The sequence below is a fragment of the Triturus cristatus genome, chromosome 11, assembly GCF_964204655.1.
Source record: "Triturus cristatus chromosome 11, aTriCri1.1, whole genome shotgun sequence".
Classification (NCBI taxonomy): Eukaryota; Metazoa; Chordata; class Amphibia; order Caudata; family Salamandridae; genus Triturus; species Triturus cristatus.
In genome coordinates, this window is record NC_140594.1 from 1,035,126,915 (window position 1) to 1,035,199,003 (window position 72,089).

At 45.6% G+C, this 72,089-nt stretch overlaps 1 protein-coding gene across 1 annotated transcript; it reads right to left on the bottom strand.

Moving 5' to 3' along the window:
• Window positions 1–26,932: 26,932 nt before the first annotated feature.
• Window positions 26,933–57,277, bottom strand: CPN2 (carboxypeptidase N subunit 2). The gene is made up of 2 exons (XM_085635247.1): window positions 57,153–57,277; window positions 26,933–29,770 (listed from the first exon to the last, which is right to left on the bottom strand). The coding sequence occupies exon 2, from the start codon at window positions 29,758–29,760 to the stop codon at window positions 28,138–28,140; it is 1,623 nt and encodes a 540-aa protein (XP_085491373.1). The 5' UTR covers window positions 29,761–29,770; window positions 57,153–57,277; the 3' UTR covers window positions 26,933–28,137.
• Between the last annotated feature and the right edge of the window lie 14,812 nt (window positions 57,278–72,089).

The window sequence follows — 72,089 nt, forward strand, 5'->3', positions numbered from 1 at the left end:
ACTTGCTGCGTTGCACTGCGTGGCATTCTCATAAATAGGCCCCTGAGTGAAAAGATCTCTTCTGCTGCTTACTCACCTGAAATTAACTGGGTTTATTTGTAATCTTGCAAAAAAACAATCATTTTAATTCATTGCTGTTTGCATTGCACACACTTTAGAATGTACCTATCTGCTAAATAGAAGCATTCTGAAGTGTGATACATAATCTAATGAATTAAAATGGTTCCAGTTCTGTTCAAGTAACATAAACTAAACAGCGCCCATCTGGGCGTTGTTTTCCTTTTATTCTTGGCTCTGCCTTTGCGATTCTGAGTCCAGGGGTCCCAAGGATACTAATAATAAAAATAAACAAGCAGTAAAATCCGAGGTCTATACTTTGCAACTAAAGATGCAATTCAAAAAGTTGCCGCATAGCATTTGCTCTGAGAGTGAAAAAGGCAAAGGGTGGAGGTCAAAAGTGTAAAGTAAAGAAGTAAAAGAGAAAAAGATCTCAAGGAGGCCCATAGGAATGAATGGGAAGCCAGTTGCCATTACCGATTCGGTAAATACCGAATCGGTAATAGGGGAGGCATTATCATGGGTGGCAGGGTGTCACATTGGCACCCTGTTGCACCCCTGATTCGTGCATGTGTGCACATGTGGCGCACATACATGCCCTAAGGGCATGTATGTCTGCCACATTGCACATTTCAAATAGCACAAAAATGCTTTTTTACAGTTATTCGTCATTTACCATCAACTTTTAGTTGGTGGTAAATAACGAATCCACACACCGACGAGACACTCCCCCTACATATCATTTCAGGATTTGGTATTTACCGAATCGGTAATTTTACCGATTCGGTAAATTACCGAATCCTGAAATATGCCCCCTACATAGCAAAAGCATAAATACCGGTCGGTAACGGGATATTTACCGAAAATCGGCCGTTACCGACCGGTATTTGGCTTCCTACATATGGCCCTTAGAGAGCAAAGCACAGGTTCCAGGTGGATAGCAACCAGTAAAGCAGAGTAGAATATAGTTTGCGAGAAATAAGCATGCGTGCTGGCATCAGGTAGACCAAGCTCTGGAGTATAGCTCATGTGTTCACCAGCAAAGATTTGTTCATCAGTTTCCTTTTGACTTCCTACTGCATTGTGATGTAGTGTACTTTACTTTAAAGACACACTTGAACACCAGAACATTGGTCTTTTTTGGTGTGCCAAGCTGTGGCATAAGAAGGGTGCCATGGGCTCTAATGCAAGCAAGTAAAATCAAACCCCTATTCCTTGGCTTAGTAATAAAAAAGAAGTATCATTGGGGTCCAGTGTATCCCCCAGATCCCTGGCCATTGGTGTCACTGCACTGCAACGCTATTGAATGCTACCCCCATGTGTAAAGACGACCAAGTTTTATTAATCAGGATTGGGTCACTGCTAGGGGCCAAAGTGTAGCTATCAATAGAGCAGCAGGTGCAATTGCACCAGGGCCCAGTGATGTAAAGGAGCCAGTGCAGCCCAGTTCAAGCTGTCTTTACTACCCAACTGGAGAATAATGGCCCCATTTTCCTAAATTGCATTAGGGCCTATGGCACCGCCGCTACCTCCCTGCAGCTGGCACGCAATGTAGGAGACTCCCAATAAATGGCCTAATCACTACACTTTTGCAGGTATAAGAAGCATTTGTTTTTTTCTACTGATGTATCTGCGTATTAACTTTTTCTTGAGTTTCTTATAGGTAGGTTTGGGAAGTCTGAGTGATTAGTGAAGACCAGGAAACAACTATTACAACGCAGGCATTACATCGTAGTGCTTTACAGAGCTGTCAGTACAATGACTGCGATGTCAGCACAAGCCATTACATAGACTTGCTTTAGGGAATGCGGTGTTGGACTGGTGTTGGAGTTTAAGTCCAACACCTTCCCTACTGATACACCGACTGGAATTGAAATACTAATTTAAACTATTCCAAAGTCCAAGGCTTCCCTAAAGCAAATCACTGTAATGACTTGCGTTGTAATGGAACTCGTGGTAACGACAAAATCGTGGTATTGACTGCGTTGTTAAGCCACGCATAGTATTGGCATGCGTGGTAACAGATGCTATTCGTTAAGTCCTGCATATACTACAATTGTCTGCAAGGGTTATTCCAAGAAACTGCAAGTCTATTTTAAAGGGACATACAATGTAGAGAAAAAGCTATTATCTTTACGCAGGTACGATAGCAATCACCAAGAGTAGGCGTTTTCCGGAATGTTCTTTTATTTCATGATGCCCGCTTGAGTCTGGAGACCATAGTGGCATCATTCATTAAATGGACCCTTTACTAAAGGTAGGCTTTCACGTATAGACACAATACATATTTCCCATATCCACTGTCACATAAAGCAACACTAGAGGACAACCTAAGGCATTGAAATATGAGTAATACGGTGCCCACGTTGATATATTTGGTCCCAAGGATTAATTCACGAGTCAAGGGTTCAAGGGCCAGATAAAATGTATTTTGCCATGTACAGAAGGCAAACGCGACTCGGTAACTGCATTCCCGGTCACAAAACATTTGCAGTTACCACCAACTTCAAGTTGGTGGTAATCCATCCGCAATCGGGAAGGGGGTCCCCCCTTATTGAATGTGGGTGCCAAAATTTTTTAAGAGCAGCCCATTGTCCCACAGACCACTGCCTACTCTTAAAATAAAGAAAAGGTAGCTTTACATTTTTACTTTTGAAATGCATCCCGTTTGCCTTTAACCCCTTCTGTGCCACGCCCTTTCCCCCTCCTGTGCCAGGCGTTCCATTAGTGGGTGGGGTTCATGACGAGATAGTCTCGTCATGGGCACAGCGCGACCGTGCTCCATGACGAGACTATCTCGTCATGGGCCCAGAAGAGTTTAAGGAAAATGGGCTGCATTACAACAACAAATATTGCTTTATTTAAGAAGACTCACAGACAAGGGGGTCTGCTGACCCCAGCAGGCCACATCCTTGTGATTGTAGCCATTTACAATGGGTCGCAAATTGCGACCTGCCCGATGAATATTGATGCGGCAGGTCCCTTTGCGACCCCCTGCGAATTGCTAACAGTGTCAAACACACTGTTGTACATCGCATATTGCAATTTCCTAATAACGAATCGCAAAAATACGCTATTAGGAAATTGCAAACATGCGATTTCGTACATCTGGCCCTATCTTCCATATCGTCATGGTATCAGGTCAATGTCTTTAGGGCGTAAGTGTCGGACCGAGAGAAAGGTTGTAGAGGAAAGAGGTGTGAAAGGGCGCACAGGCGTGTTTGAGAAACTCCAAAGACCGCTACCCCCTCCATTGATCTTAGTAATGTTTAATTAACAGTATTATATTTTCAGAATTGAAACATTTTTAATTGCAATTATTCGAAAGCAAATTCATTGCAGTTACTTGTTTATATGATACTGCTAACAAGCATTGATAAAGCCAGTATGTCTGGCTTGTTTTTAGATGCATGTTGTTCTCTGCTGTGTGATACCCGGATGCAATAACAGAGAAGCCGTAGAAAGGGACCCCAATACTGGTCAGGGGCATGCTGTGGATGTTTTAAGCTATACCCTTAATTAATTAGGCCACGCCTCCTATAAGGATTCCCGGTGACGCTTCATTGGCTCCATGCCCCCCCCCACACACACAGACACATACACCTTTTTCATCCCAGCTAAAGCTTTGGTATTAACTTTACACGCCTGGCCCAGATAGATGTTTTAAAGAAGGACCGGAAATGGCATGCCTTTTTTAGTGTGTGTGTCCTCGGAATACATGTGTGGGGGCGTGAAAGTACCTCAGCATGCTCGGGTGAACAAACACATTTCCTCATAGAGAAAAGAAATGTTGGCCCCTCTTCTAGGTCTGGTGCAGGAAGATAAGACATTTTACTGAACAGTTGATCACTCTCTTCTTAGAACGAAGGACGCAGTGACCCTGGTACACCGGAAGGGTTATTTGAGGTAGATGCTGTGCTAAGAAACATCATCATTCAGGACGTTTCTCAGCTGTGATGTTTTAAGGGCTGGCCGTTTGCAACTTGCAACTCAAGTAACAGCTACACGTGTGGGTAAATAAAAGAAGTGCTTTTGAATGAAAGTTTCCTGTTTATTATAGAGGACTTGATGCAGCACCTTTGTAATGGCAGGTTTCCCTCAGAATATTTTATTGACCTCAGAAGGATGAGTGACTGAGTAGGCCATGCACAGATTCGAACATGTGACTGAGGTGTTACTCACAGATCTTAACTGTGGGGCACATTTAACAGGCTTTCCCGAGGAGCAAATCAGCAAGCCGCCTTGTGTACTGCGCTGTGTGAAAGGGAAAGGGCAGAATGCGCCATATTTACCATTATATGATGCATTACGGTCCTTTTCTCGTGCTGGGGCACAACGTGCTGCCTAGTGCCAACGCGGGCACCCCTGTGCTGTGGTGCATAGGTGCCTGCGTTGCAGACAAGATTGTGTTTGTGCAGCAAAGGACACCTTCCTGCACAAAAACAATCCTCAGAGGCAGTATCCTCTTTCTATGTATGCTGCAGCATTCAGAATTCCGCACACACAGAAAGAAGAAAAAACGTGGAGAAATAAAGACATTTCTCCTCATAACACCTCACCTGGGGAGGCGTAGCATTATGACACATACCGGCTCCACCAGTAATGGTAAATCTAGGAATGCGTCAAAACCATTGGGTGGATGCATGAGATCACCCACACTCCACCCATGGAACGCCTCCCTGGGGCAGAGTATCATAACAGCGATTTGCACTGTCTTGCCTGGCTTGATAAATCTGACTTAGTTGCTGCGACACGCTTGTGCCGCTTGCTTGACGCAAGGGCGACGCAACTCAATGATAAATTAGCTCCTCAGTGAGCTAGCCACCCAGAGGCCCAGATTATCAAAAGGGTCACCCAACGCAGCGCAACATTCAAAGTTGCTGCGCTGCGTTGCATGACAGGGAGAGAGCAGGAAAAAATCATATCTACAGAGATATGGCACTCTCCTCTTCAATCCCTAGCGCCGGTGCACAATCATGCTGCTGAGTGCCGCGCACACACGTTTGCACCATAGTGCAAAGGTGTCTGCATGAGCCTAGCACAGGATGTGTACTAGAAGAGTGATCTTCCAGTATAAAATGCTATGCCTAGATAAACTTTATAGCATTACTCACTGGGTAAGTGTGCTGTACAGTGCAACACACGTGATGGGGAGAAGTTAGGAGCAGCCTCATAGTGGCATTATTTTTGTCGCAAAACCCAGGCCAGATTTTTCAAATTGTTACCCAACGCAGAAGAAAAAAAAGCTTTGCTGCGTTGTATGACAGGGAGGAGCAGGAGTGTGCCATATCAGCTGAGTTATGACTCTCTCCTCCCCTCTCCCTACTGCTGGTGCAGAATTCTGCTGCTGAATGCCACCCGCACACCTTTGTGCCATAGTACAAGGGTGTGTGCGTGAATCTAGCATAGGTTCCGTACTGGAAGGGTACCTCTCCAGTACAAAATTCTATTCCTCCACAAGTTTTAAAACCTTTCCCACTTTGTACGTGTGCTTTTCAGTATGGCACACATTCAAAGTCATAAAAGAAAGGAGAAAACATTTGTCCTTTTATTGCCTGGTTTCAAGTGACGTTGATTTTTGATGCAAAACCCTGTCTTCTATTGTTAGCAGATAGGGTTTTGCATCACCAGTCATGGATGGCTGCAGGAGAACGCGATGTGCCACTCACGGAACGGTCCCTTTCTTTTTATTTTTTTTGTTTAAATCTATTGGCATTTATATTTAAACAGCACAGCACAACAATAGATAAATGATCACAAATGCCAGGTAAGGGTACTGCAGTAAAGCAACACACGGTCTTAGCTGTGGTTGCATGAGTGCACTGCGTCAGAGAAGGTGTAGTTGAGTTGTCCACAATATCAGAACACTTGAGAAGAGATGCGGATGAATATATAACCACAGCGCTTTATATTGTGATGCCACACTATGCATCACACATAGGACAAAAAAAACCCCCGACTAGGCGGAAGGGGTAACCCGCCCGTGACCCACGGCCCTGAAATGTAGCTACGGCTAAATAACTGCTTGTGGGACGCATGAAGATACCGTGTTTCCACGGGGCGTGTGGTGATTGTGTAAGGCAGCCCCCATTGTGAAGGAGTGCTAGCAGGGGTGGAGAGCCCTCTTGGCGGCGCTGAAGCAATCTCAGCCTACTCTGCTGCGGGTGGAGCTACATTTTGTAATTCTATCACCATAACCCCCCAATCAGTGGCATGGGGGAACTTGCGAAGTCTCAGTAAGTCTTCCCTCTGCAGAGTCAAACCCACTGCCCTGGCCCAGTTGAGCATAGAGCAGTGCCAGGCAAACACATGGGGTGCCGCTGGGGCTTTCCATCTTTTAGTAATCAGACGCTTCGCTGTGATGAAGCCCAAGTCCAAGTCCAAGAAATGTGCAGTAGCCTTGTGTTTCTTGCTCCTTTGGAAGAGATGTAATATATACACCTCCCAGTGGAAGAGAACCACATGCTTAGTACAGCCGGCCAAGTGAGTCGCCACTTCTGTCCAGTACTCCCCTAGGGTAGGACAATGCCAGAGCATATGTAGGAGATCTGCCATGGGCAGGTGACACCTGGGGCATTCAGAGTCGACCCGATGGAAGAAGTTATTTATTTGGGCGGGGGAGAGGTATGCACGGTGGAGGATAAAATATTGGATCTGCCGGAAGCGCAGGTTGCGGGGGACATTTGTAGGACTTTCTAGTATAGCCGTCCATTCTTTTTCCGATAGGGCACGACCTAGGTCATCCTCCAAGTGTTGCCTCAGAGGCACGGAACGCTCCCTTGGCACTAAGGAACGCAAATCAGTGCTTCTCGCTGGTTCGCTTTACTTTCAGTCTACTTTACAGCATAAACATTTTATTGCACTGGAAAGTAAATTAATAAAAAGCATTTTGTGCTGGAAAGTAAATTAATAAAAAACATTTTGTGCTGGTTTGCGTCACCTTTGTGACGCAAACCCAGTGCAAAAGGTTAGTAAAACTGGCCCCGTCTACTAATGCTAGTAGACAGGGCTTTGTGTCAAAAACCATTGCTGGTAGCATAGGAATGGCCATGTAACACCCAAGGAACGCCCCCTTGACGCAGAGTTTTGTATGCATTTTATGTGACCCTATGAGCATCTAAATATCTACATATTTATGTGCGCCAGAAAAAGTTTGTGCTGGTAGTAGATATTTGTAGGAAACGTACTGGGGAATCTACGTCCTAAAGAAAAATGTCCACACGTGTGACAGCAGATTCAGTCCTGGAATAGTTTTACCTTATGAAAAGTTTGTGAATTACTTATAAGCTGGAAAAATAGCAGATACAAAGATGTGTTTTGGAAACACCCTGCTTGGAATATATTGCTCTGCGGAATAGCCACACCCATTAGCCTCATTTTCAACCACCCACACCCAATCACCGGCACCTATGTGTAAAAGCCTATGTAGAATGAGCTAGTATGGTGAAGCCACAGGCCCCTTCCTCATTGGAAACTGCGTGAAACGCCTCGCAACGTCAATGCTGCGGTTGTATGTCAGAGTATGGATAACAAAAATATGACGTAAAGATTGTTTACAAAAATATCCCCTCACTAGGTGAAGATTTTCCATCGTTAACACCAAAATGGTAATATTTTATTAATTTATATTTAGGACGCATTATTTTTGACAGACGATATTTAGGCGAAAATATTCTGGTACCATAACAATACAATAGTGAAGCAGGCTGTGTGGCAGCAATGTACTGATACAATGGGGCATATTTACAAAGGGATTGTACCACTGTAACATCACTTTTACTGATGTTCCAGTGGCGCAATGCCCTGCTCTATATTTCCAAAGTAGCATTGAGCCACTTTACGTGGCTTAAAGCCGCTTTGTAAAATGGTACTCTTTCACACAGATATCTGCGTGAAAGGGGCATGCAAAGGGTGTTGCTGTGGGCATTCCATGGAAAAACCCATTGTTTTTTTACGTTGCCCCATATTTACAAGGATATGTGAATCTGAGGCAGTGACCAAAACTAACGCCATTCAAAAGAGGGCGTTAGATTAGCGCAACGAGGAGAAATACTTTTATTTCTCCTCGTTTTTGCTCTACATGTGCTGCATTCTGCAGCTCACATAGAAAGAGCATAACGCCTTAAAAGATTGTTTATGTGCAGAAATGTGTCCCTTCCTGCACATAAACAATTACTCCCTGCAAAGCACGCCCCCTTTCACTATGGCGCAAGGGTGTCTGTATTGGCGCTAGGCAGCTTTTTTTTAGCATAAGCGCAAGGGGATACACAGGGGTGCGTCGTATTCTTGTAAATGCGGCACATCCCTGAGTCTTTTAAATGATGCAGCTCAGCGTGCAGATTTGCTTGCAGCACCGCGTTGCATCATTTCATTGTAAATATACCTCAATAGCTGTTGTCTTTGACCCACCCTCGAGGAGCTGTAAGTGTTGACAATCACTGACTCTCAAATACTGCAAGGTCTGACAAATTCATAAGCGACCGTTATATGGCCAGGCATCTATGTAACATAGAATAGGGAGCCATGTCTTCTTGCTCCACCTAACCTACTTCCCCTCTTATACCTTATTCATTTTACCATCATTTTGTGAGTGCTTTTTGGCAGTCCTATAGCACACGCCACCCCAGGGTTCTCTTGGTTCTGGTCCTATTATATTGTCTAAGCAAATAAATGAGTCTTCAGCTGGTGCTGGAAGCTCAAAAGTGGGATGAGCTTGCTATGAAGAGGAATAGTGTTCCAGAGTAACGACCCTGGGTCTCTTTTATGAAAAGTGTCACATCGCTGCGTGAAAACAGCGAAGCGTCACTTTTCAGTGCACCCTCCTTGTGACACTATGAATATGCTGTATTTACTCCATGTCGCAAGGATTTACAGATACGTCAGTATTTCTGACGTATTTGTAGGCGCAAAAGTGGCGCATTGCTGGGGTGTGTCTGAATACAGACGCAACTCCAGAAATCTGTCTTTTCACATGGAGCAAGCCCCATGTGAAAGGGCTTGCGTCAGTCTTATGCCTGCTGTGAGGCAGGCGTAAGGATTTGACGCAGTGGCGTCCTAGAAGTGTCACAGTGAAATCTCATAGATTTCCCTGCAACACTTCTACGAGCCTTTTTTGTGGGGGAATGCCCACCCTGCATACATTATACCTGATGCCCGTATAATGTAGTGCAGGGCTTTACAAAGTGTAACAAAGTGATACATCTGCTTAGATGTGTCACTTTGTAAATATGGCCCAACATGGTGCATTTTTTACGCCGCCACAGCGTCACAAAAGTGACTCAACAGCAGCACAAAGGGCTCATTAATAAGCCCCCAAAGAACTGCTGCCACATTTTGGTGGTTACATTTAGCCACCATAAGCTTTTCAGCTGATTTCTTGTGTAGGTCTCGATTTCAAGTGTAGCAATGACTTTCATTACCAGGTACCTGTGTGCTGGTTGATGTAGGCCTCTATGGACCAGGCATAACATTTTAAACATGCATCGCTGTCTGACTGGTAGCCAGTGCAAAGTCAACCTGGCTGTTAACACCTGATGGGTTTTTCTCAAGCCCTAGACCCTTTGGGGCATATTATCAAGCCCCAGCGATAAATATCGCTGAGCGCGCTTAGTGCTCTTTTTATTATCGCTGGCTATCACTGGAATATATCGCCAAGCTAGCGCTGTATTATCAACGCTTAGCGCTATGGCGATAAATATTCCAGCGAAAGCGGGAAAATGGCCAAACATCGCTGAAAAATCAGCGATGTCCCTTTTAAAAACGGCGATAAGCTTGGTGATAAGGCCCTGTGGCCTTAACCCCATAATCCACCTCCCATGTTAGGTATGCCTTAGTCAGGAATTTAGCAGACGTTAAATTCCTGCATTAAGGCAGAGTTAGCGCGATTATGATTATCGCTACGCCTGGTTGTTAATATCACAAAGCTGCCTTAGCAATATTTTCACGTATTGTTTTGACAGCCACGCCTACTTTGCATCTCATTATCGATGCGATGCGAGTCGTGACAAAAACGTGAGCTAAATCAAGGAAACACGCACTAGTGTGTCCTTGTTAATAATGCGATAAAATAATCGCTGCTTTTCGCCCGAAAACGGACACTAAAGCGGCGATAATTCCATCGCCAGCCCTTGATAGCCCCTTTGTGGTTTATCTAAGAGATAGCCAGGTAGGCCCACATATAGGCATTTAATAGTCATCGCTAGAATTGGCCACGGCTTCTGAAGCCAAAGCCCTCTTCTCCAGGGAGAGAAACGGTAATATAGATTTGACCGGAGAAATATTGAAGAAACAGTTTTAGTCGCCTGATATATATTTGTGCTTTAAAAACCGGTATCAGCATGTTAGAAACATTTTCACGTTATTTTTAACCTTATCTGTGAAGGAACATTTGTGAAAAATAGTAAGTGCCTTTGTTGATGACCAAGAAGGTCTTGCTTTAGCACCAACGATGAGTACTTATGTCTTATGTTGATTAAATTGGAGATAATTATTGTTTGTCCAAACCTGTTATGCTATGTTATGTTATGTTATGCTATGTTATTTTATGTTATGTTCTGTAATTAGTGCTTATAACATGCTCATATCATCCCAGAGGACATCCTGGCATGAGGAAAAGAAAACATTGCTTGGAGGCGAAGAGAAAGTAGCAGAAGTTAGAACAAGTAGGTTCCAAGAAGTTTCCTGAATTGAAGAAGAGGCCAGTAGAGTGGACATAGAGGGGGGACTTATTTTTGGCTTTCAGGTCTACGTAAGAGTATGAGCGTCCATCTGCTCTTGTGTGATGGAAGCGTGACTGGTTTGTGAGCAGGAGAGATGTGGAACAAACAGGAAATGTAAAAGTGTTTAGGATTACTGAGCTAGAAGGAGCCTAGATTGTCAAAAGCCCTGGAAGAAGTTTGTAAAGGGAACTGGGAGCCAGTGGAGAGTGAGTAAGTGGCCAGAGACAGATGTTCAATAGGGCAGATCGGCAGCTGTGTTTTGGACCGCTGTAGCCTCTCATTGAGGTGGGCCACGATGATAGCATAAAGTGCAGTGCCGTAATACAGTCGCTTGTAATGAATGCTTGAGTGACTGTTTTCCGTGACTCCAGAGGCAGCCATTTAAAAATATTTCTTATCATTTCGCAGATTCTAAAACAGCAAGCAGATATGATTGTTAATTAGTTAGTTCTAAAGAGCTGATGATCAACATTGCTGCACAAGTTTCTATTGGCTTGAGAAGCCTGTGCGAAGGGCCAAGTTCAGCGGGCCACTGAGCGTTAGACCAGACAGAAATGTCTCTGCCAAACAAGATTATTTTGGTTGTCTAATAGTTGACTTTAAGACAATTAGGGGCATATGTACAAGGACTTAACACCGATGTAGCGTCAATTCAGCGCTGGGATGCTCAAGGGTAACCGTGCGCGATATAAAACTCCAAATAATAATAATAATAATAATTTTTTGACGTTACGGCCACTCTTTTTATCGCCTTATTTACATGTTGCCGCTAACCTCAGTTAGCGCCACTTTTCTGGCGAAAACGGGAATTTTAAAGATTGCCACTTCTGTCAGCCGGATTTAATGAAAATGAGATGCAAGGTAGGTATTCCAGTGCAAAAACTGCTGCTAACCCCAATTCGCGATATTTACAAGGAATTCCTTGTATGGTGCAAAACCCCCAAAACTGCCTCTAACTGCAGTTAGACCAGAAAATAGCTGCTTCTATTCAAAATGGTGCAAACACTTGGGGCCTCATTTCAGAAGGTTTTGGTGCTGGACAGCGCTGCAAGGAATGTAGCTGTGCTGCCCTGCGACAAAACCACAGGGCAGGAATGCCCACCATCAATAAGAAAGGGTGCATTCCTGGGCCTCATTCATGAAAAGTATTGTATTGCTGCGACAAAACAGCGGTGCAACACTTTTCACTACGCCCTTCTTGCGACACCATGGATGCGCTGTATTCACTGTACTTCGCTCCATGTCACAATCAATGACAGATACATCTGGAATCCTGACGTATCTGTCAGCGCTAAAGTCACGCATTGCTGCAGTTGTGTCACAAGCATGACACAACTCCAGCAATGGATGGGGCCAGCCTATCCCTGTGGCACTTCGTCACCCTACTGACTCAGTGGCATTCCACAATTGTAGCAGTGAAATCTGATGGATTTCACTGCGCTATTCCTATGAGGCTTTGTTACGTGGGAACTCCCACCCTGCATACATCATACCTGATGTAGGTATAATGTGGCATAGGGCTTCACAAGGTCACGCATATGCCTAGATGCGTCACTTTGCAAATACAGCTCAACGTGGTGCAAGAATCACACTGCAAGTATGTCAAGGAAATGACGCACTGGCGGGGTGAAACTGTCAGAAGGGGCTCATGAATAATCCCCCCTGTCTTTTTCCCCTACGCTGGTGCACAATGGCTGCCAACGCAGGCACTCTTGCGCCATGGTGCAAGGATGACTGTGTTGCGGAGTTGATTGATGTTGTGGCTCCATCAGTTCTCGAGATGTCTGAAGGTGCTTCTGGACTGGAGGCTGGGAGTGAACCAGTTGGCCTTCTTGGAGTGTTGTTTGCCTGGTCTTTTCATGAGGGGTGCTAGGGTGTCAGCGCAGTTGGAGATCCATCGGTGGAGGTTGCGCACTGCAGTGTTGTCGTCTGTGAGTGTTGGCGGAGTGGTGGTGCTGAGGGAGTTGACGAGAAGTTCTTCGGTGGCCTTGATCTAGCTGTGAGGGGGATGATGTTAGCGGTGGTGTACGGTGGGCATGATGAAGGCTTGATGTACACAATGATGGTCTGTCCAGGAGAGTCCGGTGGTGTGGCTGTAGTTGAAGTTCCCACTGGCGGACAAGACGTGCTCGAAGTGTGTGTCCGGCTATGTAGGTTGGTGCAGTGACTAGCTGCTTGAGTCCGATGTTGGCGAGGTGCCCCAGGAGTAGGGTAGTGTTCTGGTAACTGGGGTTGTCCAGGTGGAACTTGAGGTCTCCGAGTAGGATGTCAGTGGATGGGAGAGCCTGGGGTGCAAAGAGGTCTACAATGGTATCAGTGAATGGTGGTCCATAGCCTGGGGGCCTAAAGATGAGGGTGCCCCAGAAGATGGTATTGGGGTTGGTTCGGATCTGGAAGTGGAGGTGTTCCATGGTTGGGTCATTAGAGTGCGTGGTCAGTCGGAGTGTGCTTTTGTAGATGATGGCAATGCCTCCTCCTGGATGGTCGGGTGGTCCTTGCAGGTGATTTAGCAGCTGTCAGGGAAGGCAAAGGCGATGTCCATCCGGAGCAGAGGTTGGTCCAGATTTCCATGAAGAAGGCGATATCTGAAGAGGTGGCGTTGAGGAGGTCCCAGATGTCTGTGACGTATTTGTGGAAGGACGGCATATTGAGGCAGATGGAGTTGAGCCAGTTGGGTGCACTGTTGGTCGGCTGGGCAGCAAGAGGCACTGGTGTGCTGATGTGGCAGATGGTGCGTTTGCAGTTTCTACAGGTGCAGAGTGCAAGGGTATTCTTCGGTGATGTCAGATGGCAGGTGGTGTGACATCCATGGTTGAGGGCGAGGAGGGTGCTGGCGTCGTAGTGGTGGAGTGTCCGAGTGGCAGGGTCCCTGGTGCTGGGCACAGTACAGGGCCAGACAGACACAGACGGGTTTGCCTTTGGCTTCCCTTCAGCGCACCAGTGGCACGCCCGCTGTGCATGGCCGCACAGCGTCCTCCATTAAGTAGTGCTGCAGGGAGCTGGACAGCTGAGAGGCGGGAAATACAGGAAAGGACACTGGATGGGGCAGGTGCGCGGGTGATCGCAGTGGCAATGAGGAAGAGGATAGGGAAAAAGGAACTGCAAAAAAACACAGGAAAACAAAGCCAAACACAGGAAAGATAAAAAAAAAGAAAAAGGTAGGAAAGCAACGGAGAAGAGCAGAAAGATGAACAGGAACAGCAGATGAGAGGAACAGAAGGCAGTCAAGCTGCAAAGCAGTGACGCTCTACCACTGGACCACCAGGGATGAGACACAGGCAGGAGCCTGCTTTTGGAGGAGGGACTCGGACACCTGACCTCCGTGTCAGAGGAACCAGCAGCAGCAGATGGGAACAGCAGCAGCAGAAACCAGATGGCGCAGCGCTGTGGAAAGAGGAAGTCCTCTAAGGCTTAGTCCCCCGTACACCCAAAAGCAAACTAACAGAGGGCAAGGAAAGGCAGCACCACCCGGTTGCCTCTTCCGATCGGACAGTGGAGATCAGATTCCGTGTTCCACAGTTCCCCAGCGAGTAACAGCGGATCAAGCTGCATACACAAGAGCCTGGGCCATAACTGGACCCGTGCCCCAGGCACCCACTGCCACCAATGGCCATTCTCAGAGAATTGAGGGAGTTAGTGGAGTCACCCACCAGTCTTGTGCGGTGCCTTCAGGGATGTAGGTCAGCTGCAGAGCAGGGATTGCTCAGGGCATGGTGTGCGTCACCCACAGGCACTAGGCCTGGGCCCGACTCGCCCTCGGGCCTCCTCCGCTACGATTCCCACCTTCTCCTCACCTGGACATTGACACCGGGGCTCAATACGCTGCACTCTTTCCAAATCTGTGACTCATCCAGTAGGAGCCTCAGCCAGGTCGGATTTCACAAGCCTGTGTAGAGCAGTCGCCACCAAGTCCGCTGGGGAACCTCCCAATCCAGGTGTGGCAAACAGCCCCTTAGGCACAAAGTTGCATTGCTCCCCCCACACAAGTTCGGCGCAGGTCAGGGGCCTCACCCTCCACTGCATCCGGCCAGCACAACATCCTACAGCATGTGATGCAGAGAGGCGCGGCACATCATCAGTAATCTCCTCCATGCAGCCTGGGGTGTTGGTGGTGCGTGGTATGTGATGCAGACCTCTCTACGTTGGTGCACAGGAGCGCCTCTACTGTTCACAGTTTCAAGGGGCACCAGGCGGTCTTCTCACACAGGTCAGTAATGTGTCTCCATGCGACCTGGCGGACTTCACCACCCTAACCACTCTAACAGAGGGGGCCCCCTACATGAATTATAGGTAGAGAACAGCAGGGTAAATAAGCAAACTACTCAAACTGAAATTCTCTACCTGTATGAATACAGATGCGCAATGCGTCACACATTTATAAACACCTGAGAAGCTGGCCTACTGACAGAGACATACCACAATGGGAATATCAAAACATATCAAGATTTATTTATATTCAATTCATAATATTTGATTATTAAATAGGCAATTGATAAAGACAGAGCACATCCCACCCCACGCACACTCAGTCATTCAAACAACCAAACTCATACCCACACATACTCATACATCCTGAGATTCAGGAATCCAACAATATACACAATATCAATTAAACAACACAATGACAAGTGGACCAATATCATCATATAGAATAGATATCAAGGTTAATACATAGAAAAACAAAAATCATTTTAGACAAAAACAACAAATGATAATAAATTCAACATATGAGATAGAGGAAAAGGCAACACTATATGATCAACTAGTCCATAAGATTGAGATCAGAATATTCAGAGGTAAAATTAAGAGGTTGGTTATGGATGCTTGTGGTCCACATAGATATTTCAGCGCCGACGTGCGTTTCGGTGTTTGACCCCAATATGGGACTTCACCACCATGTAAGGCTGATCACCAACGCCTCAATGTCTACCGCCATGGCCCAGCACCTCCACCCACAGCACCTCTGCATTCCACTCCGGGTCCCAGACTCAGGCCCAGCAAGGTCTCTGGGCCCCTGGGACTGTGTGCACTTTCAAGGTTTTGGATGCCACGGTGTTGCAAGGAGTGAGCAATAATAAGTGATGCATCACTGGTTTAACCCAGTGATGCACCTCTTTTCATGATTGCAGCCCTGAATTTCCTCTTCCTCTGTGACTTTGGCTGGTCATCCTGGCTGTTGGGGCGCTTGGGGGTTGTTGATCTGTGCTGCACATGGCCTTGGCTGCTCCATTCTGCATTCCATTGGTTTTGTTTCCTATTTTTAATTGGAGGTGGACTTATAGGCTGTTTTTGCCTCCAGAGGCAAAAAAAGTCACGTTGGGCTGACTAACGTGAGTTTTTTTTGCCACTAATGGGCCTTTTGTCAGTTTTTGCCCGCTAACGTCAAGTAGCGACGTATTGTAAATACATCGCCAACAGGGCGATAGTTTTTGGTGATAGGCCGTGTTAAGAAAACTGCCTCTCACTAACGCTAACGCTACCTAGCGGCAGTTGTTGTACATATACCTCTTAATGTTAATCTAGCCGGTGACCGATGACATGCAGTGCTTAAGTTGACCAGGGGGTTTAGGGTGTGCTCTGAGAGAAAGAAGATGAGCTGAGTGTCACAGCGTAAGAAATAGTCTTGAAGCCGAAGGATCTGATGGTAGCTGCTAAATGGTGTCATTAAAAGTGTGGGGCTCAGGGAGGATCTTTGTGGTACCCCCGGGGGCGGCACTTCTTAGAGGGGTTGGCAGCCCTGGGGGAAGAAGGGTGGGGGGTAAATGAAAAAAAAACCACTTACCTGCAGGCCGGCCGCCAGCTCTTGGTCCTCTGCAGCTCTTCGGTGGACTCCAAGACTCCAGGAGCAGGAAGCAGGAACCAGGATACAGGAAGCACACAGGCTCCGAGACTATCCTAGCCAATCAAGATGCTGTGTTACAGCAGTGTAGTGATTGGTCTGAGCACCGTGGTTCGGCGCTCAGAGAGGAACTGGGAGGCTGTGCATGTTCTCCACCAAACAGTGGCGTAACGAAACTTGAGGGGGCCCACCTGCAAAGTGCATGAAGGGGGCCCCCTCTGACCACACTCAGGAGCTCTGCTAACAGGGTACTGGGCTAAAGGGGCCCCCTGGAGCTCGGGCCCCCCCGCAAGGCGGGAGCTGCGGGGGCCTTTGTTACACCCCTGCCACCAAGAATGTGCAATACAGCCAGTGGAGAACATGTAAAGTGCGTATGACTGTTTGGCCGGCACAAGCACTTAAGAGAGTGCCTACCACTCCTCCACCTGTTCCTGTGTGACAGCTCTGTCTCATCCCGCCCCTAACCAGCTGAGCCACGATGGAAAAATAAATTGATAATAACATTGCGTTATTATCATTTTATTTTTCCTTTTTGCCTTGCTCACAGAGCTTGATATTGTGATTAATAGATTAGGGAGCATATTTACAAGGAAGTGGAAGAGCACGGCGTTAGCCACCTTGGCTTAACGCGGCGCTCCGCCACTTCTGAAATGCAGGGCTGGACCGTATTTACAAGTATACGATGCAGCCCTGCGTTTCCCCCTGTGCTGGCGCTAATTTTAGCTGCCTAACTCCAACGCAGACACCCTTGCATCAGAAATGCCATTTTGAAACTTCTATGTATGCTGCTTAATGCAGCGCACATAGGAATTGCAAAATGCCATTTTTTTTATTGATTGTTTATGTGCAGGAAGGGTCACCTTCCTGCACATAAACAATCAATGGCCTTTTGCTGTTTCTATATGTGCTGCACAACGCAGCACACATAGAAACACCAAAACAAGGAGAAATTAAACATTTCTCCTGCTTGCGCCTGTTTAAGACCAGGTTTTCCCCGGTCTTAATTTTGGGCCTTCCCCATATTTACGCTACCCTTGTAAATATTGGGCAGCCTCAAACTCAAACTCAATGGGTGTTGCGGTGGAACCCTCAACGCAACACCCATTGCCCTCATCTTTCATGCTAAATATAGCGTGAAAGAGTGCCTTAGTTACAAGGCAGCTTTAAGCCACGTTAAGTGGCTTAACGCTGCCTTGTGAATAAGACGAAGCCCCTATCAGCACAGAACATTATTAAAAGTGGCCTTCCTGTGGCGATAGGGGCTTGTAATATGCCCCTAGGTTCCTTTGAGTTCCCTTCCATTTATATTCTATCTTCCTGTTTTTTTGTTTAAGGGATTTAAGGGGCATATTTAAAAGTCCCTTGCGCTGCCGGCGCGTCACTTTTAACCTAGGAAAAAGCAAAGAACTGGCGGCACAAGGGGCTTGTAAATAAGCCCCTAAGTTCTGCTGAAAACCAGGAAGATTTATGCAATTAGGGTCTGCAAGGACGGGTAAGTAGTTATTTGTTCCATAAAGGAGTTGCCTTTCTTGTCTCCTGCCTTCCAGTGACCTGTTCCTTCTATCTCCCCTCATTCCCTGTCCCTTTGTTCCCCTCCTTTATATCTCCCTCTCACCCCATTTTACTGTCTCCCCTTCCTCATCTCTCCTGTCCCCCATGTGGACATGGCCTCCATCTTCCATTGTTCCTCTTGCTTTTCTGCCTTTCGGTTTCAAGTGTCATCACATGGCCAAGTCATCAAATCACTCCTGGGAATGGCATGTACCAAGAACAAAATCTATGTAGTAGTCGTTTTTATATACTTTTGTTTTTCAGCAGCTGCCCATGGACCCATGCTGCAAGAAGGTTAATTTAAAATCAACTGGTGTTGAAAGTAAACAAACCCTGCTAGACAAGGCTGGCTGTAGCACTGGTGGCACCCGGTGCGGCAATGTTTGTTGCCCCCCCCCCCCCACAATTGCCCCCTGTTAGACCTGGCACATTGGCGTGAGTCTCCCTTCCATTTTTCGCTGTTGCCTCATACGTTTTTGCTGGTGCTAGTTGCTCAGGGCACTGTGCCACTGCTGTCCAGTGCCACAGTGCAAGTGCTCCCTTTTGTAAATTGATGTATAATTTGTGATTCCATGATTGGTTGGTTTGGGTTACCTGTCAGACCCTAGTACAGTGCACCAGGAGTGCCCAGGGCTTGTAATCCAAATACTGCTGTGGGCTTGCAGCACTGGTTGTGCAACCCACAGAAGCAGCCTGTAAACATGTGTCTAAGGTCTGCCATTGCAGAGCCTGCGTGCAGTCTGGTACTGTCATGCTGACTGGGCAAGTGCACCCACTTGCCAGTCCCTAAACCTTCCCTTTTCTTCATATCAGACACCCCTATGGTAGGCCCAAGGTTAGGGTGCATTGTAAGGATAAGGTAGGACATGCCCTGGTGTGTGTGGCATGTGCTAATAGTGAATTACAGCCATTTTCGTTTTTCACAATTGCAAGGCTACCTGTTCTCCATAGGCCAGAATGGGCAGTTTGGTTATCACATCTTATAATCCTAACTGACTCAGAGAACATGTTTGAAATTCGAATTTAGTATGCCTGAACTCAGGATGATAAAATACAACTTCTAGTGAAATTGGTTTTAGCATTCTGTGTTTGAAAATGCCACTTTTAGAAAGTAGGCATTTTCTTGTCTAACCATTCAAACCTGCCTCTGCTAGGCTGTGTGTATTTCTTTGTCTGGAGTTTGAGTGACAGGGCTGGGGAATTCCAGGAGAGAGGGTGAGGTGCCCCAGTGGTGAATAGAGAGATCTGCATCTAGATGGGTAGGAGGAGTTGCACCTGGGACCTGAATAGGGCTGTTCCTGCCTTCCACAATGCTGGCTCCACCCCCTGGGGAGCGGCTGATGTCTCTGCCCTGCACAGTGAATGAAGAGAAGGAATCCTGTCAACAAAGTGCTCCAGGGCTGTACTTGCCTTCCACAATGCTGGCTCCACCTCCTGTGGGGCGTCTAATGTTTCTGCCCTGCACTGTGAAAGGAAAGGAGAAGTCTGGTAAACAGAGTGCTCAGGAACTGGTTTGGACTGGGCAAAGGCCCCTCTGCCTTCAGAGGACAAAGGATTTCTGGGTATAAATATTGGGACCCTGATCCCAAGAATTTAGATCACTTTGGGAAAACAAGAAGAACCTCTGCTGAGGGAGGAACCAGAAGAAGCTGAGGAGGAAACTATCCCTGAAACTGGGGGATTGGCCTGCAGTGGTTGCCTTACTGCCAAAGAGAGGCGAAAGGAACTTTGTGTGTACTTTTGCTCGACTTGTGAAGGATCTCTAAGGGCTTGGAAAAGAGCTTGCCTCCTGCTGAAGTCTCAGGAACAATAGACTTCACCCCCCAGCTCCCCAGAGTTCTTTGGAAGTGCCTGCTGCTGTTGATGGGCCTTCTGAGGGACTACGTGTCGCGAGGAGCTGGAAGCGCGACTCAAGAAGGAGAAGCATGCCGCCGTCGGAGCTGTTGTCGTCACATCTCGTAAAGTGTGTCGCCGCTGCAGCATCGCTTCGAGCGGAAGCGTCTCGCATCATCCAGGAAGTGTCCCGCAATGCCGAAGAAGCGTGTCGCCATCGCAGCCATCGTAGCTGACGCATTGCACCGCATCAAGAGAAGAGTCTCGCATTGAGGAAGAAGCGTGTCGCCATCGCAGCCATCGTAGTTGTTACATTGCACAGCATCAAGAAAAGCACCTCGCATCCACGGAGAAGCGTGCAACATCGCATCGAGCGGAAGCGTCTCGCAAACGTCGGAGAAGAGTGTCGCTGCCAAGGCCGCTGTCGTCGCATCGCGTAAAGGGTGACGCCGCTGCAGCTGAAGCATCGAGTCGAGTCTTCTCGCAACATTGGAGAAGCGTGCCGCATCTGGAAGATCTTCACGTCTTATTTCTTTGCAGCAAAAACTTCATCGCATCAACATCGTTGCAACACTTTCGTTGCCCCCCGTGCCGCATCTAAAAGGTACATTGACTTAAAGTGTTGCATTTAAGAATTTAAGAGAACTAAGCAAAATTCTACAATCTAAAGTAACAGTATTGTGTGTTTTTGTCATTTAATGGTCTTGTGGTAAATCTATATAAAGAATACTTATTTTTTATATAAAGCCTGTGTGGTGTCCATTTGTAGTGTTGTCACTTGGTTACTGTATGTGTTCACAAATGCTTTACACACTGCCTCTGAGATAAGCCTGTCTGCTCGTGCCAAGCTACCAAGGGGGTGAGCAGGGGTTATTTTAGTTGTGCACCCCCTTACCCTGACTGGAGGAGGAGGTCCGTATTTGTCACAAGTGCATACCTCTGCCAACTAGAGACCCCCATGTCACGGATTCCCTCACTACCACCCTTCAACTGTACCCCTTGAGTCTCCATAACCACTCTCTCTCAGGTGCATTTAATAGGTTTTATAGCACCACGCATACCGATATAGGGTGTCAGAGCACTTTACATCACATGCCTATAGCACAGAGACAATCAATCATACATCTGTAAATCAGTGTATAGGAAACGTTACATTAGACAGGACTACAAGGTGTTGGACTCACATGTCATCCATACTGGTAGGCAGTATGGTTTAACAGTGCTTGGTCTGGAGAAGTACAAACTTGGAATTTAAAACGTTACACCATGGTTGGGGGTTCTCTTTATAATAAGAATTGATTTCTACCCAAACAAACCCATTTTGCTAAACATGGATAATGAAACACTGGGGGAAAAATCATAACACTCTAATCTATACCGTGCAGTTTTCAGGCACCTCTTTGATGACAGTCAATTGCTCACTGTTCTAAATTAGGAGTTTAACTTCTTAAACAGCAAGTAACAATAGGATCTCTCCAACAAAAGCAGTAACCTACTGACCTATTTGCATTATATGCACTTTGTGATTTGCATGGTACACATTCTTTGAAACAGGCATATTAACTATCTGTTCTACCTTACGATGAGTCTAAACTTCCACTAGACAAAACTCTGATCTCTCTCTCTCCAAGAAAAACAATAATCACCGGAGTTATCTTGACATTTTTATTGTTGCCTTGAAATTGCTGGAGGCAAAGAACACAGCAGCAGGCGCTTTTAAAACCATAACATACTGCACTCCCACCTGAAGTCAGTGCCCAGTGCATTGGCATTGGTCGCACCGCCCTGCTGCTAAAGATGTGTAGGCTGCAAAAGAACAACAGGCGATGCTCATGAAACCAGGCATAACAACTTGTAACTCCTCATTGTCCCTACAGGCTTTCTGAGCCCTACATCATGCATCAAAATACACTGTCCCAAATCCTCTGGATTGCAGACATACACTGCACCTTTCCACCAACTTGCTCCTCACACGGTCAGCAGCAGCTGAAAGTTGGAGCCCAAGTATTCAGTACCTTTCTATCAGCTATTAACTATACCTCAAAGATAAGAATACTATTCAAACTTTGAGATGGCCCTTCTTATTTATAGTTTGTGGATGTAGTTGCCCTGTGGACGGCTCTCTACATTGACATGAACCACCATCATGGAAGGTCCTGTCAATGTAGGAAAGGTTTGATGGATGGTACCATTATTCATGATGCATCCATCAAACTTTTCAAAAGCTTTTGATTTTCAAAACAGAAAAGTGGAGTTTGTTATTGAAAAAACAAAAACTAATGGCCCAATTACCCTGGGAATTTTCTCCCGCAGTGTGGGGATTATTATCATGTCTCTTACCACCAGATTGTTCCTGGCGATGGCAGACAGTAAACAAGCATTGGCATAGCCAATAGGTCTCGCTTTTGGGACCATATAAGTATTTAGTTTTGCAGCACAATATCTGTGGTGCAACAACATTAGCTGTTGCATGGCTAAACCTTGTACCTTATAAGTGTTTAGCCATGCAACAGTTGATGTTGTTGCACCAAGGATATTGTGCTGGATAACTAAACACTTAATGTCCCAAAGGCGAGACCTATTGGCTATGCCAATGCTTGTTTAGCGATGTTGTGCAGCATGGATAAAGAGGAACCCCCCATTAAAAAAAAAAAGATGCTATTATGCAGTCGCAGCAGCTGTGTCATTTTGCAGGTAAAAGCACAACACATGAAAGCACCTACGGCGTGCGTGTGAAGTTTTCTTTTTTTTTTATTTACTGATCCAAGTTGTACTGGTAGATAAAGAAAAATAAAGCAGTGCCAAAGCTTTTTTTTTTTTTAAGGCGGGTGGAGGGAAATAACGAAAGCAGGGCTCAGAAGCAACACGGAGAGTTCTCTTGCGGGAAAGATTACAGAGGATGGAGTATGCGTGTGTGTGTGTGCGAGAGAGCGTGCATGTGTGCCTGTGTGTGTGTGTGAGAAAGAGAGAGAGCGTGCATGTGTGCGTTCATGCATGTGTGAGAGAGGGAGAGAGAGAGAGAGTTGTAGGGAGAGCGGGTATATCCAATCAATGAGAGGAAAGGCGCCCCGCGGCACCAGTTCTCATGCAATCTTTTCGTGTTTTTAGGTATTTCAAATGCTGTGTTTTTCGGACCTCTGTAATATACACACGAGGGACAAGCGGGGAGCGTGGAGTAGAGCAGGAAACGGTGTGAGGGAACGCACACACACCACCCTAGCCTTTCACAACCGCACCCACTGCTGACTCCGCAGCTGCAGGAGAATCATTAACATGCACCAGCCCTGAGCAGCTGGAATGAATGATGCACCACCACTGCTGGAGACTTGACAGTGAGCAGAGGCCTGCTTGCTGTCAAGCCATGGCCCCATTGAAAGCAGTGAGCACCAATGAATGCCTTACCGTGCATAGCAGAAGTCAAAAGTGCTTCGGCACTGCACACTGCCACCACTACGCCACCAGTGCTGGAGGCCTGAAAGGGAGCAAAGGGGTCCTTGTATCATACCACAGTCAAGCTAAAAGTACCAGTGAAGGTCTTACTGTAACTACTACAACAAACAAAAAACCTTCACAATCAAAATAACCAGCTCCACTGTAATCAGGTGTCGCAGCACACCTGGATGGCATTCGGCTATCCGGGTGGGACCCCAATGATGAAGCATGTCACCAACCAGGTTGGTGAGTTAGGGGTCTTTTTAAGAAAGAAATTTCCTTTCTTGTGCTCCACTTTTCAAATACCATTAAGTCAGGGTTCTGTCTATTGGGTATACTCCTCACTTTTATGGGGCTTCCTTGCGACGGAACGCCAAACCCTGCATACATTATACCTGACGCAGGTATAATGTAGCGCAGGGCTTTACAACGTGACGCATCTCACTAGATGCGTCACGTTGTAAATCTGTCGCATGGAGGCGCAGTGTCACAGAAGTGATGCAACGGTGTCGTAAACATGTCGCAAGGGGCTTGTAAATCTGCCCCTGAATCTTTTAGGTCTTCTATGACGAGAAACAACAAATTCATGATGGCACTATCTGGAATGTCATCCACAAATTGCACCCTTGCTTGGTACATTGAAAACATGTCCAGAGAAATGTGTGTTTCCCGCTCAGACAATAAACAGTTTTCCTAGTGAAGGGCTCTGTAAGAAAAAAAACAAATTATAATCCATTACCATATTAAGGTAAATATTTATTTTGTTATTCATCATCAAGTACACACTTGGATGTTATACAATGGACATTTAACATACTTTAAGAGGATCTTCACCCAGCACAACATTTGTAGCCAAACAAGAGGTCAATGTGGGCACAACTAGAGGGGGACCTAAAAACTCCTCTGGCCAACATACTCTCTCTCTGTTTTTTCTTTGCCAGTTGCGCCTACTGCCATAAACCCCAGGAGCTGGAGATAGAGGCGGTCACATTCAACCTTGGCAAAATGGCCTCCAATGTCTCCAGTCCCTTGGGGAATTCCCAGTGGAATAAATTGCTATTCTGGCCCTTGTTGGCGAGTGTCTGGAGACTATGAACGTGTGAGATCAAAAAGGACTAGCCTATTTGTGAATTTACATAGACTCAAGACTGTAAGGCAGGGTACAAACCATTTTGTTTGTTCATGAAGCCCTCACCCACCAACCTAGTTGGTGGCATGCTTCATCATCAGGCCCACCCAGTGACACCGAGTGTGTCCCGGGTGTGCTTCGACGCCTGGATACAGCGGAGCAGGTATGTATCTGAGTGTGCAGTGTAGTGACGTGAAGGTGACGATTTAAAAGCTATGCAGGGATCCCAGTACCCGAGGGTAAATTATATTTTAATAACTGGGCCACTGCTAGCATTAAAAAAGGCTGTTGGATGTTATAGGAATGTTAATTAGGGTTTCCTACATCCAGGTGTGGTCTACATGTTTCAGCCAGGCCTTTATGATTAAAACTGGCTTTCCTCAGGACCAAAGTGTGTAGGTGCAAATTACTTAGATTTAAGTGATTGTGTAATTTTGAGAAATGTGTAGCACTCGCTAAGGTGCTTTACATGTGAGAGGGGGATTCCCTCTTAGAGCATTAGTTGGCTTGTTGCCAAATATGCCCCATGGAGTAGTCCGGCAGAGGAATGGACCGATACTTTCGGTCAGTGTCTGCGTTGAGCCTCCAGTCGTCTCTGCGGCCTCCGTTCTAGAGACTATGAACTGCATGTTTATTTCAGAGAAAATTGGTTAAACTCTTTTATTGTGTTGCTTTTTCAACCTTTGATATGAAGAGGTGCTCATCCCAAATGGAGAGTATTCATGATGTGACCGGTAAATCAAGCTGAATCAGGCATTGCAAGGTATGCTGGAATACCACCCCCAATGTTTCCGGCCCAGACATTTCAGCAGATGGCAAAAGTCCTTCCTAGGAATTTGGCTGAAATGGGGATTACCACATGGAGCGGGCGTGGTGACTAGAGCAGCAATCTCCCAATTCCCCCTTTTTAAGGGACAGCGTAGAGTTCCACATCCCAGAATTACTAATTCTGAGGACATCACTAATCCTGTAAAAGAAAATACCAATGCGGTATTCCCGAATCCCAGCCCCGATTATCAGTGCCTTGGGATTGGATGGGATAATTATTGTATCCAATAAAATCAGATAAAGAGAGACAATATTTAACAACAACCCGATTATTGCAGCCAATGGGGGCATAACGTGGATTTTCCTGCTTACGGCCTCAAAATTCACACATCTCAGAATTTTCAATGTCGTTCTCACTCATTGAATTCCAATAGGTTTGATTACCAAAATCTAATGAGGGTGCGCCATAGACACTGAGTGGGGCACTATGAGGCATACCTAGAGCTTGGAGAGCAGTTTTTTCACACCCACAATAGGAAGACGAACCCCTAAGAATTTCAAGGGTCGTCTCCAGCCTGACTGCCCTGACCCTTTGGTGGCCAGTATCAACATATCGGGGCAGATTTACAAGCCCCTTGCGCCTCATTTACGCCGCCGTTGCATCACTTTTGTGACGCAGCGGCGGCGCAAATCCTCCGCCATGGTGCGGGGTACTTACAACGTGACGCATCTGGGAGATGCGTCACGTTGTAAAGCCCTGCGCCAGAAGTAGGCGTTCCTGCGCAGGGGGGGCGTTCTGTCGCAGGAACGCCTCCTAAAAGTGGCTGAGTGAAATCTACAAGATTTCACTCAGTCACTTTTAGGCCCATGCTGCGTCAAAACCCTGCGCCTGCCTGAAGCAGGCGTAAGGATTGACGCAGCATTCACAATAAAGGGGCCCCCAGAGCTTTGCTGGAGCTGCGTCGCGCTTGCGACGCAACTCCAGCAATACGCCACTTTTATGGCACAGATGCGTCACGCATCTGTGCCGTTTTTGCCCCATGGTGCGCCGCAATGCGGCGCATCCATGGTGGTGGAGCTGTGGCGCACAATAACTGGCGCATCCCTGCTGATATGCAGGGATGCGCCAGTTATTGTAAAAATGCCCCAACATTTTTGTTCCCATTTCTTTTTATCACTTATACGCACTGTTGCAGAGTGACTATTTAACACTAATGTCCTGAAGAATGCCACTGGATCCTTATAGGGGACCAACTGACGGCAGAAACAGATTGAGCCTCGTGAGGGATATTATTGATTAATCCCCAGTTCTCTCCTTTTTTAACTTTGTCCCTGAGGCCAACCAATAAAGATTTAATGGACCTCCAGAGATAATTTCTGTCACCACATGTATCACATCTTTTTGCACTCTTCCCCTCATTCACCTTCTTTCACCGCTCATCTTGAGAAAACACCTCAGATCCTCCCCTCGGGGAGTTGTAGGCCACACCTCGGTGTGAGAAGGGGACCCATATGATGAAGCATGTCGCCTTATGGTGAGTGAGGGTTCTCGTCCTGAAAGTATTTCTCCTTCATCTTTTTCTTTTTCTCTGATATCACGCTACCTTTATCTTTTTCACTCCTAGCCATTAGTGCTTTGTGTGTTTTTCACTCAGTAATTACTCTCACTACTTATAATTGTTGCCACTCACTATTAGGCTGTAAGTAGTTAAAGCACAACATGAGTCCACCCCCTAGCGATGTCAATCCTTGTCCATTTTTTATGTTGTAAGAATTAGAACCGGTACCCCTTGTGTTTCATGTGCATGTAGCAATACAAAATAAGTTATACACAAAAAAGTTTTGCTATTGGCTCGCTGGCTAAGATAGTTGTAGATACAGTAAAACAACAGCTCTCAGTCCTCGTGTTATATTCTGAAATATGTAACACACACAAGGATATCTAAATACTAAGGGGCAGATTTACAAGCCCCTTGCGTGACTTTTGCGCTGCAGTTGCGTCACTTTTTTGACGCAACAGCGGCACAAACAATGCGGCATTTTTACAACGTGACGCATCTAGGGAGATGCGTCACGTTGTAAAGCCCGGCGTCACATTATACCTGCGTCAGGTATAATGTATGCAGGGTGGACGTTCCCACGCAGGAAGGCCTCGTAAAAGTGACTCAGTGAAATCTACAAGATTTCACTGTGCTACTTTTCGGACGCCACTGCGTCAAAATCTTACGTCTGCTTCAAGCAGGCGTAAGTAGTGACACAGTGTAGTGGGAATAGGCCTCAACACGCATTGCTGGAGTTGCGTCGTGCTTGCGACACGACTCCAGCAATGCGTGACTTTTCCGCCATCAGATGCGTCAGAATTTCTGACGCATCTGTCAATCCTTGCGCCATAGTGCGCCGTATTGTAAATACGGTGCATCTATGGTGGCGCAAGGGTTTCTAAGGGTGGCTCAGGGAAAATGACGCATCTGTACAGATGCGTCACTTTCTTGTAAATCTGCCCCACTATATTCTAAAGTGAGGTATTTGCCCCAAGAGCTCTTGTTAGTTTGCAGATAATCTAAAGGCGGGTGACCAATTTCAATCCAAGAGGCCCAATCCGCACTAGATTTTCAGGCTATCCATGGGGGAAAAATGCACATATAATGAAGCTGAATGGCAGTCATTCACGTAGGGAACTCTCCTGAAATTCTGGTATAAATGTAGACATTGACCATCCATGGACACCCCTGATCTAAATCTAAGAACGTCTTTCATTTCTATTGCTGCAAAATACTTTCCGCTGTCATTCTAGTTTCTTTTTAGCACTACTAATTAGCATGAATAATGATGTCTATGTCCACAGGGCTGCATTTGTCTGGATCCACTTGCTGATTAGACTTGACTTCCAGAGTTTCTGAGCGATTGAGTCCTTCGACATGCACCTTTACGCTGTTGCACATTGATATTTTACATGAAAGGAAGTTAATGTTGTTAACTGTCCTGTAGGCACATGGAGAGTGTGATTTGTGGCTGGAAATGGAAGAAAAACTTATTTTGGTTTCATTGTCATGTTTTTGAGAAGGAAGAATGTCTGAGTTGTCTTCAGCAGAGGAGCAAATCAGTTGTTCGCCCTTCAGAAGAGAGAGGGCGGTTCCAATAAAATTCTGAGGGCCATCACAGCGTGCTTGAGAATTCTGGTACCAATCTGTGTTCAGCTTCATCCAGTCTACCAGATAGGCCAGCTGGCAGTCACATACCCAAGGGTTTCCGCGTAAAATAACAAACAGTAGATTGTAATTTGTGTCAAACATGCTAACAGGGATGTTACTCAGTTGGTTCGCGGACAGGTCGATCGTCTCCAATGAAGAGAGGTTCTCTAGCATTTGCACATCTAAGGATATGATCTTGTTATTTTCAAGGTAAAGCCTGGTGAGGGTCTCCAGACCTCTAAAAACTCTACTCGGGAGAGCTGCGATCAGATTGTTAGACAACGTGATGGTTTTTATATTAACTAAGCCCCGAAAAATCCCTTCGGGTAGAGTCTTCAGCTTGTTCTTTGCTAATGACAATTTTGTTAAGTTATGCATTGCACCAAAAATACCCATAGTGAGTTTTTCAAGCAAATTTCTATCCAGATTTAGCACAACAAGATGTGACAAAGAGGAAAACACTTCTACAGGCAACTCCTTGATCGAATTTTGAACTAGACTTAGCTTTTCCAGCTTATGAAGGTTGGAGAAAACTTTATGAGAAAGTTGTGAGATGTTATTTCCATCTAAGTAGAGTTCCACAAGTTCCGATAGGTCAACAAATGCATCATGGTGCAAGTATTTAATGCAATTGTCTTTTAGACTGAGCATTTTAAGGGCACTGTTTCGGCTGAACAGACCGGCAGGGATCTGAGGGATTTTATTCAGATCCAAATTCACTATGTTTAGATTCTTTACATGATCAAATATCCTGTTAGGAAGTTCATCAATTTTGTTCCCCCGTACATCGACAAATTCCAAGTGCTCCATTTTATCAAACAGCCCAGGTTCAAGTGTTTTGATCAAATTAAATGTGATAACCAGTTTCTTGAGATTCTTCACATTGTCTAGTATCCCAGCTTTAATAGTTGATAAAGGATTACCAATAATTCTAAGCTCTTCAACACTTGACAACCCATCAAATGCCCCAGGTTCCAGAAATTTTAACTGATTGTTAAGAAAAACCAATTTTGTCAAATTCTTTTTGTTTGAGAAAGCACCAGTTTTAACAGTGTTTATACTGGTTTCCACAAAGACAACTTCTTTGACATTCCAAGGAAATTCTTTCGGGATTTCTGTCATGTTCTCTTTAGTGCAAAAGACCTGAAGGCTCTTGAAGCAATCACATGATGATGGGCAGGTTGGAGAGAACATGCTGAGGGGGGTGGTGATGAGGAGCAGCAGAATCACCCTGGCTACCATCCTTCTGAACCTAACAAGACAAGAGAAAAGAAAAAGAGGACTTTATTGCAATTCTGTCAAATTTCATTAGAACAAATATTTATTTGTTCAATATTCAATAATGTTTAGACAAAATAAAAGTAGGGGGATGCCCTTGATCATGTTAATTCAAATAATCTCGAAAACATAATAAAATACACTAATACAAGACGTATTTAAGTTTTTGTTTGAGTTTCCACGTGGAACAATCATCCAAGTTGTTTATGGTTTACGCAACTTCCCTACGCTACCAAACATGAATTTGTTTTCGAAAAACAACGTGTTTGCCCAACTAGGAATGCCAGAGACAGTTTTAAGTAAAGAGCTGCTCTTAGGATCTTTACAAACGAAACCTGAAAATCTATCGCCAGTCAAACTTGCTACATGTAGCAATTGGGTAGTGAATGTAGAATAGGAAATTTTTCCTTAACCCGTTCGCTGTGTGCGTCGGCCAACGGCCATCGCGAGCACTACCTTCATTGTGCTGCACACGTCCGTTGGCTGACGCGCCCCCGCCCGCGCACGGAAACGCCCGCACCGTGGCGGATTTTACGCCGCAGTTAAAGGGTTAAAGTGAACAAATGTGCACATTTCACTGTGCTCCTCTAATGGTGAATATTGTCAATTGTGATATGAAAGAACAAAGGGGCATATGTACAAGCTCCTATCGCCACGGGAACGTCACTTTTAAAGACGTTCCTGTGGCGATACGGGCTTCCCCTTATTTACAAGGTGGTGTTAAGCCTCTTAATGTGGCTTAACACGACCTTGTAAATAAGGCACTCTTTCACACTATACTTAGCGTGAAAGAGGAGGGCAATGGGTGTTGCAATGGGCGTTCTGCCGCAATACCCATTGATTTTGATGCTGCCCCCTATTTATACGGGTGGCGTAAATAGGAGACAGCGTCAAAATTACGACCAGGAAGAACCTGGTCTTAACATTGCGAAACAAGGAGAAAAGCTTTATTTCTCCTCGTTTTTGCTGTTCTAAGTGTGTTGCCTTGTGCAAATCACCATAAATTATTGTTTATGTGGAGGAAGGTGTCCCTTCCGGCACATAAACAATCATTAAAAAACATGAAGATTTGCAACTTCTATGTGTGCTGCACAATGCAGCACACATACAGGTTTCAAATCGCCATTTCTGATTGTTTATGTGCCGGAAGGGACACCTTCCTGCACACAAACAATCATTCCCTCAACACAGGCACCCTTGCAATATGGTGCAAGGTGCCCTGCGTTGGCGCTAGACAGCTTAACCCCTTCAGCGCGGCGCGGATTACCGCGCTGGGCTGAAGGGTTCTTGCGCGGGCGGGGCTGTGACGGAGCGGTTCCGTCATGCGCACAGAGCGACCGACGCGCATGACGGAACCGCTCAGTCACAAGCATCGAAAGGGTTAAATAAGCGCCAGCGCTAGGGAAAACGCAAGGATGTGCCGTATGTTTGCTCATCCCTGCGTTTTCGGAATGGCAAAGTGTGGAGTTAGCATTTTGGTCCTAACGCCACACTCCGCCATTCCCTTGTACACCACATGCCCCATAAATGCAAAGTTCCTTTTCCCAGTGTGCCCCTTGGAAGATGAGAGCTGTGGGCAATTGCCCACTTTGTCCATACCTTAAAACGTCTCTGCGCATAATGTTGGCTTTGTGGCCAACAATGACGTAAAGAAAAGAGTATCCTTTATAGCCTTTTGTGTGATTTAAATGTTATCGCCTAACATTCCTAAACATGCCATTGAGTTATCACATACTTAATGGCTGTATAAGTCATCTGTAGGATCATCTGCATGCCCGCCAGTAGCAGCCACCATTATGCTCACCTGCGCTCTTCCTCCACTAAGTGGGAACGTCAACCAAATCATCTTCCTTGCGCCATAGGCCCAGGATCACCTGGGATAAGCTAAGGATTTGATTTCAAACGTATTGGGGGCATATCATCAAGGGCCGGCGATAAATATCGCAAAGCGCGCTTAGCGCTTGCATATTTCTCGCCGACTAATTCTGGAATTTATCGCCCGGTTAGCGCGTTATCATCAACGCGCATCGCCGAGGTGATAAAAATTCCAGAGTTGGTTGCCAAATCCAGTGATAATCGCACAAAAATTGTCGATACGTTGTTGATAGGGCAGGGCAGACTTAGCCATTATATCCACCTTCCATTGGATATAATGGCTAAGTCAGTCTGAAAGCAGGCGCAAGGAAAGTAGCGATAACTGTGGTTAGCGCTACTTTTCTTATCACTCTGCAGGTTAGCGTTCACATTGTTGATAGGAGAAATGTCGGTTAGCGACATTTCTCACGTTGTTTTGGGGAGGAACGCCCACTTTGCATCTCATCTCATCTCGTTAAGAGAAAGGGCGCTGCGGCAAGGATTCACGCGATAGCGTGACCTTGGTATTGGTATTGGTATTGGTATTGGTATTGGTATTTATAGAGCGCGACTGTCGCTCCGGAAGGAGCATCCTGGCGCTAACTGGAAAGTATGCTTGAGGTTGAGGGAAGGCGGGATTAGATGGCGTCCAGTACGTACTCGTCAGAAAGGCTGAAGATCCAGGTTTTTAGTTGTTTCCTAAAATGGATTTCCTTGGTTAGGGACCTCAGGTGCTGGGGCATGGAATTCCAGGCTCTAGAAGATAAGTGGGTGAGGGTTTTACCCCCTTTGGTTTTTAGGTTGAAGTTGGATGGTTTTAGTAGATTGTTATTGGAGGATCTCAGGGTCCTCTGGGGATTGTAATGGGGGTAGCGCCTAATTAGATATTTGGGGCCGATGTGGTTGAATGCCCGGAATGCAATGATTAGGATTTTGAAAAGAATCCTTTTGTGCAAGGGTAGCCAGTGGAGGGTTCTCAGAGCAGTGGAAGCTGAAGACCTCCTGGGGAGTTTAAGCACCATTCTGGCAGCAGAATGCTGGACGCTCTGCAGTTTTTTGAGTGTGACTTTTTTCACACCTGCCATTAGGCCGTTGCAGTAATCCAAGCGCGATAGGATTAGCGCCACGGCTACCGCTTTTCTAGCATCCGTTGGTAGGAAGTCAAAATATTTTTGGAGGGATTTAATGATTCCGAAGCAGCTTCCTGCCACCTTCCTTACGTGATGATCGAAGGATAGGTCAGTATCGAAGGTGACTCCAAGGTTTCTTGCTGTTGTGACGGTCTGGGGAGGGGCTGTGGAGTCCTCTGGCCACCAGAGATGAGGACAGAAGTTGACATTTTTCCCCATGGGGAGGATTTCTGTCTTACTAGTGTTGCACTTGAGGTGATTTGTTTCCATCCACAGAAAGACGTTTTTCAGGCAGTTTTTTAGATTTTGTTCGGCTGATGTAGAATTCTCCTCTAGCGGGACTATGAGTTGGGTATCGTCGGCGTATGATGTAACAGTTATGCCGAATGATTCGATCAAGGAGATGAGGGGAATGAGGTAGACGTTAAAGAGCAGGGGGCTTAAGATGGAGCCTTGTGGGACTCCTGATCGAATCTTTTTCTCTGCAGAACTGAAAGGTCCTAGTGTGATGGATTGGGATCTTTCTGTTAGGAAAGATGTTATCCAGTTCAATGCCAGGTCAGAGATACCAATGTCCCTGAGTCTGTCCAGTAGTATGGGATGGGAGATGGTGTCGAACGCTGCTGTGAGGTCCAACAGGATCAATACTGCGTTCTTTCTTTGGTCCTGTAATATTTTTATTGAGTCAGTCAATTCGATCAAGGCAGTTTCCGTCGAGTGCTGGGGGCGGAAGCCTGATTGTTGAGGGTGGAGGATATTATTCATTTCGATATGGTTTTTGAGTTCCCTGTAGACTAATTGTTCTGTGATTTTTCCCAGAACTGGGAGAAGTGAGATTGGACGGAGATTGGTCAGGTCGGAAGGGGATTTGTTCAATTTTTTCATTAAGGGCTTGACAATGGCTTGTTTCCATGCCCTGGGGACGATGCCAGTGCTGAGGGAGGTATTTACTATTTTGTTTATGATGGGATTGACAGTGTCAATCAGTTGGTGAAGGATTCTAGGAGTGCAGGAGTCAGAGGGGGCTCCTGACTTGCATGCTAGGATGACTTCCTTGGTTTGGGCTAGAGTGACCTGTGAGAAAGTTTTTAGGTTTCCAGTTAGTTTACCTGCTTGTTCCAGAGGGATGGGGGACTGTGGGCTATGGTAAGGGGGGAAGTCTTTCTGAATGAGATTGATTTTCTCTTCAAAGAAGTCTGCTATTTGGTCGCAGAGGTCTTGAGAGGGAGGTATTTTGGGCTGTAGGGCTTTTGGATGGGTGAAAGATTTAACTATTGCAAACAGGGTTTTTTGTTTTTGCTTGGCCTCATTAATGGCTTTGATGTAGAACTCTTTTTTTGCGCTTTTTATAATGGAGTGGTAACTTTTCCTTAGTTGGACATAGGAGTTTCTGTCCGAACTGTCGTATGTTTTTCTCCATTTGCGTTCGCCTTTTTTACAGAGCATATGAGCCTCGGCTAATTCTGGGGTGAACCAAGGGGCGTTGGTTTTGCCATTACTATCAGATTTCCTAGTCCGTTTGGGTGGAGCACGTTCTGTAATTTCGCGTAGTATCCAATTGTGGAAGGATTGGGAGTCTTGTTCGACGTTACCAGTCAGGCTGGGGTTTTGAGTCTCAAAGGTAGGCTGGAGTTTAAAGGTGTCTTCCACCTTTTTCCAGTTGACATGGTTCTCTGGGGGTGAACAGGGTTTTTTTGAGTTTTTAGGCTGCGGGGTTCTAATGAGAAATGGGATCAGGTTATGATCTGTCCAGATTTGTGGAATCGGAGTATGGGTTTCTAGAGGGGGAAAGTTGGTGCAGACCCCATCTAGAGTGTGTCCAGCTAGGTGAGTGGGTTGCTTAACACTTTGCTGAAGGTTGAAGATTTCTAGAGTTTGGTGGAAGTTAAGTGTCTGAGCGTCCTCTGTAGAGTCGAGGTGTAGATTGAAGTCGCCCAAAAGGGTGACATGTGGGTATCTGGTTAGGAGCTGACCAAGGGTATCACTGAGAGTATCTAGGAATTTGGTAGCGGTGCCTGGGGGACGGTAGACTAGTCCTCCTGAAAAGGAGGCGGACTCATTGAGTTTGATGGAGAATCCGAGGGATTCGGCTCCTTTTAATGAGTCCAGGGTGAAGGTATGGCATTTGAAGGAGTTGCGCAGCAGCAGGGCTACTCCTCCACCTCTCCCCTTCAGTCTGTCTTGCCTGAAAATGGAGTAGCCTTGTGGAAGAGCAGTAGCTAGGTCAGGATTACTGTTGTCTGTGAGCCAGGTCTCCGTTATGAGAAGACAGTCAAGGTTTAATTCCTGAATGAGGTCTTTGATATCTTGGTTGTGGCAGCCCATGGAGCGTGCATTGATCAACCCTCCTTTAAAGAGTGGATTGTTGTCCCTAGGGTTTGTTCGAGGGGCTGTGGTATTGACGGGGGAGGAGGTCCATCTGCATAGCCTGCAGCTGAAAGGCCCCTTGATGGTATTAATGTCAATTTTGCATGCGCACATTTTGCCGCTGCGTAGGTTTAATAGACAGTTGGACTGGTAACTCAAAATAGGGAGGCCGGGTACAGAGTTTCCTGCGCCTGTCGCGGTCTTGGCGCGGACGGGCGCAGACGGGCTTGCCCTATGCGCGCCTTCGGCGCGCAAACGGCGCTCCCGCTGCGCTTGCGTGGAAGGCACATTTGTAGTGGAATTGGGCGTGGCCTGTCAGGGGGCGTGGCCTCGCGTCAAATGCGATGGCGGCCGTGAAGGAACGCTATCACTAAACAGCGCTAATATCCGCTGATAGTGTTGTGCCTGCTTGGCGCTTTCAACAGAAATGAGCTCAGGTACAGGTTAAGGTTTTAAAAATGCATCAATCACAAAGTATACAGTTTTTTAAAAAAACGGCGAGTGCTTCCTCCGGCTTCCGCCTCAGAGGTAGATTCCAGTAGGTGCGCTTGTAGTCAGCGCTGGCTTTTTATAGGCGGGAGTGGGAGTGGGCGTGGCCTGTCAGGGGGCGTGGCCTCGCGTCAAATGCGATGGCGGCCGTGGAAGGAACGCTATCACTAAACAGCGCTAATATCCGCTGATAGTGTTGTGCCTGCTTGGCGCTTTCAACAGAAATGAGCTCAGGTACAGGTTAAGGTTTTTAAAAATGCATCAATCACAAAGTATACAGTTTTTTTTAAAAACGGCGAGTGCTTCCTCCGGCTTCCGCCTCAGAGGTAGATTCCAGTAGGTGCGCTTGTAGTCAGCGCTGGCTTTTTATAGGCGGGAGTGGGAGTGGGCGTGGCCTGTCAGGGGGCGTGGCCTCGCGTCAAATGCGATGGCGGCCGTGAAGGAACGCTATCACTAAACAGCGCTAATATCCGCTGATAGTGTTGTGCCTGCTTGGCGCTTTCAACAGAAATGAGCTCAGGTACAGGTTAAGGTTTTAAAAATGCATCAATCACAAAGTATACAGTTTTTTTAAAAAACGGCGAGTGCTTCCTCTGGCTTCCGCCTCAGAGGTAGATTCCAGTAGGTGCGCTTGTAGTCAGCGCTGGCTTTTTATAGGCGGGAGTGGGAGCGGGCGTGGCCTGTCAGGGGGCGTGGCCTCGCGTCAAATGCGATGGCGGCCGTGGAAGGAACGCTATCACTAAACAACGCTAATATCCGCTGATAGTGTTGTGCCTGCTTGGCGCTTTCAACAGAAATGAGCTCAGGTACAGGTTAAGGTTTTTAAAAATGCATCAATCACAAAGTATACAGTTTTTTTTAAAAACGGCGAGTGCTTCCTCCGGCTTCCGCCTCAGAGGTAGATTCCAGTTGCTAATAGTGTGATAAAATTAATGCAGCTTTTGGCCCGAAAACGGACGCTAAAGCAGCGATAATTTTATCTCGGGCCTTGATGATATGCCCCTTGGTCGTTCTCCATTTGCAGGTTTCGGATTTGGCCAGCAGTCTGAGGCAATAGAATACACCATGCTGAGCTCACTTTTCCATTGACAAAAGCTGAGGGCCAGCTGAGGGTTGTATGACGGAACAACGCAGGGAACTAGATTCCATGCCTTAAGCATGCATATGTAACCCTTTATTTTTTTACAACGCTTATGCTTTTACATCGTTTACCATTATACTGCATTGTATATTTGTATATAAACCATGCATTTGTGGGGGAGATCCCCCCCCAACCCCCAACTTACCTTAAATGCCTGGTAAAGGCATGTGTTGTAAAAACATACATGGAATAAAAACATGCATGTTAAAAAATGCCTGGTAAAGGCACAACGTTGTAAAAACCTCATCGTAAAGGCTGCTTCCCCAGCTGAGGAGCCAGTTTGAATAGGGAGTGAGTGCTGGCCACAGACAATGTTTACATCGCTTACTCTAGAATGCTAGGATTTAGGTCTGTAAATAACTGCTGTGTTTGCATGTCATACCACCTCAAATGCAGAAATCTCCCTTTGCTGCTGTACATTTTTGGCTTTAGAAACATTTACCCAGCCTTGCTCATAGGATAAGACCCATAGTTAACTGTGCTGTCAGCATGACATGCTAATGTCTTTGGTTTGGATGCCAAATAAGTCTTTGAGGTACCAACTTTAACCTTGGTTGGATGGAGGCTGTAGCTACTTCCACCAACATACCTCCAATTAGAAGCCAGAGGTGAAGGGAGGGAAAGGGGCAATAAGATGGGAGGGGCGGCTCCTCTGCCATGGCGGAAGAGCGTCACCCCACTCGTCAGAGTCAGTCACAGAAAAATTAAATGGTAATGAAACAATATCATTTTATTTTTATGTGACTGTCTCTGGCATGTGATTAGGGTGTGGCGGGCCAGACCATGACAGGGAGGAGTGGGGGGCACTTCTATTTCTCCAACCCAGCTGTGTTGCACAGCCAAGTTAGAGAAAAGCCACAGGCTCCCAGGCAATGTCTGAGCGGCAGACTAGGCCGCTCAGACCAATCCTGGCTCTGCTCTCATAGCATGAGAGCAGCGCCTGGATTGGCTGTGGAGCCTGTGCTTTCCCAGAGACTGCTGGGAGAGAAGCAGTGAGGCGGCTGTAAGCATCAGGGAAGGGGCAGTGGCAGCAAAAGGTAAGTTTTTGTAAAATTATTATTTACCCCTAAATTCCACCCCCTTTCCCCACTTTCATTTTGTGGTGGCCGCCACTGTAAGATGGTAATACAGGCACCTGCAACACCACCAGTGTGCTACCAACTTCCTCTAAGTAAAAACCGTGTGATGTTTTTTGTGCCTTGATTCTCGAATGGCGTGCGGGGCAGAAGAATGGCAATGGGGTGGAAGTAGGTCCCACCAACCTAAAGCTGACAGTAGCCTTAGGGACGTTTTAAGGCTTGGGCAAAGTGGCCAATTTACAAGGAGCCCATCTACCAAGGAGCTCCTAGGGAAAGTGATGCCCTATCTCAACCCCTCCTTTTGACTGACTACCTCTACTTTTTACTCTGTCTTTCTCTACTCTGTTTCATATAAAGAATTTTTCTGTCCAAGCAAACATATATTTGGTATGTTCTAATTTCTGTAAATGTAACACACATTTCAATAAATATGTGTCATCTTGTAGGCTTGAACTAGCAGAAATGAGTAACAAAATGAAAAGTTATTCCGAATAGGCGACCCCAAAATAAGTCTTGTCTGGGGCCCCAAAAATCATGAAGACCACACTGATGCAAACACACCATCAAACACAGTATTAAAGCCAACACAAAGCACATTATTTTCAATGTCACTGTTCCTGTTGTGTTTCTGTTTCCTGTCAATGTCAAGTAAACAGATTTCTTTGTAGATTCCTTTTGTGTTTTTTGCCAGCTTGAGTGGTCTTAAATTTCTGCTGTGAAGCATAACAGTTCTCCATCTTTCATCCATCTTAGGAGTCATCAGCATCTTAATCATTGAAGTCAGTGGAGGCATTTTTGCCATTTCAGAAATGTAACTGGGCATAAATTGTCCTCTTAAAGTCTGTACTTTTTAAAATAGCTTTCTTATCTCTGGCCCTGCCCCAGTGATGTTTCAGTTGTGTATCAGTTTTATCTGCACAGATGTTCTCCCATGCTTGTTGTGTTTTGGGCGGGAGTCCACAATTTCCACTTGGCGTGGAGAAGCGATTGGCTGAATTTATACATTCACATGTGCAGGTGCCAACAATTCCTTTTGCACGTTGTACATCATTGTGTAGGACATGGCTGTCTTGTGTTACAATTGTAGCAGGTGGTGCGTTAACAGTTTCCAGCTCACAGCGCATAGTTTGTTAACAATTAAGCCTAATAGCACAAAGTTTTTCACTGGAAGCTGGCGGCGGCTGCTGCCCTAGGCCCAAACCGAAACTGTCTCGACTCAATTTCACCCCATGGCTTTTTACTCCACCACCAACACTTCCTGTTTCCTTATTTCACTATTGCAGGCTTTTTTTTCACCTTTTTTGTCACTGTTTTTCTACATTTCTTTTCCTCTTTCTCTCTCCCTTTTCTGCCTTTCTTTCCTGCTCTGGGCCAGAGTTGGATAGTGAAAAGTAAGGCATCTGATCAGTGACACAAACAAAAGATGTCTTAAAAGAGCCATTTGATGAGTAGGCAACTAATAAGCCAGATAAGCCCTCTTCAACAGCTCAGAAAAAGTATGAAGGAGTGTGTCTACCAGGAAGGACAGTTTGTTTTGTTTTAGATTTAGGAATGAATTACCTTGACAGGTTGGATCGGGTAGTCCTGATCTGCGCGGACCCTGGCTGCATGATTCCTGACCCGCTCTACTGTTCCAGGACGATGTGACACAAGGCAAAAGCGGCAGCTGTCATGGTTGGTTGTCACAAGCTTCTATCCAATCCAAAGACAAGGTACTTGCCTCCTATGTAGATGTCTCGCAACTCATATTCTTCCTCTCATACAAGACTCCCAACGCGAGAAACAAGCTTGCCACCTGCATGACAGAAGTTCCTAACTGGATGAAAGCGAACGGTCTCAAGCTCAACATCGACAAGACAGACGTAATGATCATTGACAAGAACAATTCACCATGGGATCCCAACTTGGACGAGCTTGGACCCATGATCAAAACACATGCCAGGTACCTCGGAATAATTGACAGCAAATCGGACATAGCTGCACAAGTGAACACCATTGTTGCATCCTGCTTCCACACCCTGAAGATGCTGAGGAAGATCTTCAAATGGCTCCCAAGCAACACTAGAAAAACTGTCACTCATGCCATAGCCACCTGCAAGTTGGACTATGGGAACACCCTCCATGCTGTGATCACCAAGCAACTCACTAGAAAACTACAAACCATCCAGTAAACTCAGCAGCGAGACTCATTTTCAACCTCCCACACAGAACTCACACCACACCAAATTTCAGGGCACAGATACACAAACCTGCACAATAAAAACTCCTCTCACACATTCAAGGCTGTACACAACTCCCCACCTACCCGAACAGTTGCACCTCCTTCCACCAATCACTGAGACACCTCTGGTCTGTATGATTCTATGGGTCATATTTACATGCCCCTATCGCCACCACAACGTCACTTTTTAGGATGTTGTGGTAGTGATAGGAGCTTCGCCTTTTTACAAGGCAGCGTTACATCAGTGGTCCTTGTCAACTCCCCTGCAGTGAAGATCACCGTCTCTTTCCGAGGAGGGCAGGATGAGGTGGTTTTAGTCAAGACTTAAGTCAACCCAAAATGGAAAATCAAAGATTCCGAAAAGCTAATAACTAAAGTATCAAACTACATAACTGAGATGGAAATCCCATATTTCATCTTAACTGGGGACTTAAACCAATACCTCTTTGGCACATCGGGGGTGAAGAGACCTGCATCCTAACCTCACTCTGTAGCATCCCACCACAGTGTGCTCCACCAAACACAAACAAGAGCCGAAAAAAAACAGTGTCTTGGAAGATCTAGAACATCTAAACTTCAGGGATCCCAATGGAACATTCCCTGAGGACTCCCCCTGTCCCATCACACTATTCTGCTTCAACATGTTCAATACTAGACTACACATTTGTACGTCTCTCACTGTTTCCCTTCATTCATTGGTTCAGAACGGGGAACAAGGGGGACAGTGACCGCTGACCACAAGAAATTCTACTGCTGGCCTCCGCAACCTCCTCCATCCATCAAGAATCAGCCTTGGTGCCCACTTACACCTCAAACTTTAAGAGGATCAAATGTGCAGCGTCAACCACGGAGTCTCTGTCAAAAATAGCAATCAAACTTTTTCAGACACAAGTAACAGGCACAACTGACCGAATAACACACTGGGAACACTTTACCTGAAATCTATTAAGCCTCTGGGGCACACCATCATCAAAAGTAGATTCTGGCCAGGCACCCGGCCGGATAAACAGGATCCCAAAAGCACAAAGGGACCAACTAAAACTGCTGAAGAAATCAATAAATAGCACTCTAAGCTCTCTGAGAAGATATCCAGAGGACCTAAGTGCCCGTATACTCTTACAAAATCAACGGAACTTATTGAAAAAACTGAAATGGGAAATTAATAAAGAGCAAAAAGACGAAACTTGGGCAAAGTTTCTTTATGGTGTTAACCACAACGATAGTGCCCAATTCTGGAAAAAGGTGAATGTTATAATCCGCCCACACCACGAGGGAATTTTCGTGACATATTTCAGAGGAAACATGGCTCAAATTTCTATTTGAGCACTTTAACAACGAAGTGAGGGGTGCTTGTACAATGGACTCAAACAGACGGTCGCCAAGTGATCACTCAGGAGCAGGCTCCAAGGTGACGCTTGTGCCAAACCCAGTTAACACATCTGTGCATGAGGGAGACAACCCATCACCACCCTCAATCAAGATGCAGATTGCAAAAGGGAGAAGATAGGGAGCTCTGGGTCCGAAAGGAATTGGCACTATTCAAACACAACCTGTTTGATTGGGCAGATATTGGAAGTCAGGCCACTAAGCAGAATACCTGAATCATGGAAAGGCTCGACGATCGTACCGATTTATAAGAGTGGCGAAAAGGCGCGGCCAAGTAATTATCACCTGGTGGCCCTGATTGATAATGAGGCAAAGTATTTTGCGGGTACCATCTTAGAGGATCTCACAGCCTGGGCAGACGCCAACAAGATAATACCACTAAACTAGACTGGTTTCTGCAAAATGTATGGCACGACAACAAATATCCTTGTAGTCTCTCTTCTTATTGATGCGACCAAGACCGCCAACCTGCAATTACATTTATGCTTCATTGACTTTAGTGCTGCATTTATAACACTGAGTGTGGGAAACTCTGGGGGACGCTGGCACGCTGGGGAATCCCTCAGGACATCTTGAACATCTTGTCACTCCTGAACACCGATACCTGGGTGTAGGTGAAACTGGGAGGGGGGACCCACCTCTCCAGAAAAGTCCCCACAACCAAAGGCCAGAAGCAGGGTTGCGTGCTGGCACCTACCCTGTTCAACCGCTACATGGCCGACCTCCCTCAAGCTCTCAACATCAGAAAAAAACATGCACCCAGGCTAGGAGACAAAACACTGACCAACCTTCTGCACGCTGATGATGTGGTGCTGCTCAGCCACACATATGTTGGCCTTTAACATCTACTCGACGAAATGCAGAAATATGCCAAGGAGAATAACCTAAATCAATTTTAAGAAACTAAGGGCTATGACGGTGAATAACAAAAGAAGACGGCAGAAGAGGTGGCACCTGGGAGGTATACAAATTGAACCCACAACTGATTACACATATCTAGGTGCAATCATTGACAAAGAAGGGTCCTTTGCTCGCCAGAAAGAAGAAATCCAAAGGAGAGGCTTGGTCATAGCAATAATGCTGAAAAACTTGACATCAAAATTGATTGGGCCCTCGTTATGTCCTCTCCTGAAGGTAACACAGACTAAGCTACTCCCCACGATAACCTATAGCAGCGAAGCATTGCGGGGGAGAGATGCTAAGCTACTGAACAGCACCCTGGTTAAGGCATATAGAACCATGTTCAGCCACCAGAACTACACTTCACCAGCTCAAATAAGGCTGGAGTTCGGCTTATTGAAACAATCTTTGGACAGGCATGGAGCTTATGTCATCTTCTGGAATAAGATCAGATCCTCTGCCTCAAACACTCTAAACCAGCTCCTAAGACAAAACTCCAGCACAGGGAAACTTCTCCCGGAAGACGCTACCTACAAGAATCTCTTGAAATCGCCAAGCTCACCGATCTTTGGAACACACAGCTCCAACACACAACCTTCAAAAAATTGGTCTGGAAGTCGGTAAGACAAATCTCACTGCTGGAGGACAAGGCTCTGTTCTCGGCCAGATCCCATGCCTGGATGATACCTGTACTGCAAAAATATGTCAATCATGATTACCCGAAATCCCTGAAAATAAAGATTTTAAAGCACTGTCTGGGCACTCTTCCATGTGCCTAGGATGTTCCACCATGGCAGAGGGTACTGTCCCAAAGCACTTGTAGCCTGTGTGATACAGGCCCAGCAGACATTTTGCATCTAATTTGTACATGCACTGTGCTTCAGCAAGAGAGGATACAGCTCCTAAAGACCCCCTCAAGCAGATAGGAACTCGCACAAGGAGGCAAGCAGTGCTTGTATTCTTTGATCTGGGGGACATACAACTGAATTGCAGAGCGGTCAAATTCCTCACGCTGGTAAAAAAATATTAAAACCACAAGAGTGCACTAGCAATTTGAGCAATAGGCGGATAAAGAAGAATTCGACTCGCTAACCGGACGCTGTCTTTTCAAAAACAAATTGCTATAACTCAAAAAGGAGCCCCCTATCATGGGAAAAAATTCCTACTTTGCCTTACATCCACTAAGAGCCCCCTCCTGACATATACGTACTTTACCGCACCTTGCTATGTGGTCGTCTGGTTTCATTGGCATATACAAATGGTGTACACCTGTGGCAGCTAGTGACATTTGAAAGTGGTGCGGCGTAAAATGATCGTCATACTGTACTGTGGGGAGCGTGCGAGCCTGAACACCCTACGGGGGGTTCGAGGTGGTTCTCCCCCAAGAATTTTTTTTAAAGCGTGGTCAAATGGTGCATTTCCAAGCAAATTTGAGAAATTAAGATAATAATAATACATTTAAATGACCTAACACATGAAGTCAAGTTGCTATTTTCTTTGCTGTCGTTCGTTGTGATCCTTTTGAGACATAATCTTAGAATGTTCTGTTCCCTTTGAAACATAATGCAAGCCTCGCAAAACTTGCTGGAGGACAGAAGTGCGCTTAGAAAAGCTGAAAAGTGCTTGAAAAATATTTTGGTGCCTCTGCTCGCAAGTTGTTTATCTTCTGTTCGGCAGCATTTTTAGACGGCTGAGATAAAGGTTTGTGAAGCATTCCTCAGAAAAAAAGTCAAAATTAGCAATATAAATATGTCGTGCTTTTGCTGGCTAAGGGTGCCCACGACCTTGAACTTCCTTCCTGCTCCACTGCTTCATTTCAAAAGTGCATGAATGCCAACCGAACCGTTCGGCCAACCAGGTAGTCCTGATTTTTTGCCGCTGGGTACACTTTACTGAGCAAATATACCATCCATGCATAGCTCAATGTTATATGAGCCAGGGAGAGTGGGAAGGCACCGTCATTGGCATCGGCACTCTCCCTCAGCACGCCTTGAGTCCTTCCACTCAGACTGAAATGTTAATCTATGCATTAAGGGGTTGACCAATTACAAGGAAAGAACTCCTCTGGCATGTTTTCCAAGACTATATTTTCAGCAACTGTATAGGCGGCTAGAGGCTACTTTCCCCGACCCCTTCCCCACTGCAGGTGAAGGCAGAATGGCAGAGAAGTGAAGAGATTTGGCGCACACACCCTACAGGTAAAGTAAGATCATAGAAGACCTTGTGCATACACGGACATCCACAGCATGCTGCATGTAAAGACAAATGGTGGCAGTAACTCAGACAATAAGCATGCACGTGTTGCATGGCGAAGGCAACTTTGAACTCAGAGAACGAGTCTACATGCACTTCCTGCAGCAAAGTCAGATTGGTAGAAAAGAGACAATCGCCAGCAGCACCTTAAGCCCTCTGAAGGGACACAAAAGGTTTAGAATAGGAGCAAACATCACCACATAAGGTGTGCAGTGCGGGGTCCCACTCACAGCGCCCACCACACCCCGGCTCAAGCCATGCAAAAGTACACAGTTAAATAGATAGTAAAGGTAAAATGACGCCGTTTTCCCTGCAAGCATTCTCACACTGCACATCCACCCTCGCTGTCCCACCTACATAAACTGAAAACTCCCTCACACCGTGACTGCGAAAGGCAGATTCCACAATGCTTATCAGAGCGTGATTTACAGGCAGGCGGCCTGTTTGGAGCTCAGTCCCTGGTCCATGCCTCGGCTGAGACCACCTCATCCCACCCATGGCAATAGCGAGTCCTGTCGATCACAAGCCCGTGCCCAGCGAGCCTCGTCGGCCCATAATGCCTGCCATTAAAATATTTGTTTTCATTCTGGGTTTGCTGCTATTGGTAGTAGCGTATTGGACAGCTGTGCGAGTCAGTACATTAGTGACCACACCGTCATCCGCTCCACTCAACACGCATGCACAGACGTCACCCAAGGATTACACTGACACATTCGTTATGGGTGAAGAACTGCTGCAGGTTTATTTCATACAACATAAGTATGACGATAGAGTGGGTTATCTTACGGGCGATCCAGGGCAAGCAGCCCCTCGCTGCTCCGCCCGCCTTACGAGCCAGCACGCACGGTGGGTCGATGCCCGACAGCGCGGCACATTCTTTTCAGATCCTCCTTTGGATCACGTGATCTGTCTAATACTCCCGGCCCCTTTTTACGGGGGGCGGACCGTGTTATGGCACACCCCCGGTTGGTCAGGCCCCCCAACCGCCCGAAGGACTAACGGGGCGCCGTCGCGGTCTTCCCAGAACCTCCTTCGGCTCCCAGACCTTGGCTCGGGCACCCTTACTGTGCTGGACAGGGGTACCCTTATGTACCGACTGTCGCAGAGGTACCCTTACTGTATCCTTCTGCCTCCAGATCGCCCTGTAACTCCGCCACAGCTCTGGGGAGGCTCCCGTCGCTGCCAGAGCCCCCCCTTCCTCCCTTCGCTGTTATAGGTGCCCTGCCCTTGCGAGCTAGCTTTAGTGGGCTAAATTATGGATCCTGTTCTGTAACCCATAAATAACATCAATAATTTGCAACTTTACTCAGAACATCAGAGCAGACTACAAAGGGGGTTTCCACCAAAACGAATCGACGCAAGGATGTCTTTTGGCCCCACTGCTGTTCAGCTTATACGTGACATCTATACCCTTCGTTCCTTGAACATAATTTCATAAACAATGGAAGAATATGTTCTCTGCAGCAATGGAAGAATATGTTCTCTGCAGGAGAAGGTGGATGTATTTACGGAAAACAGAGTATCTTTCCTGGCACGAAGGAGGTTTCATTTTCCACTTTGTCTAAAAAGGTGATGTATTGATAGTGTTTCTGTTTCCCGCAATGCAGCTGCTTCGGGGTTTGATGATTTCTAGGCAGGGCAAAATATTTAAAGCTGACTGCTACAGATGAGAATTTGCCTCTGAAGGATACATATCTTTCAGCTCGTGGACCAAACTTTGCGAACGTTTCAAACCCCTGGGCTACAAGGAAAGACTGAGCGAAGAAGGCAACACCTAACTCTGTTTCTCAGGCTGGAAAATATGGCATGGGCAACAAGGCATTGAAACTGGCGGTTATGGTAAGGACATGAAATCCTATTGTGATTTTCAATTGGGCCAAATTAGGGTCCTTTGTGGCTTAGAAGTGTGTGTCCAACAGCTACAGCACAATAAAGCAAGATGAAGGTAACGTGTGAGTTACTGCCTTCCCTACGTTTATCAACACAAGCTGACATCACGGGTATCTAATGATGGGATGGGTGCTTAAAAGCTGTGAACATCAGACAGTAGGGGGGCAACAGCCTCTGCCTTTGTACTCTCACCCAGCACACGGGCAACATATGCTCACTGTCCTTGGCTGCTTCATGACACTGTCTCTGAATAGTGATGCCACCCTTGGCTAGTGACAGCATTCTTGGCAAGTGCTTCGTTGAGACAATCTCACCTTCCTACAGCACGCAATAAAATAATAAAACTGCTAACTCTGCCGTATTTACCTTTTCGGCCAAAGCTCCCTATTTTTGTTTCCTTTCACATTTTCTTATTATCCTATTGTTTACTTCTAATGAACAATATCTCAGCAACATCTCCTGGTTTTGGCCTCCCTACTGCCAATAATGACTTGGCATTCTCGGGATCTATCTTAACTAACCAGATAATACGAGTTCTATTGCATATTCTTGCAAATTAAGTTACATTAATTGGATGGTGGAGTCTTATTCCAGCCTTGTTCTTCAATAGTTCATATAAAATCAAACTAAGAAAATATTATTGAAATATTTCGGTCCATTCCTACTTTTTAATTTACTTAAAATGACAGCTTAATTCCTGAAGACGACATGTAACTTGAACTAATATTTATCGAATTCAATCAGTTTTAATAAGTGGATTGGCACAGCACCTCCATCCCTAATTCAAAACCTAATGCTAACCACAACAATCAGGAACATATGTGCAAGTGCCTTAACAGGCACTGAAACTATTTACCGTTCGTGTAATGTTTGTTATATAATGTTGTTAGTTAATGATATTGACTGATACAACTTGCCTGCAGTTTTTAGAATTGATTTTGTAAAACGCTGTAACCTTATCTCACCTTAACCATAACTATTAGTCCCAAATATCGTTAAACTTGTTGACTTCCATTTAATTAATTCCAAAATAGTGCAATTTCTTTTTTTTTTTTTTTTAATTGTTTATTCCAACAGTGTGGTTTGATGTCACCTATGAAACATCCTGTGTGGTTCCACAAGCTCTGTTTTCGAATCTCTCAGTTTGTGCAACAAACACATTGTGTTCTGCTCCTAATAAAGAACCAAAACCATCCAACATTTGTTGTGTTATGTTATACTATATTTGTAGGGCACACGTACCAGATTGGTTTCCTGGCGCTACTCTGAAACTTGTTAGAGTGGTATGTTACTCATATACCTGTCTAACTAGCCATGTTTTAGGAGTTTGCGGGAAGTCATGAGGTCTGTGCAGGACCTAATCTCTAGCGGTGGGGAGTTCCAATATCTGGGACCTGGTGTGATAAACCTTGTTCCACCAAAGTGTTTCCATGTAAAGGATCCCTGGGGAAACCACATGTAGTTTCAATCTTGGGGGTCGCGACGTGGCCAAGGTGAACATTTCACGTCAACACATTAATATCGTAGAATGGATAAAAGAGAGCAGTATTGGTGGATTCCATAACAAAATGACTTTCGAGCTTTTGCACATGACCACTTGATGTGCCATTGGCTTGCCTATTTGGCAATGTCCTTTTCGCAGGACTACAGCTCTCAGATATCATTCACCCAATACATGGCATCTTATGAGCGACACCAAATATTTACCGCTCCTTGTGCTTACTAAAATGGACCCGATCCTTGGTTCCCAGCACACAATGCACTTAAATGTCATCTGGCCCTGGTGCCTATCAAACAACTGTGATAGCATCTGTCACCCTCATAAATAAATAAACGAACTTCAAAAGGTCGCCAAAGAGGCGAGCCAGACCAAGTCTCGGCAGACCATGTCACTCTGGGCTTTACCTTGCCTCCCTGTGGAACAGGGAGAATAACCTTAAAGATGTTATGTATGACACAACCCAGGCCTTCCGCTTGTCTCAAAACAGCTCAGGCTGATGACTGTCCTGTATAGACTAAGCCGCCACTATGACTGAGGAGAAGAAAACATTTCACCAGCTGTTTCCGAATAGCAAGGCTAAAAGATGAAAGGCAGCAGCATCTCTTGACTTAAGTATGGAACTCACCATCACAATACATACCTTCAAGGTGTCATGTATGACCCACGAACCCAGGGCCTCAGCTTGTCTCAAAACAGCTCAAGCTGCTGACTTTTCTGTATAGACTAAGCTGCCACTATGACTGTGATTTGAAAGAAAACATTACACCAGCTGTTTTCGAATAGCAAGGCAAAGATGAAAGACAGCAGCACCTCTTGACTCAAGCGTGGACTCACAATAAATAACATCGGTATTCCAAATCCAAACCTTTAACCAATATTTGATCACATGTGACTATCTTAATCACCATCAGCCTGGCCTACTTCCTTAGTAAAATGGCGAGTGGCCCGTAAAAGAGTACATTTGAAATATAAAGCCATGCATTTTCAACATGAAGCCAGGAACGTAGGAAAGCTTGGGGACAATAGTGTGAATAGTGATGGAGGCCTCTGGCTCAGGGCTTTCAGGAATGAAACATCCGTCAAGGTAAGAGAGACCACTAACTCAACTCGCGCTTGCATTGGATTCGTGCGCTGCCGAATACAGCAAGGAGCATGCCCAAGTAACTGTCCCTGAGGCCGAGTCACCAAACACTACTAGCCAAACTTACTAACGTTTTACACTCCCAAGCCCTTTCAGAGGAAAATATACTTGAGTCGCATTGCACGTGCATATATGTAACTCTAGCCACATTTCAACATAGGACTCAACAGCCCTTGTACTACTGCTCAACTCAAGATCTGAGCTTTCACCTCCCCCCCGGGAGTCCAGCCTCAACCTGTCCCCCTGCCTGACTGCTTGGCCTTTTCTACTTGCACCTAATTGATTAAAACAAGCATGTTGATCCATTGAGCAGGTCCTCCCTATTTGACTGGGCAAAATTTGAAATGTTTGCTTAGCATGGACCTGCCTCCTCAGTCGCTGCAACCAGCAATTATGATCTACCCGCAAAATTACACCTACCGCAAGCCAGGATTGTTGACCTTGCCAATGGTCGGTAATGCATGAGGTACATGAGCAACTTTCATGGCTTCAATGTAAAATACTTGACTTGCTTCAATTCTGACTCCTAGGCCAAAGATGTGGCTGTGCAAGATCTATAACGAGTCACTAATGTATTAACGTAGTAAATAACGTATACTCACTTATTAAATCATGGCACAGTTTAACAAGAACTTTGCACAGATTCTAGAAAGTGCAAAGCAGCGGCGGCTGCATGAGCAGACTGTCGGAATTCTCCAACAGGCAGACGGCCTATCCCCAACAAACACAGCGTGCATATCTGCTCCTCTGCCTAACTTTGATGCTCTTCTGGGTACCCGCTGCCTCATTGTCTACTCAACAGGATGGTGCCATACCCAGCTGCACAAAATAACTTGTGCCGAGGGGATGCACCCAACACCCCCTCGTTATTTACCCATGACTGACACTGCAGGGCCCTTACCACTCTGCACCTTTCCGTCAACACAACATACTACCTAACAGTCAACAGTGTCTGCTCACCAGCGTGCCATGTCAGAGTATGCGTTGTGTACCAGCCCGTGTTTTGTAGGTACACACCAATATGTACACACTAATATGTCTGCAACACACCCTCATGCTAGACTATTTGGTACCATATACATTTTTAAGTTTGTGGTAGTGCTGCACGACCAGAAAGGTATCGAGTGTATCGAGTTTTTGCGCACCAACTAACGCTACACCAAGGACACACTCCTTTCTTCTTAGGCACGGGGAGAATACGTGATTTTCCCAGAAACACTGCAAAACACTGAAAAATTTCGGGGGGGGGGGGTGGGGCTGAAACTTTAAGCAATCGGTAGAGTGGAGCTGCAGGGGCTCTTAGACGAGGTAAAACAGCGAGGCCTCATTAACATGCAATTGGTCTTTTAAAGACCTGTGAAGTGCTCGGGTGCGGCTGCGTGTGCTTTATAGCCTTGGAGACACTTTGTCTCCTGGATAATCTGCGGCTCTTCTGCCTCCTGGTTTATTTCGTCTTTGAATATGTTGAAGTCAGCTGTAAGTTGGTGGTCAGTACACCTGTTTATCGGAAACTCTAAAAACAATTGTGCCTCAAATCGACGGTGCCCCTACGCCCCAGAACACAAACTTACACTACTGTATGCAGACCTTCAGTTGCGGCTCGCAATTCGTCGGGGGGGTTGTAAAATATCAATAAAAACAATCTGATCCATCATCTCGCCGGTCCGGCGCCGCCTCTGCTCCTGCCTCCTGGGTCGGTCTGGAACAGGAACAGAGGCATATTGTCCTCCTCCCTCCCCTGAGCCCTGTAGCCAATCACAATGCTGCAATGGCAGTGTTGTGATTGGGTGGAAGTCCCGGACGGCGCCCAGCTGGGCACTAGTAGGGACGCCATTTTCTCTATGTAGGTGCAGCCTACATAGAGAAAATGTAGAGTTGCATGACTGCTTTGGTCGTCCCCAGGGCCGACCAAGCAGTCACGGCCCTCAGAGTGGTGCAAGCCACTCCTCCCCGCCCACCCACCTGGCCCCAACCAGGTATATCCTCCCGCCTACCCCCAACCAGGCATACCTCTGCCTTCTGCTTTCTCGCAGCGCGATAAGCAGAAAATAAAATGGTATTTAAAATACCATTTTATTTTCTGCTTCTCGCACTGCGAGAAAGCAGTGGAGCGGCACTTCTACGCCTCAATGGAGCGGTCGCCCCTGGTGTACACTGATGGTTTCATCAACTAATTTTACACTAGTCATGTTGTATTGTACTGCACACTTCCAGGATTCTTATTTTTACTGTCATACACCAATGGTGCATATTGAATGTTTTTATCAGCCATTTTTATACTAACTATGTAAGCACTGCACTGCATTTTTATCATGTGTACCAACGGTTTTACTGGTGAACAACAATTATTTTTATTGGTAGTTTTATAACGTTGCAATGGTTTTAAGTAACTATGCAAAATAAAATAAACTTGAAACTAAACTTGAAACTTGAGCATTGTAAATAAGGCTCCCTTTCATGCTATTCTTAGCGGAGGGAGGAGGACAATGGGTGTCGGGGTGGGTGTTCCATCGCAACACCCATTGATATAGACGCTGCCCCATATTTATAAGGGTGCAATAAATATGGGACAGCGTCAAAATTAAGACCAGGGAAAACCTGGTCTTACCCTGACGAAACGAGGAGAAATGTTTAATTTTTCCTCGTGTTTGCTGTTTCCATGAGTGCTACGTTGTGCAGCACATATGGAAACAGCAAAACGCCAATGATTGTTTATGTGCAGGAAGGTGGCCCTTCCTGCACATAAACAATCGTTTAACAAAATGACTTTTTGCAACTTCTATGTGTGCTGCATTAAGCAGCAAACATAGAAGTTACAAAACGCCATTTAAAGATTGTTTATGTGTAGGAAGGGACACCTTCACAATGGTGGAAGGGTGCCTGCATTGTTGCTAGGCAGCTAAATTTAGTGCCAGCGCAGGGGGAAGCGCAGGGCAGCATCATATCGTTGTAAATATGGTGCAGCCCTGCACTTCAGAATGGGCGGAGCGCGGTGTTAAGCCAAGGAGGCTAAAGCCGCGCACCACCACTTCATTGTAAATATGCCCCCTTAGTCACACACATCCCACACATATACAGAACCAGGTCAGGAGGACGGATATTCTCCTACATTGCTCCTAAAGCATGGAATGAGCTGTCATTTCACAATAAAGCCTTATTTGGTACATAATAAAATATTGAGGGCTGAAAGAGGTGCACGTTTCATTGCCCATCCATGTTATTCACCTGCAATTTGCTCAAGGGGACAAAGGTATTCCCTTGGGGAGATATGTTGTTTACGTAAAGGTTTACTCCACCAACTGATGACAATATGAGATCATATTTCTGATGAGAACCATTTCATGACCGTATTTTCTCCAATTTGAATGTCTCAGTCTGCTGTGCTAGTCTGAATATATGTTTAAACACATATAGAATAAAATACCATTGATGTTATAAAATCTACATTGACGTGCATTTGAGCGGCTTTTCATTCAAACTTGAAATTTCTCCCTTTTCAGAATTGTTCATGCTTTTTGTCAAACTGAACACTGGATAAGGCTAAAAGTATTTTTATTTGACTAGAATTTCTGCTCCTAATTTTTCCAAATGTATAAGTGCAATTCATAATAATATTCCTTAAGCAATTCAAAACAGTGAGGGCCTTATTTACAAGACAGTAACACATCGCAGCACTGCAAGCCATTTAACTGCGCAGTGCTGCGCCACTTTTAAAGCACAGGGATGCACCATATTTACAATAATATGACATATCTCTGAGCTCTCCCCTGCGCTTGCGCACAATTGGCTGCCATGCACCAACACAGGCGCCCTTGCTCATGGTGCAAGGGTGTCTACGTTTTAAGGGAGATTGTTTCTATGCAGAAAGGGACACCTTCCTGTACAAAAAGAATCACAAGAGGTTTCCTCTTTCTATATGTGCAGAATGCAGCACGCATAGAAAGAGGAAAAAACAAGGAGAAATAAAAGTATTTCTCCTCGTTGCGCCTCTTACGCCTCCCCGGGGGGGCGGGGCATATGATTCTGACGCATTCCCAGGTTTACGAAATTTTGTAAATCTGGTAATGCGGCAGAATCCATGGGTATTGCATGCGAACACCCACAGCAACAGCCACAACACTCCCCTTTCACGCAAAGTGCTGCTCGAAAAGGGACCATATTTATAAGAGGATGGAAAGCCACGCAGGGTGGCTTTACGTGGCCTTGTAAATATAGAGCACCACACTGTGCCACCGGTACGGCAAAAAAAGTGAGGCACCAGCGGCGCAAGGGGCTTGTAAATATGCCCCTGAAAGTTGTCAAGAAACAGCAATTCTTTATCATTAGCAACAAGGATCCGCAGAAGTGGTGATAAGTGAATACACTCAAATCTCCATTTTACCAACCTATCCGTCATGGCGTCCAATTGATAAATAGGAAATATGCTCTGGTAGGATTACGCCTACTCTTGGAGCAAATTTTCGTCTTTTAGAGAAAGAATCCCAAGTGCACTGCAGAAAATCTATCAAAGTTGTAGACTTTCTGTTTTATTCTAATGCAAATAATTTATGCTTGCAGAATTTCCACTGGGTGGAAAGAAAACCCATAAGTTTTGATGCATTGCGAGAGTGCTGAACTGCACAATGCAAATCCAGTGCGTGGAATAATTCTATGTTTATCTAAGCATAGGAATATGTCCTGGAAGGATATGCTTCCAATTCAAATCCTAAACTAGACAGAGCACACTGACCTCTGAGATACTGTATGCAGTAGTGGCTGCTACAGGGCAGTAGTGGTGGGTGGGGAGTCATGATTAAAACAAAAAAAAATAAAAAAACGAAAAATCCACCTACCTACAGGCTCCCAGACTCCCCTAGCGAATAATGACGCTGCTGTCATCAGCATGACAGCAGGATCATGATTGGTCTGAGCACCGTGTTTCCGCGTTCAGACAGGGCGTGGGAGGCTGTGCATGTTCTCCAACTGGCTGTGCAATACAGCCAGCTGGAGAACATGCTAAGTGCACATAATTGAACATTGCTGTAATACCCAAATGAATGTTCTAGACCCCCACGTGGACAAGTGAGCCACCTTACACATTGTGAGCCCAATGGTTTTGTTCCAAGAAGCCTATTTACTTTGTCCACTATAGCAATAAGCCACTGCAGGCGTGCATATCTCTTGGCAGGAACAACATTGTTTATTAAAATACCCATATTAAGCAACAGCAGTTTGTAACTACATCAGTTATGTGCACTTAGCTTGTTCTCCACCCGGCTGTATTGCACAGAGAACATGCACAGGCTCCCAGTCCCTGTCTGAGCGCCGATGGGACCACATTTCCCAGAGTACAACAGAGGTGTGTGACATCATGAGCGCCAATGTAAATACTCATCCTGTATGGACCAAGGTGTCTTCCTCGTTGCATGGTGCCGCCAGTGGCCGGGAGAGGACAGATTGTGGTAAGTCCATGCATTTGTGGATGTGACACATAGCTTATCTTCACACTACCGGTGCCCCTTTACCATTGTATTAGGCAAAACAGCCTTTGGGGAATTTATGTCCTTCAGGTCCATCAGTCTTGCCAACCTCATAATGAGTAAACTTGAGATGACATCTTTAGCATCTACCTCGAGGACGCTCCACGCTTCTTCGTTCATGCTACTGCTTGTGATGATATTTTTATGGACAAGAGATCCATATTTTGCCTGTACCAACAGTTGGTGTGAGCATTTGTGAGACAGTTCTAATTTTGTTATAATGTGTTGTTTCTTTCACTGATCAATAGACTTATTAGTGCCCTGATCCCAGACTACAGCAATAAGATGGGGGGCCATGACTACTTGTTCTTGGTAAGACTGCAGCCACAACTTATTTTACACATGGTTAGCAGTGGTCACCAGTTCACTGAGTTATTCCTCACACGTGTAACCTACCCTATATAACATTTTCTGCATGTTATATGCCTACACTACTCGATACCTAAAGTTTGTCAGAAATCACCCTTTTTATCTCTTTTAACAGATCACTGATGTCTTGTTTACAAGGAATACACCTGGCATCATTGAACTTCATTTAGATGCAGGTTGTTTTTAACATCTCTCATTTTTGCAAGCTGAGAGGGCGACCACATCTCTCATTTTTGCAAGCTGAGAGGGCGACCGGTCTTAATGAATGCCATCGACACCTCTTAGTAGGGTTTCTTTCGACAGAAACATGTCGACCGCCTACGTTACTTTCAATCATGTCTCTGGAGGGCACAATAAAACCTAACACGTCTACCCAGAAGATAGTTTGAACTCAGACACATTTACCACTGCACTTTCCATTCACCCCCATAGTTGCTCTCAGTTGGTGGACATACATTCATACTTTAGTCATGAAAAAATACATATTACACCTAAATCTCCCCACCAACACAGTGGGTAGAAACCTGTAGCTAGGCCTTTCAGGCTGGTGCTAGGATGGCCCAAGGATAAGGCACGCCTCCTAACAGGTGGGTGAGGGCCTTCCTCTTAAAGTAGTGAAGTACCAGGTACCCACTAGATTCATCACTCTGCCTCAGGAGCAGTCAATCTTTGATTATTGTGTACATAACGCATGCGCCATTTGCAAAATGGAGAGCCGGCTTACAAGGAAGAGAGCAACTGCATTACATTTACAAGTAGGTCAAAATCACATCATTTCTGTGGTAGTTCAGAAATAACCCGAATAGTTTGGTCATTAAGGCCTCATTGATGAGGTTTTACCGTAGGGCAGCGCCGCAGGCCTCCCTGCCGCGCTGCCCTACGGTAAAAGAAAAGGGCAGGAATGGGCCGTATCTATGAGATAGGGCGCATTCCTGTCTTTTTCCTCTGCACCTGCGCATAATGGGCTGCCGTTCGCCAATGCTGGCACCTTTGCACCGTGGTGCAAGGATGCGTGGGTTGAGGGGATGATTGTTTTTGAGCAGGAAGGGAAATCTTCCTGCACACAAACAATCACAAGAGGCTTTTTCCTTATCTCTGCAGCACACATAGATAAAGGAAAAAACGCGGAAAAATAAAGACATCCCCTGGGGAGGCGTACGTTTTTGGCCCTGCCTCAGATTTACGATTTCTCTTAAATCTAGGGCAGTGTAAAGGCCATGGATGTTGCTGGGACCGCCCCCAGCAACACCCATTGCACGCCCCTTTAACACAGAAAACTGCGTTTAAGGGAACAATATTTACAGGCAGCATTAAACCCAAAAAAGTGGCCTGGTGCTGCCTCGCAAATATGGCGCAGGCTCCTGCGCCACGTCACAAAAAGTGACGTTCTGACGGCCCAAGGCGCCTCATTAATGAAGCCCTCAGCTTTTTCAGAAAGGGAGATTGGCACTTTGGATGGAAGTGCTAAAAAAATCATCATTTACAAATCTATACTTTCAATCAAATGAAGCAGCGACCTTTAATGCACTTGCACAATTTAAAGTACCTGCACTTAACTGAGAATTTCTCCAAGTTAATGTTTGCTTTACAGACTGCATAGCTCGGAAAAAGAGACAAGAAACAAACGCTTAGGTGTGCAGTCCGCTGCGCATGCGCTAACTCTGAGAATTTCCGAGTTAAATGTATGCGCTCTAGAAAATGCTGTTACAAAAAAAGTGCACAGTAGGTTCGCGCGCAAACGCAGGGCTTCACGGTGGGGCTCAAGGGCTTATTTCTAATCATTAGACTCGACATTCAGGCTGCTTCTAAGAAAAAAATGCGGGCCCCAGCAACTACTGTTTTTTGGTCTACTTTTTTTAAGCAAAGGGATTTTTTTTTTAAAGCAAATTAAGCAGGGTGACTGAGGAACAAGCAGAGATTCCGGCTGCATGACAAAGAAGGTAAGGCACATTCTTAAAAATCAATGTAAAAGTATTCGGGCAGATTTACAAGCCCCTTGCGCCACTTTTAACATGGGAAAAGTGACGCAAACGTGACGCAAGGGGCTTGTAAATAAGCCCCATGATTCCTCCCGACTTGGGAAATTCATTGCGAATGAAAACGCATGCCCGCATACCTGTTCGATCCAGTCGAGACCCTTGGAAGTCTCCAGAGAGAGCCAGGGAGGGCAGTAGTTCCAACGCCGAGTTGTCCTCGCGGGCTGAGAGTTTATTATCGACCAGCATCCGCGGCCTGACCAAGCAGTTTTAGGGGGTGGGGAGAGAGTTCACTCTTTCCCGATACTCTAAAAATAAACGCCCGCGGAAGCGAGTTACAAAATGTTTGCAACAGACAATGGCACTGTGCAAAAACAACAATGAAAAAAACCCACAGTCAGCAGATAACGTGAGATATATTATGTGAACTGGAGGCGTGCGACTGACGGGAAATCTGACTTTGTGGTACTTCGTGTCCCAGTGTTAAAATGCAGAGCAGAGGCAGACGCGCCAAATCCTTTCGAACGTTTTCCTGTCAGTAGGATTCCAGACAATACTAAAACACCTGCCTCTTGAAATCACCCGGGCCACATCGGATAAGGTTGTAAAAAAAACAGCTGATTTAGACCTTTGCTGGAGGAATTTCTGTTTCTCTGGCGGACCCTATTTCATCTTCCACCCTGGCTGTGGAAATTCAGGCGCATTCTGAGTTGTGCGCAAAGTTGGTAAAGGTTTTTCTCTCAAAATGTCTCCACCATGGAAGAAGTCACATTTTGGCGAAAACGTCTTCTGGAAATTCCACCAATGCCTGGGTGGGATTGTGGAATTTCGAACACCAATGTGTCCCCAATCTGGATGTACCATGTCAGTGCCCACTTTTTTTTTTTTTAAACAATTTTTATTAGTTTGTCCCCAACAACAGCATCGTGAGGTCAGCGTTACATACAGAAGGCCCGTGTAGGAGAACTAGGCAATTAACGACAATACAGGAGAAAGTAGTTCCGCAACAGTGCCATTCCTAACACCCCACCCCGCTCCCCCTCTACCCCCACCCCCCACTGTCGGTGTGCCCACAGCGGTCCCCCCCCCTGGTAATGCGTAGAGTGCCCCACGCAGCCAGGGAGCTGAACTCAGAATCATGGGATGAACCCCATCAGCGTTCTCAAAAGTACCAAAGGCTGCACTCTACCGCTCATAGGCATACCACCCCGGAGCTCGACCACCATGTACATCCTAATAAAGTTGCACAAACAGCGATTATTCTCGGAGAATATTCAAGCGGCCTCCTCCTGAGTAGTCTCCCCGGCAGTCCCAGCAGGTCCCTCCACACTCCTCCCAGTCCGGGCCACTCGCGCCTGATATGTCAGTGCCCACTTGTCTCCAAACGTGCCGGTGGGTGTTTCTCAGTGTGCTTGGGAAGCAAGGATCACCTTTCTGTGAAATCCCACCACTCCTTCCAAGACAGTCTTTCACAGGGCTAAGCCCACCAAACACGGAAGTCAGTTTCACTCTGCAGACGGGGAGGTGAAGCAGCCGCCATTTTGGGCAGGGCCAGTAATGCTCCATGGCTAGTTCTTGAAAATGAATTACAGTTGTGGTGATACTCACTACCCCAGAGTACTGTTATGCTCCTGAGAAGTGCTGGTACTATCACAATTAAAAGGATTGTAACTGATGAAAAAGGCAAGTACTCTTACTTTCAAATTAAAATAATTTAGGTACTGAGAACCTGACAGTACCTGCATCTTTAATGCACTGGCCGTGGCTAACAGGATGGCAGAGATGGCAGTGGCAGGATGTCTGCAGTGGAGTTAACTCCTACCAGGGTGGTTTGACCTCTGGTTGCAGATGGATATATAATGCAGTCTTTAAGTAGAATCCTCAATTATCACACTCCTCTACATAGTCTCTAATAGGTCGACATATTGAGGACGGAAAATGCAGTAACTTGGGTGGACTGCAATGCCAAAGTTACTTAGATGCTTACTTCATTCCTAGGCTGTTTTCAAACAAATGGCTTCCTTAAATTTTAACTTGGCTCGGTGTTGACAAATCAATCAATCAAACAATCAATCAGGGTTTATTTAGTGCGGCTTTCACCATAAGGGTCTCAAGGCGCTGAGTGGGGGGCTGCTGAACCGTCTGGGCACTGGGGTTCAGTCGAAGAGCTAGGTCTTGAGATCCTTCCTGAATTGGGTCAGCGACGGGATTGCCTGGGGTAAAGAGGTCTTCTAGGCCTTGGCGGCTAGGTAGAAGGATCTTCCTCCGGCTCTGGTCTTTTGGATCTGTGGGGTGGTGGCCAGAGCCCATTGGACGGAGCAAAGGTGTCTAGCGGGTACATGAAATGCAAGGCGGTGGTGCAGGTATGCTGGTCCCAAGGCAACAACCGCCTGATGCGTGCATCACAGGAGCTGCAATGGCCTTTGCATCACTGGACCTGAAAGGCCTATGTTCTATACTTGACAATAACTACACCTACTTCTAAATTGAACTGTGTTGGTAGTGATCTGGCAGTTACTTTCTGTGGGCAACTAACAACAGGCATTACTGACAGGAACTACACCAAGCTCTTCGCTTTCAGCGCAACAGCTTGTATGCTCCAACAGCGCTTCACTACAGGAGAATGTGAGGCCTGAATAATTCTCAGCTGGTGCATCGTCATGCATGTGAGTTGACGTCACAGGAGTATGTGATGCTTCAGCTGCCTTTTCAACTCACAGATGGGTTGGCCTTATCGGAGTATTTGAGACCGTATAGGATTATATGGGGTCTGGCAGGAGTATTTGAGACTTGGCAAGAATCCTAGAGGTTTGAGCAGCACTCAGCTGTTAATCTTTGAGTGGACGTGGTCCACCACTGACCAGACCGTGTCAGGGCCGTTCTGGGAACCCAAAGCAGCCCTGGCGATTTTGTAGGACCGGCCTCCACCCCAAGCGCTGGAGGTGAGGTTTGAGGGGAGGCAAGCAAGAAGCCCAACTGCTTCACAAAACCGGCCCCCAGGACTGCTGCTTTTGTTACTGGGGCCGATACTGCATCATTGCTGCAAAACCAGCCCCCAGTGCTCCAAAACCGGCCCCCACCCTTCCAGCCTCCCGGGCAAACGCCCAATGCCCGCTGCGGCTAGTCGGGCCGTGGATAATACTACTTATTAAGCGTATTCCAACCTTGCCACTGCACTTCAAAAAAGATCCACCCACAAGGGCACACAGCCATCAGCAGTCCCTCAATACCAGCCTCTCTTCCTCTTTCTACCCGCAACACAATAGATAATGTGCATATAATCTGAGCCACGAGATTGAGCTGTCTCATCGAGAGGGATTACTGCTCATAGGTGCACTGTCATGAACGCTTCCTCAGTACTAAACCCCAGGTCATTGCTACTTTCTGACCTGACAACTGCTCTTCCCAATACCCATCCCCTTCCTACCTCATCGATTGGATCTCTTCATTAGCTCACTATCTCTCCTTAACCTTAAACCTCTTTACTTCGCACAGCATTTCTTCAGCACTACCCCAGACCTGTCATCATCATCATTGGAAGATACTGGGCTATTGGTTGAGGGGGTGAACCACAACCACAATCCTTGTCAGGGTCAAGTCACAAGCAACCCTAAATTAACCTGTACTCAATTCTCGGGTAGCTTGGCACAAAGAAGTCAGGCTTAACTCAGAGGCAATGTGTAAATATTTGTGAAACACTTCAAACAGTATTAACATGACAACACAATACAAGAAGGATAGCAAACCAAATTAGAAAAACAAAGTAATTCTTAACAAATAAATCGAGACCAAAACGTCAAAAAAACAATTAGTAGAACCGGAGATATGCAGAATTCAAGATTTCAGTGAGAATAGTGCCAAAAAGCACAAAACGCCAACTGTGGATATCTGGTTGCGCCGGAGCAGGACAAAGTTACAAGTTCAGGCCAAATAACAATGGAGGACCTGCTTACTACAGGGACCTAGTTATGCCCGCTGAACACGAGTACCTTAAATCCCGGAGTGTTGTGAGGTCCTGCATTGAGGATGCATCATGCAGCGGAGGCAATGTGACATCCGTGTCAGAGATGTGTCTCGCTGTATCAGTTCCGGAGAGCTGTGCAGCCGTGATGCGTGGTCCTGTATCGTTGTTGAGGATGCCATTGATGCAGGGCTTGTGATGTAAGGGCCTGCATTGGGAATGCATTGCGCAGGGGCTGTTCCAATGAGACTGCAGCGGCGATGCAAAGTTCTTGCAACGGGCAAGTCCATGCAGCAGAGGCAATGCGCTGGTTCTGCTTGGGGCTGTGCCATGCAGCAGAGGAGATGTGTCTGGTCTCCTGGCTCCACAGATGGGCTGGCAGAGCACCTTATGGCTCACTTCCAGGGGTCCAGGACTGTGGTGGCTCCACTTGGTTTATTAGGAATCACAGTTGCAGTGTCCAGGTGGTGGTTACAAGACAGTAGCCCTTGGAGTCACTCTGGGGGTTCTGGGTACAGGTTGTAGGTTAAGTACTTCTCACCCAGGCAGAAGATCAGCAGTAAGCACATCAGGGCAGCAGTCCTTCAGGTCAGCAGTCTAGCAGAGTGGCAGTCTTTTCAGCAGCACAACAGTCCTTCCTAGCAGAATGCTCCACAGGTTAAAAAGTGTACTAAGAGTTGGGTCTAAGGGTCCAATGTTTATACCTAGCACCCACTTTGAAGTGGAGGAAGATTCTAGAGGTTTCCACCCTAGTGAGGTGTCAGACATCCCCCTCCTCCATCTCCTGTACCCAGCTTATCTGGGTTCACAAAAGACCAATGTCAAACTCGTTGTGAGAGTGCTCAGGCAGAGACTTTTTGATGTGAAAGTGTATGTGGTAACAGCTCTTCACCCAAATTAACTCTGAGTGGCCCATTCTGCCATTACCTATCTTCCCTTTGTCTTACTGTCTGGAAGCAATACACAAAGATCAACTGCCAACAACACCTAGTCATGTGAGCGAGGAACAGGCTAGAGGCACCAAATAGCTAGGATAAGAAATCTACATTTTCGGAATTTCTACAAAAAATCTGACTTTACCATTAAAGAGGGCTTCTAATTACAATTCTTAGACACCACACTCGATCTGTCTACCTTCTACAATTGGAAGTTCACACTTATTAAATGTACTAAGGTAATCCAATGTTATTCTATGGAAGAGGTAGGCCTTGCAGAAGTGAAAAACAAATGTAAGAGACTTTCACTACCAGGACATGCAAATTTGAAAAGTACATGTCCAACTTCTTAAATGCACTGTACCATACCCTCTGGGCTGTTCATGGCACATTCTAGGGGTGACTTATATGTATTACAAAGGAAGGTTTGGGCCTGGCAAAAGGTTTGTTTTGTCAAGTCGAAATGGCAGTTTAAAAAGGCACACGCAGATTACAATGGCAGGCCTGAGAGGGCTGCTTAAATGGATTGCACAGTCAGTGCTCCAGGCCCACTAGTAAAATATAAATCACATGCCCTGGGCACATGTAGTACCACTTTACTAGGGATTTACACGTAAATTAAATAGGCCAATTGCAAGTAAGCCAATTCTACCATGTTTAGAGGAGCGAGCACAAGCACTTTAGCAATGGTTTGCAGTGGTAAAGTGCACAGAGTCATAAGGCTAACAAAAACAAATTCAGCAAAAAAGTGGAGGGTAAAGGCTAAAGGTTTGGGGGTGACCCTGCTTAGAGGGCCAGGTCCAACAATCATCATCATCAAAATTTAAATAGGAAGTTTGTACCCAAGCATTTCAGGTGCTAAAAAAGAGAAGAGTCACTAGTCAGAGGAAGATTAAAAACTGCTAGTCTTTAAGTCGATTCTAAATCACACCTGCCATATTAAATCTTTTCTCTATCTCACAGACACCTTTCTACTAATCTCCACCTACAGCATCCTATGCCAGCTCTCCTTCACAGAATGCCTCTCTCACTCAACTATGCTTGCAGATGCCTGTCTCCCACCCTCAGCCCTCTCCCCTTTCTTTCCCTTGCTCCCTCGAACCAGGGACATCTTTCTTTCTTTAATTGACTTTTCCCACCTACCTTACTTTGCCAATGCCCCTTCTGTCACCAAACTCTTTGAAAACTGCTTTGGCCTTCCTCCTCAATTATCCCAACATGACACTCCACCCTCACTTCCTAAACTCCTCGGTCTCTCTCATTTCCAGTCCCACATGCACCCCCAAGGAAAAACCTCTAAGTCTCCAGTCTTCCTTTACACTTCTCTGCAAGTCCTTATACCGCAGTCCCCGAATCTAAATCAATAATTCCCTTTCTGGGCATCAGCCCTTTCTCTCACAATAACCTAAATTCGCATACAAGCCTGAAAAGGTCCTTCATACCTTCCAACAATCTGCCAAATGTATCCAATGCCAGATTTCTATTTAAGAACTGGTATGATACTGATGAGCGACAAGAAGCAGGACTGGATAATCATCACATAGAGCTAATTGCAGGGCCGTTTCTAGTTGCTCTGCCGCCCCAGGCGAGAATTGAAAAATGCCCCCCCCCCCTCCCTTTTACTACCACCACTCTCTCCCCCTGTCATCCAGGCTAGAAGAATTAATGCATTAGATATAAAATTACTTGTATCAAGCGCTGTTTAAGGTTGCGCCATCTCAGCATTTAGGCTTTCGTTTCGAGGGATAAATGTTCATAGTTTAGGATTGTTGGCACAATTTGTATGAACTTTGTTTTACTCTTATGTATGTATTCATAAAGGCTCGGATGTCCGTTCCTTAAACTCCTTTCAAAATTATTGATATTTGATAAAAACATGTTTAATTACTTACGTGATGAAAAAGGTACCCTTGCTATTTTTATTTGCGTTTGTTTTAATATAACTTTGCCAAATTGTTATTGTGCTCTCTGCTTTCCAGAAAACTCATTTTAAATACTTACTTGCAATTCTTATTTACACGGGTTTAAACAGTTAAGTTAGCTTTTTAGGAAACATTTACTCCAGGGTGACACTCCCATTCACATTGTAAACATTTCCTGCAAAAATAGTGTCTAAAGGTGCTGCTGTTGTCACTACTTGATGGGCTCGACATGAAAAGCAGTAATTGTAGTGCATTATGGGCGCCATTTACTGCTGAAGCACTATCCTAGTTTTCTGCATTTTTCTAAATAATGATTACAAAATTAAATAAATGTCAGCATTAGGCCACTTTTTAAATATATTCATTTTTATTGTTAAACGCATTTTTGATTAAATTCTTGGAACAGAACCTCAGCACTCCACCTAGTGACTATCTGAGTTGCTACACTTGTATATCTATTACTACTCTTCAGAATGTTTATGACGAGCCCTATTTAGTAAAACTAAATTTTGTCGAGGTCCCCCAAGTGCAATTAGCAGCAAAAATGTTTAACAGTGAACACAGAATACTGTTGGCCTAGCATGTAAGAAGTTAGGGCAAATTTGTGGGTAAAATCAAAGCTAGCAGAACAAACATGATATTTAATGGTACCAGCCTTGGAAGTTCCATACCTTGCAGACTACAGACCCAGTCTTAGGGGGTATCTGATGGACAGGCACCGGGGATAAGCCATCATTTCCCCAAACCTCATAGACTTGGCTCTACACCTACCACAACTCAAATCCCCCTGACAGGACCTGCCTTGAAGTAACTGTTCCTCATTTCAGACTTTTGTGAGGAGACAACATTCTGTTTACGTGTACATGACTGTATACGTCGCCCTTAAAATCGGGCATTTTCTACATCAGAAATTATCCATATATATGTATGTGTGCTAGCTTTCCTCTATTAATATAACTGGCCCATTTCGAGTTTCCCCATGTTGTATTAAACACTTAGGCCGGAAATATTCCCTAAAACGTTGCGGCTTTAAATGCCGGGCACCTCTGTCGAGAGTCATTCTGAACAGCGGCGAGATTTTGATGGGGGCTTTCTCCGTTACTTCAATGGTTTTCCGGGAGCTCACCCCCTAAATGTCATATATTGACGAGTTTTTCAAGTATATTGCGTTATTTTTAATAACGTGTATGATCCGACACCAAATGCGGCGTTTTTATGCGCAATGCTACTTTGGGGAAGGATGTTTCTCTGTTGTGCGGCAGCGTCTATAGAATGCTTCCCCTCACCTTTTGCAGAGACAGTTTCTGCTCAGTCTGCATCTTTTCAAGTGGGAGACACTAACGTATAACTTTATTGCCACATTTTAACAGGTTTCATGGCGCACATATTAGGCCCCAAACAGCGCGGACACTGCCATGTTGAGTGTGCAGGAACATCTGTCAGCATTTCCCAGGGCTTCACAGGCAGGGGCGTAGGAGACACTAAAATTCTGGGGGGGACAGGGACAACCTTGTGCACTTTCCAGTGACCCTATACAAATCACCGCCTGTTAAACAAATACAATCGCATACTTTCGAAGTGAAATATTGAGAAAAGCAGGCATGTAGTCACAGTTTGCATGTATGCTTTATTGTTATTTACATTCATATAGTAATGAGACCAAATGTTTAAAAAAAAACATATATATGAATCTTGCATCTTAATGCACAAAGCAAACAAAGGCCGCTGACTTAGGGTGGGGGCGTCGTGTTTGCAAGTGCATTAGGGTTTGAAAAGTACCTGCTGCTGCATTCCTGGTATCCAGCAATTTTCAGGCAACAATAAAAATGTGAAGATAACTTTGGTGATTAATTTTCTTTTTTTGAGAGAGATCGAAGGCTTGTCTAGTGAAAGTTTTAATTCAATAGGTCAGTGAGTTACTGCTTTTGTCTGAGATATTCTTTTGGTATTTGAAGTTTATAAGTTAAAATCCTAACATTGAACAGTGAGCTATTAACCGTCATCAAAGAGCTGCATAAAAACTTCAATGTATAGATTAGAACGTTATGATTTTTCCCCAGTCTTTCCCTATCCTAATTTTGGAAAATGGGTTCATTAGGATAGAAATCAATTCTGATTATTGAAGAGAACCCCCCAACCATGGTGTTATGTTTTACATTCTGAGTTTGTGTTTCTCTAATGTTGCAAAGCCGCCCTGGGCACTCCCCAACTTTTTGCTGACTGGTACTGGTGGTACCTGACTGACTGACCCTGGCCTCTGCCTAAACAGCCAGTGCTATTCTGAAAGAGGCACTTAAAAATACAGTGAAAACACCTACATACACTAGGGTGCACAATGGGTTAGGGTACCCCTATGATTGGCATGACCTCTCCTATAAGGCCCTAGTACATAATAGGGCAGGGGGATTATAACTACTTTTAAGTCCCTAGAATATAATAAGGCATGGCAGTTTAGAGGCCAGCAGCCCTTTCTGCGCTTGCATGTGTGCACTGCTGAAGCCTGAGGTCAGTTTAAAAGTAGCCCTGTGTTATAGGGCTGCTTTTAAAATGCAAATTGTGCCCAAACTCGACTTTTGGGTTTGGGGAACATACAAATTGATCAACTTCAATGTTGGGGCAAAATTAAGTGGAAAAATGTTTTCCACTTGACTATGGCTGTATCATATTTGCCACATAATACATTATCTGCTGCATAATCTAACGATTTCCTCCAAAACAATTTTGTAGCTCAAACGGATCCCAAATTACTAAAAGAAATGTGACTTGTGTTGCTGTGAAGTTTAGGGCCCTTTGCAAAGGTTAGTAAAGAAAACAATTCCTAAGAAAACAATTGGTCCCAGACACTCCTAATGACACTCAAATTAATACCTGTAGGAGAGTGTAGTATGCAATCAATTCATACAACCAAAAATGTATAATGTAAAGGCACATTCAACTGGGAAATCTCATACATAAGAGGCCAACCAAAGTCAATTAAATTGCAAACATCAATTAATTTCCCGCTGAATCATATTCATAAAATGCAAACTTAGGGGCTGACTACAATGGCAGGCGGACTTCAGTACCACCGCCATCGAATCGGGGAATGGGACCGCTGGCCTTCAAGGTGGAGGCCCCACGATAGGCATTACAATGCGACTGCCACTACGGTGTTCGCAGTGCCTATCTTTTACATTGCAGCAGGTGCTACTGGCTGCATCATCCGCAGCAAAGTAAAAAAAAAAAGGAACATGTTAAATATATCGGTGCCTGCCACATGGTGCAGTGATATGTTGTGGGGCATCATAGATGCCCCCCAGGACCCATGTCTGAGGGCCAGGGGTAAAGGGGCCTGCTACGGGCCCCCAATGTCCTTTTCGCCAGCATTTCCATGGCAGGTGAACCGCCATTGATAAGCTGGCGGGTAAGGGACATCGTAATCCCTGCTGCGGTGCATAGTAGGCACCACCAGCATTGTAGGAACCACGAGCCCCTCCACCACACCGGCGGGCTCAAGAAGCCCGTCGGGTGCGTGGTGATTGGTCTTTCCGACCGCCAGGTAACCACCCGCCATTGTAATATGGCGGGCTGTGATGCAGTCACCAATGGCGGTGGGACCGCCACCGATGGGGTGACGTGGCGGTCCCACTGCCATTATAATCACCCCCTAAGTTTGGTGTGCATGCAAATCCTACATTGCCAACCCCTGGCAAGTTGCACTGCTAGTGCTGGCAAAAGGCCAATGGAGGTATCAATGGGTGAGGTGGACTGGCCTCAAGGGTCTTGTGACCTCAGTGACAGATTCACTGTCGATCTAGGATGTGCTTATTCATATGCCTGCCCGTAAGACTGGAAGTGAACTGCAGTATGGATTGTGGTGGACAGGTCCACCTGCGGGTGTTAAGACACCTGGGCTTCTAAGGTCTATCGGGCCTTCTAAGGTGTAGCATCGGAATAAGCTCTGTCAGGAGTGTGGTATGATGAACTGGTCATGAAGGTCTGAACATGGTTCTCCATTTCCAAATTCAGCAGCTCTGGCCAGAGTGCCACATTCTCTCCCACACTGAACACCATACTGACCCACTGAGAGAAACTCGCACTGCCTTCCGCACAACTCAATTGTGCTGCGACTAAATTCAAATTATGCACTAGATAACAGTAAAATGCTGCCTGAAAAAAAATGAACAACACCCTGGAAAAAGCAAACACTCATAGGGAATGCAAGAATAAGCAGAGCATGTGAACTGTAATCAGAAAAAAACATGGATACCTTAACGGTTTTAAACTCATTATTCAGAAATCAGTAAGTGATTTTGCCTGAAAAGTTCAAGACATGGCTACAGGACCAGGAAGGGACCCCTTTCAATGTCCATTGCTTATGTCCTTTCAAAATGTATGCAGTCTGGTTTAAAAAAGACCACATCCCCAAACACAGAGCCGCATTTTATAAGCTAAAATAATTAAAAAGTTGAAAACGATCATATTAAACGTTTCCACTCTACCCATCAACCAGGTATTGCAGTCCCTTTAGGAATGGCGCACTTACCCACCCTGGGAAAACAATGTTGTTCAAAGAAAGAAGATAAAAAGAAAGTAGCGCTTTCACTGGCAAACTCTGTAAAGTGGCGCTAATGTGTGTGGGTGTAAATAACAGTCTGGCCTGTCTGCTGTCCACTCTGTATTGCTTTATTTAGGTATTTAACTATTTTTTCTCTCCATTCCGAGGTTTTTCTTTTCAATAGAAAACGGTCAGAAAATGAGGACATTTACAGCCAAAGTGTTCAGCCTTTTTTGGATCAATTTCACAGCGGAACAAATAAAGAAAAGGAGAGGCAAGAGAGAGTACCTTAAGAGCTGCCTCTTGAAATCAGCACGTAAGCAGGAGCGAGACAGAGACAGAAAGAGATGGAGGAATAAAGAGAGGAGGGCAGCCGCCAGAGGCAGATCAGGAGTAGTGGACACGGTGCTTGCCATGAAGGAAAAGAAACAGCGTTTATTTTTTCTCCGTTCTCTGCCCTTCCCAGAACGGCTGAGCCTTCCTGCAGCATAACAAAAGGCAGAGGGCGGGTGGCCTCTGACTCCAGGCAGGTCAAGTGCAGGGCCATTAGGTAGCGCTTTCGCGTGCTAATGGCCCTGCGATAACAGAAGGGAGAGGGGAAATTCCTTTGTCCCCTCGTCCCCCCCACCCTTGTCCCCCGTGTCCCCCCCACTCCAAAATCTGGGGGGGATATATCCCCCGCGTCCCCCACACTTCCTACGCCCATGTTCACAGGGACATGGACCCTGGGCAGGATGTCAGCCCAGTAGGACTTTCTGAGACGGGCTTGTCGGGGTCTGAGCGCCTGGCCCGTGATAGCTTTCAGCGCGCACATGACCCCTATGCACCCTTTTCAGTGTCTCCAGTGATGTGCGGCCCCTAGAGGATTGCTTCATTCCTCTGCAGTGACATTCACCTAAAGCCCCCTGATGTCACAGGGTCTAATACTGGCAGGCAGGAGGTATTGCAGACATCCATAGAGCACCCCACAATGCTACTGGGTTTTCGCCGATATGCAAACCGTTAATGTGCAAGGTCAAAAGACAAGGATTTGACGAGACGGACAACCCCAGATGCTGCTGGGGGTCTGCCCTCTTTGGCAAGATGTTGTAAGGGCCTTCTCACATCTGTCACGGTTTGTAGGGACACATGTCTTAACTTGGGCCGGGTTGTTTGGGGGGCTACCACTGCTATAAAACGAAATGTGTGGGAAGTGCCCCCTCATTTATTGCCTAATGGCATGGGGCCAGGCAAGCAGAACATCAGAATTAAAAGCGTCACAGGTTGTGTGAGCGGCGGGGGGGTGGAGGAGGGCACGACCATAGGGACTCTTTACGCAGAGGTTTCCTTTTCTGTTTGTTGCCGGGGTACGCCGATCTGTTCTGCTGTCGCACAGGTGATTTGCAGGGCTGTATCAATTAATGCATAGTCCAGGTTTGCAGGGCGTAGGGCCTTCCAGGACATGGCTCGATTTACAGGGTCCTTTCTAATAAAATTACTGGCAGAACGTGCATGAGCACGGCGCCACATCTTGTCCCGATTTGTAGAACTACAGCGCACTAAAGCGTTTCGTGTCCAATCACTAGTACACACTAGTTGCATATTTATAGCAGCGCGCACTAATGGTTTTTGCCGCCCTCCCCTTTTTGCCGCCCTAGGCGGCCGCCTAGTCTTGCCTAATGGTAGAAACGGCCCTGGCTAATTGGGGATAAACACTGCCCAGTCCAAATATTTGCTAATATTGGTCTATTGGTGATATTTAGGGATATCCTAGGGCAGCAATTCAGGGAATCTGGTGTACGAGCCTGGACTGATGTATGGTGCGAATAGGATGGTGTACCTGTCTAGGTGCTGTGCTAAGACCTATGACAAGATACGGGACCAGGCTACATTATTTCAGTCTCTGTTAGGGTCTCCCCCATTCTTCCTTGCTTCCTTCCTCACTTCCAATAAAGACACAGAATACAGAAGATGGCTTCTAGTAATGTAGAAAACTCATTAATATTAGTTATTTGAAGGGTGCACAGAAAAATTACAATTTATTTCTTTGTGTTTCATCTTGCATTTTTATTGGGTATTGAAATTGAAAAACTCAATGAAAATGTTTTAAGAAAAAATCAATATCCAACTGATACATGAATCAGTACTTCCTGGTTCCAAGATAATTTTCAGGAACTCTGCTTTGAAGAGAGTATGTGAACTTAGCTTTAAGGCACCAGACACATTTCCAAACTTGTGCCAGCCCAATTTCTGTTTACCTCCATCTCTGACAAGAACAGTCTCATCTCCTGCATCTAACCTTATTTTCCCCTTGTAAACATAATTTCTTTTCCAAATAACTCTGCCTTTCCTGAACCCTTCTGTGACTATATTGTGCACATCGCCCTCAAACACCTTGATGTGCTGCACTCAGGACCTGTGTTTATTCCTCAGAGTCAGAATTCATTGCCCCATTGAATCAATTTCAATTTCTCTTTTCATCCAGAACATACTTTAAAATTAGAAGGCCCATTAATATGAGTCAAATTCATAGACCTATGTCATAAAAAGGTATATACCATTCGATTGAACATAATGATGAAAAGGTAGTGTTTTATCACCGTAGGTATTCTTCCTTTACTTATATTAGCATCGTCAGTAGTATGCTTAATCTCATGATACTACCATTGCTACTATTATGGATGTTGCAGTTAGTGCTAATAGGTTTATTACTAGTACTACTACGGTTAGTAGTTTATCAAACATTACTGCTAATATTAGTTCTACTGCTGGTATTACTTCTAAAACTGATACTGCTATTTTTATCATTATAGGCAGCTCTGCTCCACTTAGTTCTACCTGCAGTTTAAAATTAAATAAGACAAAATGTGACTATCAGGAGGTATAGTGTGCCAATAGAATGCACTTACCTCACCTGACGGATGTATGATGGAACCATGCATGCATTTACCATACGTCCTTTACCACACAATGCCTTTACCACGCAAGTCTTTACCACGCATATGCCTTTATCATGCCTGCCTTTACAACGAAAATGTAAGTATACCACAGGTAAGTGAAACCCCTTTATGTATGTATGTCTGTATGTATGTATTGTATATATATATATATATATATATATATATATATATATATATATATATTCACTTAAAAAACCATAGGTTTCACACATGTTATAGTTAGCTGGACATTTCACTCGTAAAAAACCAATGAAATTCCCCGTTATAGTTAGTTCAGATAACTATAACTCGCACGCCCGCAATCCACTGCTCATGACGTCACATATTACATCACTCATGACATGGTCAGTGGCATCACTCATGACATCACTGATGACATCATCCTTGTGATAGAGTGGCGGTCGCGCGAGTTATAGTTATCTGAACTAACTATAACGGGGGAATTTCATTGGTTTTTTACGAGTGAAATGTCCAGCTAACTATAACATGTGTGAAACCTATGGTTTTTTAAGTGAATTTGCAAGGTTTTTTAAATGCTAATTCCTAACTATAACGTGTGTGAAACCTACGGTTTTTTAAGTGAATTTGTACGGTTTTTAAATGCTAAGTTATGTATTTATTAATTTTTTTTTTCAAGGTTCTTCACCGTGCGCGCACCGTGCGCGCACCCTGCGATTTTTGTCAAAAATAATAAAATGTTTTTTCCACCCTTGGGGGTCCTTCTGTGGCCCCCTGACAAAGGCTAGGGGGTCAGGAACTCTCTTCCCTGCCCCCTTTTCACGT

Bases quoted from the DNA above. Each gene is read 5' to 3' on its own strand.
- CPN2 (XM_085635247.1), bottom strand. From the start codon at position 29,760: ATGGTAGCCAGGGTGATTCTGCTGCTCCTCATCACCACCCCCCTCAGC.